Source organism: Megalopta genalis, unplaced genomic scaffold (genome assembly GCF_051020955.1).
Source record: "Megalopta genalis isolate 19385.01 unplaced genomic scaffold, iyMegGena1_principal scaffold0153, whole genome shotgun sequence".
Classification (NCBI taxonomy): domain Eukaryota; kingdom Metazoa; phylum Arthropoda; class Insecta; order Hymenoptera; family Halictidae; genus Megalopta; species Megalopta genalis.
Window position 1 is genome coordinate 315,328 of NW_027476222.1, and position 72,089 is coordinate 387,416.

General features: G+C 42.5%; 1 protein-coding gene, 1 long non-coding RNA gene and 1 pseudogene across 2 annotated transcripts; 2 read left to right on the forward strand and 1 right to left on the reverse strand.

Moving 5' to 3' along the window:
* Positions 1–23,879: 23,879 nt before the first annotated feature.
* On the reverse strand, positions 23,880–24,907 carry LOC143262582 (ras-related protein Rab-3-like; annotated as a pseudogene).
* A 5,082-nt stretch (positions 24,908–29,989) lies between these two features.
* On the forward strand, positions 29,990–39,536 carry LOC143262583 (uncharacterized). The gene is made up of 2 exons (XM_076528216.1): positions 29,990–30,165; positions 32,110–39,536. The coding sequence occupies exons 1-2, from the start codon at positions 29,990–29,992 to the stop codon at positions 35,357–35,359; spliced, it is 3,426 nt and encodes a 1,141-aa protein (XP_076384331.1). The 3' UTR covers positions 35,360–39,536.
* Positions 39,537–66,162: 26,626 nt separating this feature from the next.
* Positions 66,163–67,842, forward strand: LOC143262589 (uncharacterized). The gene is made up of 2 exons (XR_013036342.1): positions 66,163–66,554; positions 67,002–67,842. It is a non-coding gene; the product is annotated as an uncharacterized LOC143262589 (long non-coding RNA).
* Positions 67,843–72,089: the final 4,247 nt, after the last annotated feature.

Below are 72,089 nucleotides of genomic sequence, written 5' to 3' on the forward strand. Positions count from 1 at the left end.
TTCGAATGGCGGGGCCAAAGCTTGATAAGGGTGTTGGGAGGGCTGTTACGGGAGTCACAGTCTGAAAGCTGCAACCTCTACGAAATTCCCGCTCTGAGTACCCCCTTAACCTAGGGGGGGGGGGGTGGCTCTAAAAAAAATTAAGTCATTTAGTTCCGTTTTAAAATAGGTATTAGGTTTTAAAAGATGTACGAGGTAAGTGCACTATCCTCCTCTTGCGTCCTTTAAAGCAATTATTTATTATTGAAATAGCTTTGCGAATCGTTCGTTGAATTGTGTTCGGACACGGAAATATTTAAATTAAAATATCATTTACGTACTTTGTTAATATTCACTGTACATCTTGCTTAAAAATTTCATATGGTACACATGAGATGTCATGCTCACCAGAGAATTAAAATAAAATTCACGGTTAAATTACTTATTATTTCGGGTTCAAAAAATTAGTTAATATTCTTTAAACAATCTGAAATAAGAATGAATAGCATTTTTCTTAAAATTAGCACTGTTACGTAGTAAAAAGATTTCGGAAGTTCACACTCCTGTTCATTTATTCGAACGAAGCACGGAGCCCCCCTTCTTCTGTCACGTTCCACAGTTGAAGCACGTTGCACTCGATCAATCGACCATCTTATAATTCGCGCGCTCGCCTCGCGTTGATCAGTGTTTTTCGTGAATAACTCATTTAGTAACCACGGATTGCATTTTCGCAAAAGAGAAAGTTAGTTAGAATGACCTCAGCTACCCCCCATTTTCGGCTGTTAAAGTAATTGTAGAACACCCTGCATAATAGCTTCATTGCTTCAAAAGCAATACGCTGATGGTACTGTGAAAATTGCACACTTCGAGGAAATGTTACGCCGTTGGTCCTTTGATCAAAAATTCTTCGATCGGGAAAGCAAAGCCACGATGATCCTTCTAATTACGGACATATCGCAGATGCGCGCGCCGACTGGTTATGATAAGGTAGAATTGAAAGGCGCAAAGAACGCGTGGCGATTTTAAAGATTAAAACTTGCAACTAGATGCTATGGATTAAAGAGTACACTCAGCCGGTGTCACGTAAAAAACCGGCCACAGCCATATGACGGCTCGATTTTCTCGAATTTTCTCAAAAAATAAAATATGTTCATTTTTTCCAAGGCAATATTCGTGCTATCCGTACTTACATACATACAACGTCTAAAAGCAGCAGGAAAAGTTTTTACTCTTGCGTTCTCGTGCAAGCGCGGAACATAACGAGTATCCGCATTTACCATAATTCATTCTTTATAAAAACGAATATAACAGAACATACGTCAAATACAGGTAATACATAGAACAATCATCAAATATGTGCAAAACGATCGATCAGCTGATTATCAACTGATAATACGCTTCTACAGCAAATAGTGGTTAACACACACATACACACACACGCACACACGCAAACAAACATATAACAGCCATAAACAGTATCAAGTATGTGCAAAAAGATCTAACATTCAGATCACCGAAGCAATAGTACGCTTCACCAACGAGACACACGCATACAACACGTAGAAGAATCCATCTCACCGTGATTGATTTTATTATACCTAAGAATATTATTAACAATTAATGTACACAACTTACTCACACGCATTTCCCATTTATATGTACACATGGCAACAGAATCGTAGTAGGCAGTTCTTAATCGATGCTAATGAAAAACAGGAATAAACACTGCTAATGAACAGGAATAATCCATGGTCATCGAGAATAAATACATACATGAAATTTTGCGCAAGATATACAAAAAATCGGTTAATCGTCAGAAATGTTATACCACTACGCGACACTGCACACGTAGGCAACAAATCGAAGAATAGATCTCGTCGCTACCGAAAAGCAATACGCGAACAATATTTATTCGCTGTTTGCACACGCCCCTATTTACACACAGGCACGGAGACAGAAGAAACAGGTCTCGATCAAAAATACTGATACATTTGATGAAACTGTTGCCATCGCAACACTCAAAAGTCTTGGAAAATTTGTAAAAGATCGATTAAGCATAAAAATCAATACGCCGCAACGCATTCACAGCTCAATACACACAATACACGGAAGCCTTAGTAAACCTACACAATACATCGAAGAATTGATCACACCGCGATCACCAAAAGTATTTGCTATTTACTCACACAAACACGAAAACACAAGAAACTATCTTTGATCGATAGAACCAATACAGAGGATTACATGCATGCTCCGCTTCTCACCAAAACCGCACCTACAAATACGCAGTATGTGAAATGTCATACGCTCCAATTATCCTGCCTTTCTAAAACCACGTACGTTTTATTGTACCTAAGAATAGTATTAGCGATTAACGTACCCTCCTTACCCACATTCACTTGCAATTTATACATACATACGCAACAGAAACGCAAGAGACACAACTTGACCAAGAGTACTAATACACGGAAATATATCACGGTTTTCAAGAATACACAACATCCTACGCAAGATATATAAAAAGTCGACGAATCATCAGAAACATTGCACCGCTACGGGAACACTGCTTTAACGGTTGCAAGTTCTATTTTTGAATCTCTCTATTGCAATTTCCCTAACGTTCGGAACCTGACCAACACGTGGCGGCAGTTACTACCATCGAGATTAAACACACACGTGGAATGTAATAATTAAACGTAACTTTACTAAAAAAAAGGAAAACAATATCATATATATTAATATATAATATTGTTGCGAATTACTGCATTTCTCTCGCGTCGCGGCATTTTATTTGCAATAAAGTACATAAACTATAATACAACTCAATTCAATTATGTTAGAGATCTTTGAATTAGAAATGTTGATCGCTCGACGGTCCGATCTCGACTCCTCGATTGTCCGTTGATAACACACCTCCGTGGCAACCCCTATCTTCTATTATTTATTAAGGAGTTGTTCACAACAAGGTAGTTTCACATTACAGCGACTCGATTTGGACAAGTCGCCGTAACATTGCCCTCCCCGCCGAATGAGCGGCCGTCCCGGCCGCGGAAAATTTCCCTTCTGTTGACCAACGACAATCGAACCGTTAATCCTTCCAGATTCAGTCCTACAACCTCGAACTATCGTTCCATCGGACAACTGACAGGTAACCTCCACCGCAAGTACTTCTGTCTGCAAAGTAGGTAAACAAGGAAAGAATGTACTTAGTTACCCAGGTGACCTTTCCCAGACAGTTTACGTCCTGACATTTGTCCTCCGTCACAAGGGAAAACCACCAAAAAACCTTGAGCAGAACGTCAGTACTTCAACGACGCGTACAGCTCTAAACTCTGTCGCTCACCCTTCCTCTTAATTCTTCGTTTTGAGGCTTGAGCGTTTCTTTCTTGAAGAAGTTTTGAGAACTTCTCACTTGTAGACTTCTCGGGAGTTCCCTGCTCTGATCAATCACCAAAACTCTTTCCCGGATGCACCTCCAATCACCACAGGATACTACCTGCAGTAATATTGGATCCGGTGCATCTCTTTTTGTGGACCAGTCAGGAAAGGGTGTTCCCCCTCCTGAGAACACGTCCTCACCCCCCAATGAGAGGACGTAATCTTCCAGAGGATACAACTTCCTTCCCCCATCGAACCGTTTCTTCCACAAACGGAAAGAACTCAGCCTGTCAGTACACAGATCACTCACCCGTCTTCTGCGAAGAAACGTCTTCTTCTTGGGTGAGAGACAGTCAAAGGCTTCTGTGTACAGCGTCGTAGCGAACCAAGCGGCTAACGTGTACGATCTTTGGTTTCGACTTCGGAGAACGAGTTACACGATAAATAATGTCGTCCAGGCGGTCCTGTACCACATAAGGACCTTCCCACGCGGACTGCAACTTGGGGCATTTTCCTTTCGTCCTTCGTGGTTGGAACAGCCATACTTTCTCGCCTGTAGTAAACGTAATTGAATTCGCGTAAACATCATACCAAGATTTCATTTTGTCTCCGCTAATTCTCAGTCTCTGACGAATAAATTCATGAATTTTAGCCAGTCTGATACGCGTTTGCTGAATAATCTCGTCCTCCTCATATCTTGAATCAGGCGGGAGTCCTCTCTGAAGATCCATTGGAAGTCGAAGCTCTCTACCAGTGAGAATCATCGATGGAGTGTTCTTCATTGTCTCGTGTCTGCTTGAGCGATAGGGCAGTAAAAGTAACGGTATCCAATGGTCCCAATCCCGTTGATGAACCGCTACAAACATTGACAAATACTGCAGCAGAGTCCGAATCAACCTTTCCACGAGCCCATCAGATTGTGGATGCAAAAGAGTAGTGCGAGTCTTCTTAATACCAAGCAGCACCATAAACCGCTTGAAGACCGTCGACTCAAAATTTCTCCTCTGATCTGAATGAAGTTCCAACGGTACGCCATGACGACTTACAACTTCTGTAAGGAGGGCCTTCGGAACAGTCGTCGCGCGCTGGTCCGACAACGGAACTACCTCCGACCATTTCGTGAAATAATCCACAACGACCAGCGCATACTTGTTACCAGCCGCAGACTTCGGAAACGGTCCCACAATGTCGAGCGCTACCCTCTCAAACGGTGCCCCGACATTATAAATCTTGAGAGGTCCATGTCCCATCTCCCTCGGACCTTTCCTTGCGACACAAGTATTACATCGACGACGCCAGTCTTCCACATCCTTGCGATTATCAGGCCAGTAAAATTTTCGACGTACCCTATCCAGAGTTTTGTTCACTCCAAAATGGCCACCCGCCGGTGTATCATGACAATCTGTCATCACCGAGCTTACCATTTCTCTTGGAACCATCAGTAACCACTTGTTACTTTTTCCATCAGGGGATTCCCACTTATGAAACAGTAGATCCTCGTACACTTCCAAGGAATCCCAGATTGATACGAGATATTTAATTCTCGTATTCCTGTCCGAAATCTCCTGCCAATCGGGCCTCCTACCCCCTATTTTTCTTGACAGGATGAAACCAATTTCTTCATCCTCCTCCTGTTTTCTCCTCCACTCTTCAAAATGAAATGTTTCGCAGAGTGTCCGCAGAACTACGTCTCCATTTTCATCCGCCTTCTCCTCCAGGTGCTTGCATCGCGCACAATCCTGCGATTCGCAAGGCCTGCGAGAAAGACCGTCCGCGTTCTGATGGAGTCTTCCTTCCCGGTGTTTCACCTCAAAGTCATATCCCTGAATCCGCTCGATCCAACGCGCTACCTGTCCTTCCCGATTCTTGAAAGACAGCAACCAACGTAAAGCAGCGTGATCGGTCCTCAGAAAGAATCTACGCCCATAAAGATAATTATGAAAATGTTCAATAGATTTCACTATCGCTAATAGTTTCTTCCGAGTAACGCAATAATTCTTCTCAGCTTTTCGTAGCGTCTTGGAGAAGTAGGCGATTACTCTCTCCTGACCTTGATTGAGACATCCGTGTCCAAAATGAATTCTGTATTAACCGACGGATAAGAATGAATGGGAGACTCCATCAATTTCCTTTTTAATTCCTCGAGCGAATGTTCCGCTTCTTCCGTCCACACGAAGATTTTCTCGTTCTCGGTCAAACGATGTAAGGGCTTCGCAATATCGGCGAAATTCTTAAAAAATTTCCGATAATAAGTGCAAAGACCCAGGAAACTCTTCAGCTCGGTCTTACTTTTCGGCACCGGCCAATTCTTTACTGCATCCAATTTTACAAGATCAGTTTGTACACCCATCTCGGATACTACGTGTCCAAGATATTTCACTTCTTTGCAGAAGAAATTACACTTCTTCGGGCTTATCAGCAAGCAAGCTTTCCTTAGGCGAGCAAGTACCTTCCGCAGACGTTGTACTTCCTCTTCAAAACTTCTACCGAAAATTATGATGTCGTCGAGGTATACCAAACAAATTTTCCAGTTTAACTCTCTTAAAACGTTGTCCATTAGACGTACAAAGGTAGCTGGTGCTTTACAAAGACCAAATGGCATGACTTTGAGCTGCCATAATTCAGTACCCACACAAAAGGCAGTCTTTTCCTTATGTACAGGATCCATGCATATCTGCCAATATCCACTTTGTAAGTCGATCGTCGAAAACCAACAGGAGCCACCCAAAGCGTCCAGCGTATCTTCTATCCTTGGAAGGGGGTACGAATCTTTCTTGGTGACATTGTTCAGACGCCTGTAATCCACGCAAAATCTAGTGGACCCGTCCTTCTTCTTGACCAATACCACGGGTGAAGACCAGGGGCTTTGAGACTTTTCTATGACTCCTTGTCGTTCCATTTTCGACAATAATTCATCTACTTCTGAACGTCGATGAAGAGGTAATCGTCGGGGTGCCTGTTTTATTAAAAACATCTGCAAATTCCGTCAATAACTCGGCAAAAGTTTTCTTTTGCTCTGCGGACAGGTTTATAGAACATCTCTGATGAAGATCCTGAAGATGATCCGGTACTAATGTGTATTCCTGTTTTTCTTTATCTCCTTCGTAGCCGAATCTTCTCCATACTTCAGCAACGGCAATTGCATTCCTTTCAAATGAAGAACCTCGTTTGTAAAGTCCAGTTGACAGGCATGCTTTTTAAGAAATTCGATTCCCAAAATGCATTCTTCCATCATACTGACGAAGAAGAACTCTTCTTCGGTCTCGACTTCTTCAATGGAAACAGGAAGACGCTTTTTACCAAAAATTGGTAATCACTTACCGGAGACTGAAAAAATCTTCACTCCTGTCATGCTCGCCGAACCATTCTGCCTTGTAGCAAAAGTTTCCCGTAGAAGGTTAACCGATGAGACCGTATCGAAGATGATTTTCCTCTTCTTCGCTCCAACGATGCCTTCGACGAAGAAAATCCCTCGCTGAATAGGTTCCAAACGCAGCACGACAGGGGGAAAAACGGAAGATGAAGTCGGACTATCCTCCATTATTCCGACTTCTTGAAGTTTCCCTGCGAAGTCTCCTTCCTTGTTTTCTTTAAACAATCCCGTTGGAGGTAGCCCTTCTTTCCACAGCTCCAGCAATGCGGCAACTTCCGTTGATGACCAACCACTCGTTGAGAATGCCGTTCAGCCGCACGTTCCAGCATTCCCTCGGAAGTAAAGGGACGCTTTAAATTCCGTTCACACGTTTGTGTTTTTTTGAGAGCTTGTAAGAGATTCTCAACATTCTCCTCATCTCTTCATTGGCCAACGCCGTCACAAACTGAGAGGCGGCCAAACGATCCCGAACATCCATTGGACATTCTGAGAAAGCGCATTGCGCCAGCCTCTCAATCTCTGTGGCCAATGCAGAAATTGACTCCCCTTGCCGCTGTTTATAATTTTGAAATAGAACGTAATTTAGCTTCGAAAAGTTTTTTCGACCAAACCGAAACTCGATTGCCGAAACTATTTCTTGGAAGTCGAAATACTTATCGGCGGGAAGAGAAGTCAGTACTCCTCGAGCCGGACCATCCAACGAAGCAATTAAAGCCGCAGCTTTCTTTGCTTCGTCCCAGCAATCTCAAATTGAATTCGGTACTCATCCCATGACGTGGAACCGTCATAATGTTTCGGCTTCACGGAATATCCTAATCCAGTTACGAAGCGTGTAGATTCACGACACGCAGGCAACGATGGCACCGACTTCGAAGCAAATACAGGAACACTCGGAGCAATAGGCACACTCGCGTTATATACACTATTAGCATTATTTACAACAGTGTCCGAACTATTTACACGCGCCTCCGAGTGTTCCACCAACGAGAATGCCGCAGAATTTAAGACAGAATTTCGCAATGAATCCGATAGCACCTGGCATTGGTTCTCGATCCTTGCTATCCTCTCTTCCATGCGAGCCTCTCGTTCGGGCGCAGCAGCCTGTTCCCGTTCCTCGCGCTGAAGCCTGTCCGCTTCCAGTCGCGCCTCGAACTGCCTCTGCTGCTCCTGCAGTTGCTCGCATGATTCTTGTCGGAGGTTTGGAAACAGGATCTCCAGTGCCGGCGTGACATTTCCGATCGATTCTTCGATCCCGGACGAGCCCCCAATGTTTCGAATTACTGCATTTCTCTCGCGTCGCGGCATTTTATATACAATAAAGTACATAAACTATAATACAACTCAATTCAATTATGTTAGAGATCTTTGAATTAGAAATGTTGATCGCTCGACGGTCCGTTCTCGACTCCTCGATTGTCCGTTGATGACACACCTCCGTGGCAACCCCTCTCTTCTATTATTCTTTAAGGAGTTGCTCACAACAGGGCAGTTTCATATTACAGCGATTTGATTTAGACAAGTCGCCGTAATAATATAATAATATGTGTACAACGCTTTCTCGACAAGGAAAACTGAACTAGACTAACACTTGGCAAATAGTCAGATCTAACGCGCAAATACGATTCGCGATCAACTACACGTGTTCGCGCCACGGTGTCCGAACTTCGAGAGAGTCTCTGCCCTTCGAGAGCATTCTCTGCTCTTCTTCGTTTCGGGGGAAGAAAAACGGAAACAACCACTAACCATGCACTCGCGCAGAACGCTAACGTTACAAGTGGCCGCTTGTGGAACTACGTATCTGCCATAGACTACGTATCCGTCACACTGCACATGTAGATGTTGGTATCTGACGGTGTTAACGAATATTTTGGTCGATGTGATAATTTTTGAAACCGACAAAGGGGAACATAAGAGTAACCGGAACGATTAACAAAAACGAGCAGAATTATTTTGGTCATAGAAAAGAGCGGACCTTTCAAAAGTTAAAACTAAAGATTATTTTGTATTCAGTATAAATAATAAGTAACGTATTTATTATTCGAAATCAGAACTGGGATGCGCTGCAAGAATGTGTGTCCAAGGAGAATCGTTTCAAGAAAACAGTGATGTGTTTGATAGTGATAAATCAACAGATTCAAATTTTTTAGATTCAGAATTACTTGATTTATTCGAACGTAACGGAATACCTTCGACTTCCATTGTTGCGCCCATATTGTCAACAAAAACTAATTATTTTGTAAATCGTTTATATACCTTGCCAAAGCCAAAAATTCCTAAAGGGGACAAAAAAGATGGCAGCTAAGGCAGCTAAGTCAGTCAATCTCTGCAGTAAAATGAACGTTGTCTTCAAATCTGGTAAGATACTATTTGACACTGGTTCAGATTGTTCATTAATATGTTATCATTCTGCAAATGAACTTTTTGACTGTGATATTTATGAAAAGAATAGTGAAAAAGTAACGTTGATAGGTATTTCTAACCATGTTATATTTAGTAACTTAAAAATTAAAGGTAACGTGTTTGTTTTTGGCATTAAACTCGTATTGTGGATGCATATAGTTGATGATAATGCATTACCTGAAAGTATAGTGATTGGGAAAGATATATTTCAATATAATAGTAAAATATCTGTAATTATCAATGCAAAAATGGATTTGAATTTTTCCGATCAAAATCTGTTAATGTCCGTGAAGATACTGATAAGATGGATTTGAGTAAAATAACTATAGATTTAACGGATAATGATGACGTTAAAAAAAGCGATATTAAATAAATTTAAGCAGTCCTTTGAATTGAGTGTACCTACTAGTAGAGTTCGAGTAGGTACAATGAATATTAGGTTGATTGAATAAGTACGTTCAGAGAAAGCCACGTCACCTAGTTCCAAAAGAAAGAGAAAAGGTTCGAGAAAAAATACAAGGTCGTTTAAAGAATAACATTATTCGTGAAAGCAGTTCGCCTTTTGTTAGTCCCGTCATTTCAATAGATACGAAAGATGGTTCTAAACGATTATGTATAGATTATAGGGCATTAAACGCGAATACTGTACCGGATAAATATCCATTACTGTTAATAATTGATCTAGTAAATGACTTAAATGGTGCACGTTTTTTTACAATTTTAGACATAGCTGTAGGATTTCATCAAATCCCATTAACAGAAGACTCAATTGAGAAAATAGCTTTCGTTCCTTTAGTATCTAACGATGCGATTTGGTCTAAAAAATGTCCCATCTGTGAATCAGCTATTGTAAAAGCATTGGGAGATTACAAAAATAGTATCGTTCTTACATATACAGGGTGTTTTTAAAAAACCATTCGATATTCATATGGTATATAGCATACGTTGTACTGAGTAAAAAAGTTTTAGTAAACATAGGTCAAAAGGTCAACCGTTTCTGAGATATAAACATTTTTGTTTACTAGTATCATGATTGAATTACTTATGGAGATATTTAAAAAGCTTAGTATTCCCCGCGCCGATAAATGACTTACAAGAATTACGTAACCGAATCCAGCACGCTTGTCGAACAATTCAACAGAAATGTGGAATTTTTGAGAGAGTTCGCGACTCTGTAACAAGAAGATGCAAAGTGTGTGTAGAAGTGGAAATAATAATAAGACTCTTATGATAATAAGACTCTGATAATAAGACTCTTGATCTATATTGGTTTCCCAAAATGGACATAAGAACACGGTAATTCATCGATAGATGTGTGGTTTGAGCCACTGTTAAGACCAAAAATGGTCCCAATGAATTGTCGTTGAGTGCGATTACAAAAGTCGCGGTACCGTGGCGTATGATTCATATTGACGCGACTATTAAATTAACGGGTACAAGTGGTTTGAAAGAATATGCTTTTGTAACAGTTGATGCATTTATAAATTTACGTTGTTGTCTAGAGCTTCTAATCTCACAGCTGCAGCAGTTGTTAGTTTCCTTAAGACAACTATTTTTTTTTTTTTTGGTATGCCTAATCGTATTATTTCTGATCAGGGAACCTCTTTTTCGACCAGCGTATTCCGTGATCTTTGTGAGGGAAATCACATTGAATTACTCTTTATATCAGCGGGCAATAGTAGGGCGAATGGTCAAGTGGAAAGAACAATGGGCTTGTTAAAAAATTCATTAGTTGTAACGGTAGTTGGTTATAATGAATGTTGGCAGAATAGACTAGCTGATATACAATTAATAATAAACAGTACATATCATAAAACTACCCAGTATTCTCCAGCTGAATTATTATTCGATCATCAAATAAATTTGTCACCAATAAAAAAAACCGTAAATGATTTACAACGTTTAGATTTAGATATTGTTCGTGATAAAGCGGATTGCAATATTAAAAAGAAAGCTATATATGAAAAAAATATATTTGACAGAAAATGCATGGTTAAGATTGGTGACAAATACTCAACAAAGAAAGATAAAAAATATAAAGGTCCGTATAAAATAATAAACGATTTAGGAGGACACATGGTTCATATGAACTGCAGAGCTTGACAAATAGGCATAAATTACAACAAAAAAGGCCAAAGTTGGACGATATTGTTTTGTCAGATGTTTTGTCGTACGACATTGCATCGTGCATACGAATGGTGCATTTCGTGAAGAATGAAAGTGCAAATGTTGGAGACCGCCTCTATAAAATAAAATCTATTATTGATAAACTAAGAGAAAATTATGCAAAATATTATAATCCACCAGAAACGGTATGTATCGATGAATCCATAGTAAGATTTCGCGGCCGTGTCCTTTTTAGACAATATATGAAAAACAAACGGCACATATATGGTGTAGAGTTATTCAAATTATGCTTTTAACTAGGATACAAAGTAAAGAGCATAACTGAACTAACAACCACAAGTTTTGTATAAATCATTATTTATTGCTAGGAATGTACAAGAATAACGAAAAATAAACATTGTAGTTATTTTCATCACAGTTAGGAGTAACATAAGAAATTTTTGCAATAATTAACGTCTTGTTGTTTATTGACAACAACAATAAACTGGATCGGTTTTGCACCACGTCTAATATTTGACAATATTTAATATATTCTTTATTTTTAATATTTCGTCCACAACTCTTTCACTTGCACAACTGCACTAATTCGTTTTGGTATACTTTCTACCAATTTTCTGCGATAAACCGCAGATATTTGTTCCCACTGTTCTTGAATTCTATTATACAAATCTGTAATAGAAGTTGGTTGGGAGTCATATGAATCCCGAAGTTGTGTTTTTAGTAAACCCCATAGATTCTCTCACTGCGCAGTCCAATCCAGAACAGAAAATTTTTTAGTACTGAGCCAATTTTTTACTCTTTTAGCAGTGTGCTTAGGGTCTCGGTCATGCATGAAAATTACATTTTCTTCTTCAAAAGGCATATTTTCAACAGCCTCTATGAGACGATCTTGTAAAATATCCTTGTACATGTAGTGATTCATGATACCATTAATTCGGTACAATGATCCAACACCAAATGCTATTTAGGCACTTCCAAAACATTAGGGATCCGTCTCCATGCTTTACCGTTTGCTTTACATGTCGCGGTTTAAGCCTTTCATTTTTACGAATCCAGCACAAAGGCATGCCATGTGAATAAATTCTGTTAATTTTGGTCTCATCTGACCAAATAACCCGCTCCCATTCAATAGTTGTACTATTTTGGTATTTTTTAGCAAATTCCAAACGAAGTTTAATATTCTTCTTCGATAACATTGGCTTTTCTTTTTTTTAAGGCTTCTAAACTCAAATCCTTTGAGGGTTCGTCGTACTGTCCACTTGCTTAATTGTATATTTGTATCTCCTTTCAATAATTTTGCAGTCATAGTGGCACTTGAAGTTTCATCAGACGTGACAAACCGTATAATTCTTCGTTCATCCTGCAGTGATCATTTTTTTTATCTTCTTCCAACATTTAATAATATACTATTACAGTATTTTTTTCTTATTCTCTGTGCACCGTCGATTGACTCATACTATACTTTCTCGCCGTCTGGCGCATTCACACGCCGTTAGTCAAAAGAGAAATTACTTTTTTTAAACAATGTAGTGCAATTGACTTGACAGAAACTGAGTGCTACGATGTGTAATAACATTTTGTAAACATACAAAACTGCTACATATAAACCCACTACTAGGACATTTCACGTAAATATTCCTTTTATGAACCGGTGCAAAACCGTGTCAATCTATTTTTATTGTCATTGCCGAACGAGGAGATGTTTATTATTGAAAAAATTTCTTGTGTTACTTCTGGCTATTACAAGAATGACTATAATGATTAGTTTTTAAAACTCTCCTATCTTCTTAGCAATAAATAATAATTTATAAAAAAACTTGTAGTTATTAATTCAGTTATGCTCCTTACTGTACGTACAATTTTGAAATTTACTGCGGTTTATAATCTGGCAACGAGAAAACTACACCTAAACCGGTTGCTATGTCGCTTTGCCAAAATATTTTTGATAAAGGGCGTACTCTTTGTATTGATAACTGATATTCTAGCATAGATTTAACCGAAAAATTTATTGCGAGGAACACTCATGTAATAGGAACGATTAGTTCAAATCGTCGTAAAATTTCGAAAGAAGTGATGCAAAAAAATTACAGCGAGGAGAAGTATTTGCAAAAGAAAATGAAAATGGAATAACATTGATGAAATGGAACGATATACGAGATGTCCTACTATTGTCTACCAAACATTCTGTAGAGACGGCTATTGTTAGAAAAAAAAGGATATATCGAAACTTGTGATTGATTACAATGAAGCCAAGAGTTTCGTTAACGTTTCTGACCAAATGACAGCATACAAAACTCTCAAATGTTATAAAAAAGGTAGCATTTGAGCTTCTCGTAAACACATCAGTTGTAAATACTTGGATATTATACAACACTCAGCAATAAAGACCTATATCAATAGTAGAATGTAGAAAACGATTAGTTAACTATTTATGCTACTGTGAGGATGAAAACAACAACTCGTCTTCTGAAACTGCGATAAACTCTAGAAAACGACAAATTAAAAAGAAAGAGGGCAAAGCAGGGACAGCTAGACAACGTTGCATTTCTTGCTATAAACAAAATGTCAACAAATTCGGTGGTAAAGTAGCAAGAGAAAAAACTAAAAGAGTAACGACGTTCTACAGCAATTGACCGAAGAAGCCGTCTTTATGCCTCCCTTGCTTTAACAAAATCCACCATTAAATATAATTATTAATTATTGTATATACAACAACTAATAAACTTATGTGTTTTGTTCTATACTGCATTATGTATAATGCCTCATTTTTTTGGTAGAAATATATTTTACAGAATTACATTTGTCATAAAATATATGTTTTCAGCGCATTAAACAAATATGACTGCGTGTATCACCGATGGTACATATGGTCTGAAGATCAAGTTTGACGTGTACCACCGGTGGTACACGTGGCCTGAAGATCAAGTTTGACGTGTACCACCGGTGGTACACGTGGCCTGAAGATCAAGTTGACGTGTACCATCGGTGGTACACATGGCACGGAACGTGTTAACATATATAACACTGAATTTAACACTTACTACATAAATATTAATTTATTTACCTTATACCGCTCCCAGTTTCTAATGATTGTCACCAAAACCGCACCTAGAAATAAGCAGCATGTTAATTGTCATATGCTCTGATCATCCAATCATTGTTAAACTACATACATTGTTATTATACCTAAGAATGTTATTAACAATCAAGGTTCTCACATGACTCGCATTCACTTGAAATTTATACGTACACACTACTAATGCACAGGAATAATTCATGGCTTCGGGAACACCCAAGATCTCGCGCAAGATATATAAAAAATCGGTTAACCATCAGAAACCATTAGCTATACCGCTCCGCGAACATTGCACACGCAGGCAGCATATCATAGAATAGGTCTCGTCGTCACCGAAAAGCAATATGCGAACAATATTTACTCGCTGCTTACATACATACTCAGGCACACGGAGACGCAGGAGACAAGTCTCGATAAAAAGTACTCATACATTCGGAAAAACTCTTGCCATCGTCAACTCACAAAACTCCCACAAAATTTGTGGGATTTTATTCAACAAACCATAAAATTATTGGAATATTATATTTCATTTTCGCTATAAGATCAGTAACACTAGGTGCTTCATTAAGTATAAATATTCGTATGCAGGGTGTTCCACAATTATTTTAACAGCCGAAAATGAGGGGTAACCTGAGGTCATTTGAAGTAACCTTTTCCTTTGCGAAAATGTAATCCGCGGTAATAATCGTGTTAAAGAACATACAGGATATGTTTGTTTAAGAATTGTAAAGAATATCATTAATAGTAAACTCACCCATTTAGTGAGGATGCATTTGCCGTTCGAAATCGTGAGTCACGATGTCAGTGCACTGACCACGTACAATGCACAGCTGATCCCAGGTCGACGACCGTAGGGTTGAAAATAAGGACTTCGGAAGACTATCGGAGGAACGTCAGGTATGGCTAACGCAAAGTTCACTTTCACTGCACTGTCACTAAACACGGATCACTTAATCAGTCACTGATAATCCAAAATGGTAAAAGTATCCTGTGGATGGAGGGGAGAGTGACGAATTACTTGAATCTGTGTTAAAATAGGGTGACCCTGAAAAGGGAAGATAAAATCAAAAATGTTACGCTTTTAAGAACTGTTCAAAGTTACTGCCGTTCACGCGGATACACCAGTCGGCACGGATCGGAATTTCTTCTTGGACGCGCCGCAGCGTGTCCACTGAAATATTTTCAACGGCGCCATGGATTCTCGCCAACAATGTTTCCACGCTGTCCACCGGTTCGCGGTACATCTCATTCTGGAACAATGTTTATAAAACATATACATAATTTGAGTAAAAAAAAATCAGCGTTATTGATGAAAAATATCAGCATTATTATAATTACCTTCAAGTAGCCCAGAAATAAAAATCCACCGGGTTCATAGCCGGTGGCCGTGGGGACCAGGCAACAGATCCGAGACGGTCGATCCACCTGTCTCGGAAGGTTACACTCAAATTAGCGCGTACATTTGCGGTGTAGTGTGGCAGAGCACCAACCATTTGAAACCACATGTTCTGCCGAATCTCCAAAGGAACATCATCCAAAAGTTCCGGTAGAACATTTTGCAAAAAAGATGTAAATGCTATACCATTCAGCCTGTTGGGCAGGATGTATGGTCCAATGATAACTTTGCCACAAATGCCGTCCCATATGTTAACCGAGAATCGAACCTGCACCTGGCGTGGACGAAGCGCACGCGGGTTCTCATCGCACCACACGTGCAAATTGTGACTCATTTCTCCACAAAATATACTTACAGAACGACAGATTCCGCGCCACTTCTCTCAGCAGCTACCTTGAATATTGAACCCGTTTTTCCAGGTCCACTGGATACAACTCATGCACCCCCACGAACTTGAACGGGTGCATCAAATTTTCTTGTAGAATGCGGTGTACCGACGAACGACTAACGCTGGAAAAAGATATAAAAATGCATTTCTTTTGCATTTCTTACCCCGTGCGACGAATCACACTGTGCACTTTCGGTGCCGTCCTCTTCAAATGCGGCGCGGACGATACCTTCAGTGGCCATTGTTCTTCCAGATTGTAGCCTCCTCACCTCGCTGCCAACTCCACAAGACACCCCGATCGAGTAGAATCTTTTTACAATACCTTCTATAACGCGATGCCGTAAGAATGTGCGGATATTCCGCGCACAATCTTTCAATTGTTTGAATAATGTTCCACTCGCACTGGGTGTACACCCACATTATATGAAATTCGTTTTGAACGGTGTCAATGTTTCGTTCTCCTACGAGCGAGTTTCAACTATTTTCCATCGAACGCGAACATTGTCGGCCATTCTGCACTTCGTCCCGAGCATTAATAGGAAAAGGACATCGCGAGAGAATTTTCTTAATTATTCTTGTACGGTGCGATCAACTTGTTTACTCCAAGGATGCTGCAAAGGGTTCAGGAGAACATTACGAAATGTGTCAACGCGGTGCGTGTTGTTAACGGTGCGAACTTTGAACGTGTCGCATTAAAAAATCGGCTCTTTTCAGGGCCATACATATTAATCCAGGAAAGTTCGTCCGTAGATATTATTATTGAAGCAAGAAGTAAAAAAAAAAATTTCTTGAGTCTTGGAAAGCCTCCACATCCTAAAGTGCAGAGTTTCCATATACTTGAGGAGAGTACACATGTATAAAAACATGCGTTGTCGCCCAGGCCTCTCAGGTTCTTCAGTACTCTCATACTGTGCGCTTCTACACACAGTGTTTCCTTCACTTCTTTCTTAAATATAGTTATTTACGTGTGTCTCATTCTACACTCTTTTATTTCAAATAACCCCCTCAACAGGTTATGGCCCCAGGTTATTACAAAGTATCAGTATAAATAACTCGATTAAAAGGAAGTGAATTGTGCATAATTTAAAAAGAAATGGAGTCAATGAGTTTAAAAGTAGAAAAGCTTCGTGACAGTGATAATTGGTTGCAATGGCGCTTCGTTATCCGTACATTGCTCGAGGATGACGATGATACACTTGATGTGTGCGAAGGAAGGCTACAGCGTCCGATTGAGAATTCGCCGGATTATGAAGCAAAATTACAAAGGTTTTTAAAGGCTGATAAAGTAGCTCGTAAGTTGATAGTTACTTCAGCAGAGAAGAAACCTCTTAATTTACTCCTGAGTTCTACAACTGCTCAAGAAATGTGGAGGAAACTCAATACAGTTTATGATATATGAAGTCTGACGAAAATCTTTCTATAGTGCAAAAACAATTTTTCGATTTGAAATGGGACTCGGGTGAAAATGTAAATCACAATTTAGCTAAAATTGAACAGCTAACGACGAAGATGAAGAACCTCGGGGGTGCAGTTCCTGATTCCATGGTATTGACACGCATATTGTCAATATTACATATGAGATTTAATCACTTTCATAGTGCGTGGGACTCAGTGGAAGATAAAAAGAAAACCCTTGAAAACTTAACGGCGCGATTGATGACTGAGGAAGTCAGAATTCAAGAACAGGATAACGACGAGGATGTGGCTGTGGCATTAGTAACGAAACGAAAGTCGACAAATATATCAAATCAGAAAAATCGTTATCAACACAAATCGAATTATGACGAGCCTCAAAAGAATGATTTTTCTGGTTGTGTTAAATGACACGACCCTCAAAGATGTTGTTGAGCCTACCTGCCTAAGAGTCTCGTTTTAGATCCGGTGGAGAGTACATCGGAGCCGCTCACGTACCGAATTCTATCTTTTATACAGTGTCTATCGTTGTTTAGTAAGTAAGATATACTTGTTCGTCAATAAATTCAGTTTAGGTCATTTCAGTTATACACTTTATCATCCCAGTCATTATCCTAAAATAACAGGTTGCTATACGTGTGGTAGAATGGACCACATACGGAAAAATTGTGTTGGTTGCCACGTGTGTGGCTCTAAAGGACATTTAAGCACAAATTGTTTCAAGAGGAAGGGAAATTTCCGGCCACGCAACAACGGTGGAGTGCAGCAATCCTCAACTTCGACTTCGACTTCGACTTCGACTTCGACTTCGGGCCAGAAGCAGGCTTTTGTAGGAAGCAGCAGTGATTTTAGATGTGACGGAATCTGGGTGGTTGATTCGGGTGCAACCGATCACATGACGCACCGACGAGACTTTTTCCACGACTTTGAAGAGTTTGAAGAACCGGTGATCGTTCAACTAGTTAATGGAGATCCTACTCCAGCATACGGAAAGGGTAATATAGAAATTGAAACGTATGTAGACGGGAAATGGATAGCAGGTATTATGTACGATGTCTTATTTGTACCAAAATTAAAACAAAATCTTTTTTCAATAATTACCGCCATGAGAAAAGGAATCGATCACGCGATTACCGAATATGGCGAAAAATGTATATTTTCACGCGACGGAATAGTCATAGCGACTGGTTCGATTTGGGGCGATTTGTTTAAAGTGAATTTACGCGTTACAACAGCAAAAAGATGTAATTTAGTTGATAATGTTAGTAAAGAAAAGGTATGTGTTAAATCTTGCAGCGAAAGCTTACAGCTATGGCACGAAAGACTATGTCATCAAAACTTTAAACATGTAAAATATTTTTTGAAAACTAAGGGGATTCATGTAAAGGATGATAGTGTTTTTTGCGAAGGTTGTACGTATGGAAAACACCATAAGCTTAATTTTCATAATAGAAGCGATCGTGCTAAGAAATGTCGCGAAATTATACATGCCGACGTGTGTGGACCGATGGGACACGAATCAATAGGAAAAAAACGGTATTTTTTCATTCTTAAAGATGATTACTCTGGATTTAGGCAAATTTACTTTATGCGGCAAAAATCAGAAGTGTCCGATATGTTACAACTATTTTGTAATGAGGTTGAGAATCTGTTCGGGGAGAACATAAAAACACTTCACAGCGATGGCGGAAAAGAATTTAAAAATAGATACGTCGAACGCTATTTGAGCAATAAAGGTATAAAACATACCTGGAGTGTCCCGTATACACCTCAGCAGAATGGTGTCGCAGAACGGGTAAATCGAACTATAGTCGAGGCTGCAAGGTCAATGTTATATTCGAAATCGGAATTACCTTTGTTGTTATGGGCTGAAGCGATGAACACAGCTGCGTATGTCATAAACAGAACGGGACCTTCAAAACAGGTGGGCCAGAATCCCTACGATTTATGGTACGGCAAAGAGACAAGTATAGAAAATTTGAAAGTTTTTGGGACGGAATGCTTTGTACATGTACCGTTTCAAAAAAGGAGAAAGCTCGACAGGAAAGCAGTAAAAGGGTACCTAGTTGGGTATATTGAAAATTGCAAAGGATATCGGGTATTTGTGCCAAGTTTAGCAGACGTTGTTTTGAGTCGCGATGTACTATTTAAACCCGAGAGATTAACAGCAAACAAAATTGATATAGATACATTTAAAAAAGGTGTGAAGATTGCAGAAGATCCAGTTGTACATGACAATGAAGTTAGTTTTAGAAATACAGAACTCCAAGTCAATATTAATAATAGTACAGATGAAGCACAACAGCCTCTGCAATCTTCGATCGAAAATGATAATGTAATGCAACTTCGTGATAGGAAAACGATTAAACGGACAGAATTTTACGGTTCTCCGACCACTTTTCGTGCAGAGAAATTACCTGTCGATTATAATGAAGCAATTACTTGTAAGGAGACGGAATTTTGGATTAATGCTATGGAAGAAGAAATAAATGCCTTACGCGAAAATGAAACGTGGATTTTAGTCGAGAAGCCTGTAAATCGCAAAATATTTAATAACCGCTGGGTTTACACAAAAAAGACCTCTCCTGATAATATGGAACGATTTAAAGCGTGATTGGTAACAAAAGGATGCTCACAGATACAAGGGCTCGACTATAAAGAAACTTTCAGTCCGGTAGTCCGTTATGATACCGTGAGATTTTTATTAAGTATCGCTGCGCGTAACGGATGGAGCTTAGGTCAATTTGACATAAAGACTGCATTCTTGTATGGAAATTTAAACGAAGATATATACATGAAACAACCGGAAGGATTTCGTGACGGGACAACAAAAGTTTGTAAAATACTGAAAAGTTTGTATGGGCTGAAACAGGCTCCGAGATGTTGGACCGAACATTTTAGCAATTTTATTAAAGAATTCGGATTTATATATATACTGAAAGCTCAGCAAACACGTGTTTCTACATTTATGATAGGAATGAAGAAAAAATGTTTCTAGCGATTTATGTTGATGACGGGCTTGCAGCAGCGTCGCACGAGCATTTAGTAGATAAACTCTTTCTTGATCTAAGTAAGAATTTCAAAATAACAAGCACGAAAGATGTAAACATCACGGGAATAACGGACGGAGCCGTCACTACGTTGGGCACGACATCAATTTTAATCGCGGACGCCGAAGTCGAGTTCCATGTGGTGTCCGAGGCTTTCCCTATTTCCGCGGACGGTATTCTAGGATCTGCATTCTTATCACAGGGAGCGGAGATCTCGTATAAAAAAGAAAGCGTGTTGTGGCAAGGGAATGAGTTCCTCTTCACAACGCAATCTAAGGTCAGTATTGAACCACGAACCACAGCACCGATCAAAATAAAAGTAACCGGACCGGAATTCGGTTATCTCAGCCGTCGAGAGATTTCTAAAGGGATTTTCCTCCCTCATTGTTCCGTTAAGAACTCCGACCGACAGGCGGTTGTACGTTGCGTAAATACAAGCAGCGAACAGATAACTTTTACCACGCCGAAAATGGAGCTGGTAGAGGTGGAGGAGCTGTCGAACGTCGCCAACCCGCAAAAATTTTTTTCAAGTTCCAAAATCAAACCAATAATTTCTAATTCCACATCCATATTCAATCTCAACACGATAAATTCCCGCTACGAGGAGATCAAGGGCATGACAAGCACCGATCACCTCGGCGAGGAAAAAAATTACACGTGGAAAACTTATTGGAAGACAATCAAGACCTCTTCCACCTCTCCGAGGAGCGCCTCGGTAAAGCCAACGCGGTACAACATCGCATCATAACGACGGACCATTCACCAATACATGTTAAACAATACACATATCCACCTATCCACAAAGATGAGATTAATAAGCAGATGAAAGAGCTTTTGGAGCAAAACATTGTCGCTCCCTCGAAATCGCCGTATAATAGTCCACTCTGGATCGTCCCGAAAAAGGCCGATGCAGAGAGGAATAAAAAGTGGAGAATGGTCATCGATTTCCGCGCATTGAACGAGAAGTCGATGCCCGATGCGTATCCGTTGCCAAGCATTCTCGAGATTCTAGATCAGTTAGGCAGTGCTAAGTACTTCAGTGTCTTCGACCTCGCGAGCGGGTTTCATCAAATCGAGATGCACCCCGACGTCGCGGAAAAATCGGCTTTCTCAACTCCATACGGCCATTATGAATACAAAAGAATGCCCTTCGGCCTTAGAAACGCGCCCGCGACGTTCCAGACGTTCGACCCGGGCGCCGTCGATTTACTTAAAGCAGGGAAAGTCCCGAAATCATTAGATTTAACATTATGCCGAACTAAAGTAGTAAAAATTGGCAACAAAAAACTGCTCTTATTTCCAATAAAGACGTCACAACACCACACAGCGACGCACGAAGACTTACTCGAACTTTTCGCTTCAATACTCGATGTAACAACCGAGCTACAATTAGATTCCGTTAGCCTATCAAAAACAAACTTAGACAGAAAACGAGCGACTCCCCATTATAATGGAAAATCATCTCTCTCTGCCTTTGCCGGACATAAAGGCATACAGACGAATAAATACTATTGGAACACACTTAAGAAAGACGTAACAGAATTTGTGAATAATTGTGAAACCTGTCAGAGAAAAAAAAATTAGTAAGAATAAAAACACGACAACCGATGACAATTACAGACACACACGGTAAAGCTTTCGAGAAAATATCCATGGACATTGTAGGCCCCCTTCCAACCTCTTCAAAAAATTACACATACATTCTAATAATACAAGATCTTCTAACTAAATATTCCCTCGCCCTTCCACTACACAACGCGAACGCAATCGAGATCGCGGACGCCTTTATTAAGAACTTCATCTGCCGATTCGGGGCTCCCAAAGGAGTCTTGACAGACCAGGGGACGAACTTCCTAAGCTCGCTAATGAAAAACGTAGCAAAAAGATTCAAAATTACCCAGTTTAAAACAACGGCATTCCGACCCCAAAGCAACGGCTCTATAGAAAGATCTCGCCACGTATTAACAGAATACTTAAAACAATACATATCCAGAGGCGACTGGGACGAGTGGCTCCCATATGTGATGTTCTCTTATAACACAAGCGTTCATGAGGGCACCCTCATATGTGGTAGACAATTTGTTTTAATTTTTAGAACGTATTATAAAAAAACGGCTATATAGATTGCGAAAGTTATGAAATTACGGTCGTATATTACTGAAATAAAGGATTTTTAGGTAAAGTAACATATAAGTGTGTATCTTTTTTCTTGTTGTAAAATTCCAAGGTATATAATATTATAACGGCATTACTCCTTTTTCATTTATTTTAGTTTAAGTATAATGAAAAAGATATTTTTGAGTATGTACCAAAATGTGTTTGCACAGGATAGCGTCAAATTATAAGATCACTTTTGGAGTTTAAAAACTTAAAAACTTTTTAAAACAGAATTTGCTTTTATTTAGGCAGATAACAGTTTTTTGTATCTTTAAATTAAAAGCTTTCTTTGTTTAAAATTTTTATATTGAATTTTTTTGAATGAAATATTTAGGCTTCAAATATCAAATAATTATTTTAGAATTAAATTTAGCAATGAAATAAAGGTAAATATGATTTAATCGTATTAAATGACAATCTATTATAAATTTTCATCATTTTTACTTATTCATAATTCTCCACTATGGCAACTTTTTTATTACATATTCATTTTGTTGATAAAAAAATGAAGCTAATTTGCTTTAAATATTTCTACATTTATAATAAATAAGAAAAATATGTAAAATATTAATCATACTCTATTTGTCAATTATGGAATTAAAAGCAAATTATAAAGTGTCTCTCAAGTGGCTGTAAATGATATATTAAAAACATATTATAAATTTAACATATTGTATGAAAGTTAGATCTTGTAAAAAGTTTTATTATGGAATACATGTATTGACATTATTAAGTTGTGTAATAATACATAATTTATATCTTTGTTTGTAAAAAATATATTTGCATCTTCTAAAAAAATGTAAAAATTTTTTTATTATATTAAAGAAATAAAAATTACATTATAACACGCACGTTTATAGCGCAATTTGAATTGAATTGTGGCATTTTGCGTATTTATTTAATTGTTTAACAATTATTATATAACAACGTATTAAATATTAGATGTAATAAAAAGCTTGTTTACTAGAACAAAAATAAAAAACATTCAATTATGACAAATTATAACAAATTATATAATTTGACAATTATTATAAATAGATGCAGGGGTAACTCTTTTTTTTCACTTGTAAACAATCTGATCTAAATTTAAAAATATTTTATTTAACATGCAAGCAGTAAACCACTTCACAAATTGGATATTAAAATGCGATACAATTTTTTTATTTAATTTAAAAATTCATTGAAATAATAAAATTTATTAACAGCACCATTTTCTACGTGACTTAATCCTAACTCTACTAGAAACGTTTTCAACTGGCTCTTTACGAGTAGTCTTAGTTAACTTTACAGCCATATCCTCAAAAATAGCACTAACACCCACATTTTCTTTTGCACTAGTGGCATGAAATTCCGTTCCCATTTGATGTGTTTTTTCAACATATACATTTCGTATATCATCAATATTTGGTATTTGATCAGATTTGTTTCCCACAAGAAAGAGAGGTGTATTAGGAGATTCTTCTTGTAAGCTGTTGTACCATTTATCGATACAAGTAAATGTGCGCTCATCAGTAAGATAAAAAGCTAACAAAACACCGTCAATGTTACTATAATAATTTTTTGTTATAGATCTGAACCTTTCTTATCCAGCTGTATCCCACATATTTAGCATAATAACCTTAGAATCAATAACCAGCTTCTTGGACATAGTATTGTAGAAATTGTTCAATATTTAAACAATATAGAATATGTATTGATTAGGAAAGAACTAAACGTGATGAAAACAGGAAATATCGCGTACTGTATCTACAACTAGGATTACAACTATTTCACTTAATTCTACAACTCGCAACGCTCTTCACTCGACGACTCTCGAACACATTCTATCCACTCCCAACACACTCCTTTGACACACTGTCTGCCTTTTCCAAAAACGTGACAATCGCATCCGCCGGCTCTCCGTCGCCAAGGGTTTTTTTCATCTGACCCGGCTTTCACCAACGTTTCTCTTTCAATACAATGTCTGAAAACTACGGTCTCCTAAGCCTAACACTCCTCGTTCCAAACGCGTACCCACTAAATTACGTACTACAGTATCCACACCAATTGTATTCATTACATCTGTGTGAAACTCGTCTAGTTTATATCTGCGTAAAAGAGATGTTTTTCCTACGTTACTTTCTCCTATCACTATCAATTTGTATCTGTAGTCTATTTTTTGATTTGACATTTTTAGGGGATGGGTAGAAATGATGTTAAGAAAAGAAGGATTTATAATCGTCGCAGAGAATTGTTTATAAGAAATATATTACTTGATAGATGATTTGATCATGAATTTTGATGAAATAAGTAGAAAATAATGAATGTATTGATAGTTTTGAAATATTTTGATTGTTTTTGTTTATAAAATTTTATTACAAAATATTTGGCATAAATTTAAAAAAATTAAATATCAGAGAATGTGCTGTTTTATGAATATACTATATTAATTTATATAAAAGAAAAAAATTTGATTTATTTGTTACAAAGAATTTTAAGAGATTATTTTAGTAGTAAAAAGGGAGGAAAAATATCATCTTTTTGTCTCAATACTACCTTAACTCTTGTACTCAAGTGCAATTATAATCAATAATAATAAATAATTATTTATTATTAATGAAGTACTCTTTATTTAAATAAACCATGATTATATATGATTTATAAGCTTTAAAAACCACTGTATAATTAATTATACTGCGCTTTTAAAGACTTTTATTTACAATTTTAAACAAAATAGCATTTAATATTGTATGAATTATTTAAAACATAAAAAAATGAGTAGCATCTAACATGAATATGCTTTATATCGTTAAAATCAATATCCAACTCGTCATTTACATTCTCTTTTAATTAAAGGAAACAAAAGTTCATAGAAGTAATCTTAAAGCAAAAACAATCCAAGAAAAATAAATTAAGTGCTTCATTTTTTAATATTTATAGTGTGATATAATATAGAAGCAATTTTTTAAAAATTATTTGGATTAGAATTATATCTACAATTCGGAAAAAAAGCATCGTCTTACATGTATATTTTTTCATGTAAAAAAAATTTATTGTTAAAATTTTGAATACTTTAGTCGATATATTTCAAAACAGATTGTTTAACAGTTTAATGCCATGATAAAACATAAAAACAGACAAGTTAAGATACGTTTTTTTCAGTATAGATAAAAATGATTTACAAATTTAGTACTCTGATTAAAGGCTTAAAGATCTTTAAATAGATGCAGATTTATTATAATTGGCTTTTTCAACATTAACATCTTGTACAGGATCTTACTTTCAATTGTATGCGTCTTGTGACAGTTTATAATCTTTCTAATCAGAAACTTTATAAGAATTCTTTATTTTTTTGCTTTCCTCAATTTGGCCATCATTCAGAGCCTCAATTTTATACCGCTGTATTTTAAAATAAAATTGTTTTTATTTTCAAGTTAAATAACTCAATACAATATCATCTTCTTTTTTAAAAAATAAAAATTCCATTGAGATACTATGTTGATTTTATAAATAGAGACTGTGTAATTCGTGTGTAATTTATTTTATCAAGCAATTTTTAAAAAATCCAAAGAGGTATAGGAGCTTGTATATTGAGTATTATATGCAGAGTCCATCTTCGTAATAAAGACACGTTTAGTGCCATATTTTAATCAACATTCCTCCTTATAATACAATTTTTAATTGACCTATGAGTGTTTAATATTTTTTAAAAATGGAACATTTTTTTTGAGTAAAATTTTTAGAATTCGAAATGGATTACATAAACTATATTTATAGGGATAGTTATATAAATATTTTTTGGTTTTACAGTCTCAATACATCATATCGCATGGGTTAATTTATAGTATTATCTTATCAACCTTTTATGATATCGATTTAACTCATTAAACTTTAAACTCTATGTTGACGTATATTTTAGACTTAGATATAACAAACTATCTTAATTATAATTGTAGCGACCAGTCGGCGCACATAAAAAAGATTTATTTCTCGTGCAAACGACTAGCGTATTTTATAACTCTCCTTCGAAAAGGCTAGTTTTGAGTGAGCTGTTTTCTGTCCAGATGGCAATAAGTCAGTAGAGTTTTTTACCTAATTCTCGATAGTCAACGAGACCGTCATAAATAACCGGAAATTCCGAAGGGCACGCAAAACGGACCCGAACGCCGGACGTCCGAGCGCAACAGCCCTGAGGAAAACCCCGGCCGTTATATCACAAAAAACGCACCCACTCCGATCACCACGCGGTCCCAAAACAAGACGCGTTCAGGGCGTAAGGGACAAGGCGGTGAGAAGGAAATGGACAACGCTGATTGGGAAAACCCATTCGCGGGTCAACCAATCAGGAGGTGTCCAGAGCCCTTGCCTGGAGCAAACATACTAGTATAAAAAGAGCGGTAGTTAGACGCTCGCCCTGATATATCTCGGACGGAAAAAGACTTGTAAGCTTGTGGTACACGCAACGCCGTTACTCTTACTACGACGATACGCTGCCCGAAGTGACTCTGCACGATTTGTCTAATGAAGTTAGTAGTTACACCGCACGCAACAATTATTTATCCGAACACCCCCAATGACCAAACGTCGGACCATTTTGTCACGTCCCACGCGAGGAAGAGCACGATATGTCGACCCGCGATAAAAGGACTAGACTCTTTGTCAAATTTGATCCACGCGTTGCCTGCGTCCGCGTCTGATCGGGAACTCGCGTACAATTTGAATAGGCGTGCAATATATGAAAGGACACACCGTTCGGAGAGAATTGGCTTAGTTGGTACGAATGTTCGGTACAGTGGTTGCCGCTGCGACTACACGGCGTTGATTGGCAGGAACTGGGCTGCTCGATTCGGGTAGATTGGCAGGAACTGGCTGTTCTGCTGTTTGGGTCGTCAGGAACCGGCTGCTCGTTGCTTTATTCACTGACTTTAGGTTTAATAAAGATTTGACTCGAGAATACTGATAATTCAAATACGTATATATTCTTTAAACTTCCTAAGTACAATAACTAATTAAACTAACGCGGGTTTAATATTACTTATATAGATCTAGAATGTGACTCGCTTGACTTAATGGAATTGGAATTGAAACGGAACTCGGCGAAATAGTAACAATGAACTGGTAAGGAGAGAGACGAGCCGAGTTAGTAAAGTACGTCTGGTAAAGTCAAGTGCTGGAACGCGAGTGAAGAGTCGAGGAGCGCTCTGAGGCTCCTTCGGCGACTGTGGATGCTGCGAGGAGTGGGGGTACGCTGGAGTGGGGCGCAGTGTGCTCCGCAGCGCACGCGGTAGATCGGTGAACATGGTAATGGTGTGACATAGTGTGTCGGTAACGTTGCAGCTGTCAGAAATTGTGTGACTGTTGGTAATGATGCGACTGTCGGTAACATATCGGCGATAGTGCGGTTGTCGGTAACATATCGGCGATAGTGCGGCTGTCGGTAACATATCGTCGATAGTGCGGCTGTCGGTAACATATCGGCGATAGTGCGGCTGTCGGTAACATATCGGCGATAGTGCGGCTGTCGGTAACATGTATAGTGTAGTTGAGTTAAGCAAGTGTGTATGGATTTAAGTGTGCGAATGGGTTATAGATATAGTGTTTCCTTATTCTACGCGATTATAGTACTTAGCCTACGCAAAACGTCGGGAGTCGACCGACGTAACGATTTACTGTAATCTGTAGCGACCAGTCGTGCGCACAATAAGATCTTCAGTCTTCGTGCAAACGGCCAACGTAATTTATGACTCTCCTTCGAAGAAGCTATTTTTGAGAAGACAAGCTCACCACTTGATAGCACAGTAGAGTCTTTTACAGTAGATGTTTGCACAGTAGAGTCTTTCTAAGAAATTCCTCAATAGCTAAAGAGACCGTCATAGATTAGGAGAGTTTCCGAAGGGTACTCGAAGCGGGCCCAGCGACCCAAAGGCCATGTGGTCCGACGTGGGTGACCCGGAGGAAAGTTTCCACACGTGTCACGTATGACTCATCATCCCCTCCGATTACCGAGCCGTCCCGAAAATACACAAAGAGCGTAAGGGGCGGGCGGTAAGAAGGACAAAAAGAGCAACGCTGATTGGAAGGGCCCAACGCGTGGAGTTGACCAATCAGGGTTGTTCAAGAATTTTACCAGGGCAAACGGCGAAACGAAAGATAAAACTCGAGCACTGTATCGCGACTCGTCCGCAGACATAGTCCGCGAAATAAAAAGAACTTTCTACCACCGCACGCGAGAGTACTATTAATTACGAACAGATCCTATCCGAAAAATCGAATGCATGGGCGATAAGAACGTTAAAATAAGAACAAAGAAAGGCACAAAAATCGTACATACAGATAAGCTCAAACACGCTCCACGTCAAAGTGTAAACACAGTGACTCGTACACCCCCACCAACCCTTATCGCGAGAAATGACAAACAAACTCCCGTGTATAAAACCGCCGGAGAGCTTCGTAGCAACCACCAGTCGACGACCAACACAGCCACAATGAAGACCGCGACAGTATTCGCAATATTTTCTCTTTTCCAATCAACTAACGCGCTAATAGGGTACGATTGCAATAGCCCTACGTTAAACACGACCACAATTTCGACTATAGATACACCAAAATGTGAATACGCTCATTCAAAGCTGACTACTCCAACTAGTTGAATTCAAAGACGTCCCAGCATTCCAGTGTAAGATAGAAATCGATAGAACACGATTATTATTTATTAAATTAGCTTTGCGAATCATTCGTTGAACTGTGTTCGGACACGGAATTATTTAAATAAAATATCATTAACGAGGTGTCATTCACACTAGAAAATTAAAACGGCCGTCACGGTTAAACTACATATTATTTCGGGTCCGAAAAATTAGTAAATATTCTTCAGACGTTCTAAAGTAAAGGTGAACAGCGTTTTTCTTAAAAATATCACTGTTACGTAGTAAAAAAAAAATCCGGAAAGTTCTCGCTTCGTGATTTGTTCAATACTTCGAACGCGGCTCGAGTCCGTCCCGACCATCTGTCAAAGCCTCGTGCTGCGTACTCTCTCGCGGACTCTCACTCTCGCACCGTCACCTCTCATTGGCCACTGTTTTTCGTTAATAACTCGTAAACAAAGCCGCGGATTGAATTTTCGCAAAGGAAAAAGTTACTTGAAATGACCTCAGCTACCCCTCATTTTCGGCTGTTAAAGTAATTGTGGAACACCCTGTATATATTTTTCGGGAAACAGCGTCGCGGGACGTAACAATTTGGTGGCAGCGGTGGGATCGCTAAACCGCTCATGATGCCCGCGAATCCTCCGGCGGTTACTATGCGCTCGCAAACATTCGACCTCAAATCCAAACAATTAACACAAGACGAATTAATCTCGATCCAGAAGAGCCTTGCTAATAAGGAATCCCGCCTTCTAGAACAAGCCAATAGCTTAGAGAGGGAAAAGGAAAATATTTTCAGTCTCAGGTATCCCGGGCTCAATCGGAAATAGATTTAGACCGCGAAGCTATCCACAACGAGATTCGATGCTCGAATCAGAAAATTCCGGCTTAACCTTGAAAGCCGCGGCCGAATCCATACCCACGTTCGACGGATCTCAACCGCCGATCCTTCAATTCACTCGCACGTGCCTCCGGGCCCGAACCTTGATTCCTCCACACGCAGAAGGTACTCTCGCGAAGCTAATAGTCAGCAAATTACGCGGACGCGCATATATTGCAATAGAAGATTGGCCTATAGGAACAGTTTCGGGAGTTTGCGACAGATTAAAAAACATTTTCGGATCATGCCACACTGTCGACCACTATCGTGGAGAATTGTCGAATATCTTCATGCGTCCGAACGAACATATATTAGACTACATTAGCCGTGTCAAAGACTTGCGCGATGCAATAATCGATTGCAATAGAAGCCGCACCGATATACTCGAAATAGACGATTTCACAAAGGACTGCCTCATCCGAGGGTCCGTTCCCACAATCCGGTCGCAGCTCAGGCCCCTTAGAGATAAACCTCTTCACCGTGTGTATGACGAAGCGATAAGCGTCTTCAAAGAATTAGAGCTCGATAAAGTAAGATATGAGAAACATAACATCTGCGAGGTTCGGTTCTCCGATAACCGAGGCGAAACTCAACGCGACGCCAGACCAACATCCGCGCCGAGATAAGCAGATATCGTGCCAACTTCATTCTCCCGAAACCTTTCCGCGTAGCGTATGCGTACTTTACTTAAAGTTCGGCGCAAGGACTAATTATCAGAATATCACGATCGTGTACTCTTCAGTATAGTAATAAGCAGTCAGTGAAAGCTTAGAGTTCCGCGTTAGCTCATTTTTACGTGTCGCGTCCCGTGACATAATTTGGCGATCCTGCCTGTTTCACCAAATCGCCATGAACCCAGCCGATGCAGCAAAAACCGCGTTCTCGACGCCTTACGGACACTATCAGTTCAATCGAATGCCGTTTGGGCTCCGAAATGCACCGGCCACCTTCTAACGGTTAATGGACTCGATCCTCTCGGGTCTGCAGGGCTCCGAGCTCTTCGTTTATCTTGACGATATCGTAATATATTCTAGAAGCCTCTCTGAACACCGGGCGAAATTCCGGAAACTAGCGGAGCGATTACGGGCCGCGAATCTAAAATTACAACCCGCAAAATGCGGATTCCTACACAAAGAAGTGGCCTACCTTGGCCACGTAATAACCAAGGATGGTGTAAAACCATCTTCGGACAAAACCCGGGCGGTAGCGGATTTTCCACGTCCTAAAACCGCGAAGAACGCCCGCGAATTCCTCGGTCTCGCGGGCTATTACCGACGATTCATAGACAAGTTTTCAAAAATCTCCAAACCGCTAACCTCACTACTAAAAAGAGACTCTAGATTCGAATGGGGCGCGTCACAAGATCTCGCATTCACGACCCTAAAGGAGATTTTGACAACCGAACCCCTTCTACAATACCCGGATTTCGACCGGGAATTCAATGTCACAACGGACGCTTCCGGATTCGCGATTGGGGGCGTTTTGAGCCAGGGTGAGCCTGGTAAAGACAAATCGATCGCGTACGCGTCGCGTCTGCTTCAAGGAGCAGAGCTTAATTATTCAACAATTGAGAAAGAGTGTTTGGCTATCGTCTACTGTGTTCAGCATTTCCGTTCTTACATCTACGGCCGGCGTTTCAAACTAATTACAGACCACCGTCCTCTCGTCTGGGTCAATTCAGTAAAAGACCCTACCTCCAGACTCCTGCGGTGACGACTCAAGCTCGAATTCGAACGCAGACGCTCTTTCACGCAACCCCGTCCCGCTCCATCCCCTCTCTTCCGATTCCTCGGATTCCACTCTATTCGACGCCGTACGCCGAAAACCCCTGACTGACGGAACAGACACCAACCAAATCAAAAATCACAGTACGCAACCATCCACCTCCTCCCTCCCCCCTTCGATACCATCGCCACTTTCGCCCAACCAACACATATCCTTCTCCGACGAAGACGCACGGTTACCTTTGGAAACCACCCATCCTCCCGAAACTACCTCGTCCGACGAAGAGGAGATCGTCGAAAATCCGAACACACCCTTTTCATCGCGACGTCGGACACTTATACATACTCGAGATCGACTAACGAAGCGAAACGACAATTTAGTTGGTTTCGTTACGCTCGACGGACAGCCACTCGACATAGGAACCGCAGAATTAAAAGCGGCCGACAAACTACCGACAATAAACGACGGAACAATAGGACGCGGACGAATTTCATATCTGGGTCAGAAACGACTAATTCTACTCCCTCTCAAACCAACTCTTAACCACACGACAACCAGCGACGATCTAATAGAATGTCTACGTTCATTACTCGACATAACGACAGAACTCCAACTCGACACATTCAGCATTTCCAAGACAGATCTTGACCACGTTCAGTGGAGCGCGATACAAAGGACCATTCTAGAATTATTCAGTCAAACGCAAACTCAAATCTTCATTTGTTCAAACGAAATTATAACACCAGACAACGCTTCGCGACAGGACTTAATAATAGAAAATCACAGGTCGGCTTTTGCCGGACACAAAGGAGTCACCAAAACATATCGCCGAATTAGGGAAAAATATTTTTGGCCTACCTTGAAACGCGAAGTCGAAGAATACGTAAGGAATTGTCTGGAATGCCAAACTAAGAAACTGACACGCGTAAAAACTAGACAGCCAATGACGCTGACAGACACACCTGGACAGGCTTTCGATAAAGTGTCCCTCGACATCGTCGGTCCTCTTCCTACCACACCCTCCGGTCATACATATATCCTTACGGGACAGGACCTCTTAACAAAATATTCCATCGCCGTCCCACTAAAAAACGCCACAGCAATCGATACAGCCAATGCTCTTATAGAACATCTTATTTGCCGTTTCGGGGCCCCTAAGGCCATTCTCACCGACCAAGGCTCTAACTTCATGAGTAAGCTAATGAAAGCAATTGCCAAAAGATTTAAAATATCACAATTTCACACGACTGCGTTCCGACCGCAGAGTAACGGCTCCTTGGAGAGATCGCATCACGTGTTAACCGAATATCTAAAGCAATTCATCAGCAAAAATAATTGGGATGAGTGGCTCGCCTGCGCCATGCTCAGCTATAACACGAGCGTTCACGAGGGCACGTTATTTACACCCCACGAGCTGGTTTTCGGTAAATTAGCCAGGCTCCCCTCGGCCGATTCGCGTTTCACGACTTCCGACGAATCATATTCCAACTATCTGCAGGACCTCCAGGAAAAGTTATCGGGTACAATTAATCAGGCGCGCCAGAATCTCGACGGAGCGAAGGCGCGTTCTAAGAAGTATTACGACCGTAAGATAAACGCGCAGACATTCGCCACCGGGGATCGAGTATACATTCTCAAGGAGCCCCGGAAAGGGAAATTCGACTCCGAATACCACGGTCCATACGAGGTGGTCGGGGTGTTATCAGAAACCAACGTTCAACTTAAGATAAAGGGTAGGATAAAAACCGTCCATATCAACAAATTAAAACACGCACCACCGTCAGCTCATATCGCGCTCACATCCGCAATCCCCTCCAATCGACCCTCCCCGCCAAAGAGATTTATATCCGTAGCCGAGGCTAGAGATCAGTCAAGCTCAGACAACCCCAGAGAAATGTACGCTGCGCAAGCTTTCGCGTTAGTCGCGGTTATACGTGTTGCGTCCGCCATTATCGGCTACGATTGCGGGGGCAGCTCTGCCAATGTAACCACATTTTCCACCGTCGACCCACCAACCTGTGCTATGGAGAGCGTCAACCCGTCCAACGAGGAGGCACATATCCAGCTTCTGCAGCTAGCGGACTTTGACGCGGCGTCCGTCGTTCAGTGCCGGATCGAGATTGATCGAACAGTGTTTTACTGCGGTATGAGTTCACACGTATCAATAGTTCAGAACGGTCGCCAACAATATTTGCAATATATATCCCGCGATGCGTGCGAAGTTCTTCTCACCACCGGAATTATGTCAATTCCACCTACGATTCAAATTTCCGGCCTTCAACCAAATTCCACCTCAACCCGCAGCCTGACCCTCGCTGGCACCGTGGGGCCTGATGGTTCGTGCCAGGGTTCCATGTATAGCGACCCTTTCGGCGCCTGGTCTCAGGTGGTAGTGCAAGCAATAGCTAAGATCACACTGAAAACCTTTAGTGCACCTGTCAAAATTAACACTCAGGAAATCCTCCTTCCATCTGGCCAAAGGTGTCCTTTAAACAAAGAGTTTTGTTTAGATACAGAGGACGGCCACACGTACTGGCGAAGCCTTCCCTCGGATCAGTGCGGAGTAAATCAATACGATGTACTTTACGAAGGAAAAGCCACCCGAACCTTTAACCCAGGTTCCTCCCCCGTCATGTACACCGTTGCCACGCAAGACATAGCGTTTGCACTCACTAGCACGGCCAAAACAAATATTTGCGGGCACACACTTATCCGTACGGAACACCCGAAATTGTTCATTTTGGATACAAATAAGGAAGGAAAATTCAAATCAAAATCTCCCACTCCCACCAACAACTTAGACATTTTTACCTACGTTAACGCAAAGTTCGTGTACGTAGAGAAACACCTAAAGTCACAGATAGTATCACTCTATCGAAATATCGTTACACAACGCTGCAGGCTCGACCAACAGGTTCTTCGGAACGCACTAACGCTCGCGCGAGTTGCGCCAGCCGAGGTAGCTTACGCGATCACGCAAGAGGCCGGCTATATCGCCACCCAGGCCGGAGAAGCCATTCACATCGTGAAGTGCATCCCAGTTTCTGTCAGCCTCCGCAAGACGGAGGATTGCTTTAACGACCTCCCCGTAACATACAATAATCAATCTTACTTCTTATCTCCACGCACGCACGTCTTAATTAAAACCAGTACCCAAAGGGACTGTAGTGAACTCATCCCTGCACTCTTCAAGCTGCAAGGGTCATGGTACCAAATAAACCCACGACCCACAGAAGTCCGCAGCATTCCACCACTAAAAGCCATTACACAAGTCACATTGAAGTACGTGAGCCCTTCAAACCTCGCGAACGAGGGAATATATTCCCAGGAGGATTTAAATCAGCTAAAAGAACACATCATGTTCCCAATAGAAAGGTCCTCAATTATCGATTAGAGGGTTTACTAGAATTCACTACACCCCAGGAAGACTCAAGCATGTCGTATGCCGACCAGCCGACGACGGAAGACCACGAAGATTTCTCTTGGATACCGGAGCAGGAGTAAATCTTGTAAAGGAACGAGACGCTCCTAGCAAAATCAAACCTAGCGAAACGAAATTTATCACAAGCTAGGAAACGACCACACGCTATACAATTCATGACCTACATACCTTTCCTCAAAATTAAACACCTTTTCCTCATTGTTCCTAACGATTTTCCCTTAATCGAAAATGGAATATTTGGCCTACCATTCCTAGAAAAATACCAATACCAAATAACCAACGATCATTTGACACTCAATAACACCACGTTAACATCAAAATTATTGACGGTCAGCCTTATCGTGTTTTCTTCATCAACAATGGTAAGCAGACTTTGACTACAACCGACCAAATTTCATTCGAACAAGATAAACCAATTAATAGAGCTCTAGAGCTGATAAACAAATTACGCCTAAATCACATTGATCCTTTATACAGAGATACAATTGAAAAGATGGTTTCCAGTTATAACGATATTTTTACCCTGGAAACTGACCCTCTACCCTGTACACAACTTACCGATCACAAGATAACCCTTAAAGATCCCAAACCCATTAACATCAAATCCTACCGACCACCCGAATGCCACCGTAAAGAAATCGACCGACAAATCAAAGAAATGCTCGACAAAAAAATCATTGAACCGTCAGACTCCAGTTTCAATTCTCCGATATGGGTAGTACCCAAGAAAACCGACGCATCGGGGAAAAGAAAATGGCGAATCGTAATTGACTTCAGAAGACTTAACGAACAGACCGAACAAGACGCTTACCCCCTTCCCAACGCTGACGAGATCTTACAACACTTAGGCAACGCAAAATTCTTTACCGCACTTGACTTATCAGCCGGGTTCCATCAAATCCCCATGCATCCCGATAGTAAAAAATACACCGCGTTCTCGACCAACGAGGGACACTTTCATTATAATCGAATGCCTTTCGGACTGAAGAACGCACCCGCAACGTTCCAAAGAATGATGGATACTGCCCTTCGCGGATTAATTGACAAGCATTGTTCTGTGTATATGGATGACATAATTATATTCGGACAAACAATTGAAGAACACAACAAAAATCTTGCAATCATTTTCCATAGACTTAGAGACACCGGACTGAAATTACAAATGGACAAATGCGAATTCCTTAAGCCCGAATTAGAGTATCTTGGCCACGTAGTGACAGCTGAAGGAGTTAAACCTAACCCAAAAAAGATCCAAGCCATCAAAGATTTCCCCGTACCAAAGACCCCTACCCAGATAAAAGCCTTCCTAGGACTGAGCGGATACTATAGAAAATTTATATGTAATTTCGCAAAAATTTCAAAACCATTAACGTCATTGGCCAAGAAAAACGAACCGTACCGATGGACAAATGATCAACAAGTCGCCTTCCAAACCCTCAAAGACAGACTTTGCTCCGCCCCCATTCTCAAATACCCCGATTTTAACGAAACTTTCACGCTGACCATTGACGCGAGCAACGAAGGTATCGGTGCCGTACTATCCCAAGATGATCACCTCTGTAACTTCATTTCCAGAACTCTTAACCAAGCCGAACAAAACTATTCCACTACCGAGAAAGAACTCTTAGCAATAGTATGGGCCGTCAAACGACTCAGACAATATTTACTGGGCAGGAAATTTATAATACAAACCGATCACCAAGCACTTGTATGGCTTAAGAATGTTAAAGATCCCTCTTCAAGACTCATGAGATGGCGTCTGAGGCTTGAAGAGTACGATTTCGAAATAGAATATAAAAAAGGAAAAGAAAACGTTGTTGCTGATGCCCTCTCTCGATATCCTATCTATCCCCTCCGAATCCGAGAAGATAAACCGGTAAAACTCAACATTAGAGTTCAAACCCCTGATAAAACACCCTCGAGGCCATCGAAAACGCACTCCCTGACATTAAAGAAATTGAAGGCACCACTCCTAACCTCCTCTACGAACTCTACGAAAAATGGAAATCTGACCCTACTCCATCTCCTATAAAAAATCGACCAAACCGACCTACCTGGACGCAAATATCTCCTGGTACATTAGGACCGTATAACGAACAAACCTGATTAGACAAATTACATTCACTTTTCGTCTCGGAAGACAGAATTGAAGCAGGCGTAACAGGAGGCTTCACTAGTTACGAAATAGTCTCCATTCAGTTAATGATACGCGATTCCTCTCACAACATCTTGACAAAGAAGCAACCTTCGCACACACTCCCGTCAAAGAATATACAAAGGACGAAAAGCTTAAAATCATACAAGAAACCCATAACAACCTAAAACATCTAGGGGAAAACAAAACAATCGACACGATTAAACTCGACCACTTTTGGCCCAAACTAAACTCAGACGTACAAGAATACATAAAACACTGCGACACGTGCCAACGCAACAAACTAACACGTGTACGACCGAGAGAAGAAGCCGTACTCACCGACACCCCGCTCCATCCCAATGTGCATCCAAAGCATTATTCGGAACCCTCGATGAAGATGACCTAAAACTAGTAAATGAAAACCTTGATAAACTCTTTGACGAAAACACCAAAATCTCAAAAATTATGCAAAACCAAGCGATTATGTTTAGAACCCTACTTAACAGTAAAACATTACCCCAAGTCATGGAACAACACAAAATTTTCACGCAGAAGGTTAACGACAAATTCGCACACCTAGAAATGCTAATGCTAATCGAAATGATTACCAGCGATATTAGGGAAAACATCGATAGCCTGCAAAGAACCATTACCTTAGGGAAGAAAGGCATAATACGACTAGATATCATCGAATCTAACCAGTTTTTAAACGCCTATGAACACATTCTAAAGAAGCACTCGCTTATATCGCACATCGCACATCAAGCTAAAAATTTTCAAACACTGCTCGATATTAGCTTACTCAAATTAGTTTTAGTAAATAACAAACTTATCTACAGCATTAACATACCCATCTTAGAAAGCGACGAATGGACAGACATTAAACTGTATGCGATTCCCTATAAAAGAGGACCCACTTTCCTGGCGCCCATACTCAAGCACGACCATGTATTACAAACCAAGGGACATTCATACCCATCGACACATTATATCTAGACCACTTCTGCCGTAGCACAAGTCTATGCAAGATTTGTAAAAGAACACAACCCTCCCAACACCACAATTTTATGGAATGTAAAGAATCAGATTGTCTAATGTCCGCTTTCAAGATACAAGACCTAACCTTCATACCCATGTTTGCGCCCAACACCTACATTGTAATCCCAGAAAAACCGATAATCGTCAACACCCTTTGTAAAGAAGAATCCCAAGTACTTATAGACAAACCCGTTAAAATTAGCAGCAATTCCGATTGTACATTTCTATACAATAACAATGTAATGAAGCTTGGAGGTATCACTCACAAAGTCAATATAACAACTTACGCCTATTCTCTTCCGAATTCTACTCTCCATTTAGACCTAGAAAAACTCCGTGACAAACTATCAGTAGTACCGAAGATAACTCCAAACTTCAATCAATACGTTACCAGCCTATCCGACATGGAAGGATCTCTAATAGGATTAAAGCATCAACACAGAATTAAAATGACACGAGAAATTACTACGTCTATTATAACATACCTAGGGTACGCCGCATTAGTACTCGTCACATTGTATGGACTGCATAAAATAGGGCTTTCATCATGTATCTCCAGATGTATACCGAACGCACTATGCATTAAAATCTGTTGCCAAGAGAACACACAAACTGTAGCCCCACAGCAGTACGAGACCGTACGATACACTTCGCCACCAAGGGTACATGAACTCCAAGAGCTACCTGGAATACTGGAACCACCAAAGGCACCGCCCTCACAAGATGTCGCCATATCTTGGACAACAAGCCTACCTATGGATTCCCCATCCGCCAACAAAAGAAAATTTGTCAAGACCAACCGGTTTCCGGAGTAAACCGAATCTACAAAGAGGGGTGTAAAGCAAGACACTACCCTTAAACCTAAACATAAGATAAGAACTTCTAAACACTCACCCCCTAAAAACTCTATATATAAGCCAGCCGAACCCGAATAAACCAGTTATTCTGCCGGAACCTCTCTGCGTGCCAACTTCATTCTCCCGAAACTTTTTCGCGTAGCGTATGCGTACTTTACTTAAAGTTCGGCGCAAGGACTAATTATCAGAATATCACGATCGTGTACTCTTCAGTATAGTAATAAGCAGTCAGTGAAAGCTTAGAGTTCCGCGTTAGCTCATTTTTACGTGTCGCGTCCCGTGGCACCCGCACCGTTCCGCGAGGCGCGTTCCCACGAACCGCCGCGCTCGCCTTATCGCGATACGCGACCACAACCCGATCGTCGAGTTCCCACCAACGACTCTTACGAACAATCACGCAACAATTATCATGATTCGAGACGACAGGACTACGCCGCACCAAACCGCGACATATGCGTACCTCCGGCCAGACGCGAAGATAGCCCATCTTCATACCCGCGAAACCAACAAAAATTTTGCAATTACTGCAAAACGCCGGGACACGACATCCATGAATGCCGCAAGAGGGAGTACAATAACCGCATGTGCGAACAGCAGGGAAACGGGACACCCCTCCCGTCTCACTCAAACCCGCGACGGGAGGTAACCGAGAACTCGCGCCCACAATCAATCCGGACATTATCGAGCGAACACAGTGTACCAGAGGAAGAGTGTCGCGAGTCACATTAAACCCCGATACTAAAGTACCACATGTAATGGTTTCGTCCCCTGACTTTCCTTCCACCGCGAAATTTATGGTCGATACGGGAGCTGAACCGAACGTAATCAAAGCATCGCTCCTTAATCCAAACATAGTCGTGGACACCGCGAATAATATTAATATATCGGGGAACACCGACGAAAGCGTTGCAACCTTGGGTTCTACCACCGTCACTATAGCGAATGCAGTGGTGGAATTCCACGTAGTGCCCGATACGTTCCCAATTCCTACGGACGGAATTTTGGGAGCAGCATCCCTCTCGGGAGGAGCAGAGCTATCGTTCAAAACCAAAAGTCTGGTCTGGAACGGAAACAAATTCTCGTTTATATCGGCGGAAGGTTGTATTATCGGACCACGCGCGAGCGCGTGTATTGCGGTGAACGCCACCGGCCCGGAAATAGGCTATATTAAAAGATGCGAACTAGCACCGGGCGTGATGGTGCCGCATTGTTTCGTTAAAATCTCCAACGGAAGAACATTCGTTAATTGCGTAAATACCTCGGACAAGACTATCGACCTCCCCATGCCGACCATGGAGCTGGAGGAGGTGGAAGACATCGCGGACACCGTAGAGTCACGCAAAAATAATTCGATTCCAATCCATTCTGTCGCTCAAAATTTCGAAATCAGCTCTCCTGACTCGCGACGTAAACAGATCACCGACATAATAAGTCTGGATCACCTCGGCGAGGAAGAACAATTGCATGTCAGACAACTAATCCGAGAGCATCACCTCTTTCACTTTCCAGAGAAGCGCCTGGGGAAAACCAACGCGGTTCAACATAAAATCATTACGACTGACGACATTCCGGTGCACGTCAAGCAATACCGCTATCCTCCTATTCACCGCGCGATACAGGTTCGGAAATAAATTTAATAAAAGTATCGAGTCTTAAACCCGGTGTACTAGTAAACAGACAGGGCATCATCCTGATTCAGGGGATCACTAGCGGCAGCGTTGCTACCTTAGGGAGCACGAACATAGAGATCGTAGGAAAAAATGTCGAGTTCCAGGTTCTTCCTGCGGATTTCCCACTGAATGTGGACGGTATCCTGGGCTCCCCTTTCTTCGGTACCGGGGCCGAAATTTCTTACAAAAAGGGCTGCGTCGTATTCAACGACGTAAGCATTCCATTCGCGCGTAACACCGAAAAGGAAACGCACAAAATCGAGGCACGTACGAGCGCGTGCATCAAAGTCAGGGTCAGCGGACCTCCAGTCGGTTATATCCGACGTATGAGGGTAGAACCGAACGTATTCTTGGGTGACTGCGTGGTCACCAACACTAACGGAGAGGCATACCTGCGGTGCGTAAACGCATCGACCGACGTGGCGTCCTTCTGCCTGCCAACGCTGGAGGTGGAAGAGATCGAGGGAAACCTTTCATACAGCAAACCCAGTTCCGTTTTACCAATCTCAAATTCAGATCCTGCGGTTCGCATTAATGAGCTATGTGAATCGATTCGCATGGATCATCTTAATCAGGAGGAGATTAATCACGTAAAATCACTAATCCAAGAAAACCACGATCTCTTCCATCTCGCTGGCGATCGTCTGGGGAAAACAGACGCGGTCACGCACAAAATCCCCACCACGGATAACGTCCCAGTACATACGAAACAATATCGCTATCCGCCGATCCACAAAGAGGAAATCGATAAACAAATGCGCGAGCTTTTACAGAACGACATCGTCGTCCCTTCGAATTCTCCATACAATTCCCCTTTGTGGATCGTGCCTAAAAAGCCGGACGAAAACGGCAACAAGAAATGGCGCATGGTTATCGACTATCGCGCGCTTAATGAAAAATCGATATCAGACGCGTATCCGCTACCCAGCATAAATGAAATCCTTGACCAGCTTGGTAGTTCGAAGTACTTCAGTGTCTTCGATTTGGCAAGCGGGTTTCACCAAATTGGCATGGAGAAGGACGACGCGGCCAAAACCGCGTTCTCAACCCCGTTCGGTCACTACGAGTACAGTAGGATGCCGTTCGGGTTGAAAAACGCACCAGCTACATTTCAACGCCTAATGGACAATATCTTGAGTGGCCTGCAGGGAAATGAATTGTTCGTGTATTTAGACGACATTGTTATATATGCCAGGACAATAGAGGAACACGCTGCCAAGTTCCGGAAACTCGCGCTCAGATTGCGCAGCGCAAACTTGAAACTCCAACCGTCGAAATGCGGATTTTTGTTTCGAGAAGTGGCATACCTTGGCCATCTAATCAGCGAACACGGCGTTAGACCATGTCCAAATAAAATACGCGCAGTGCGTGATTATCCGCGGCCCAAGAACGCTAAAAATGTCAGAGAATTTCTGGGACTTGCGGGTTATTATCGTAGGTTCATAGATAAATTCGCGCAAATATCAAAACCCCTCACGAAGCTCTTAACGAAAGACGCAAAGTTTTTGTGGCAAGCTGAACAGGAGCAAGCCTTCGCCACCCTCCGTGAAAAATTGTGCCAGGAACCGGTCCTACAATATCCAGATTTCACGAAACCGTTCCACGTAACTTGTGATGCATCAGGGTACGCCATAGGGGCCGTGCTCAGCCAGGGCGAAATAGGCAAAGACAAACCCATCGCGTACGCCTCAAGAAATTTACACGGGCCGGAACTCAATTACGCGACCATAGAAAAGGAATGTCTGGCCATAATTTTTGGGGTACACTACTTTAGACCATACATTTACGGTCGGCAATTTGACCTCGTTACCGACCATAGACCGTTGGTTTGGATGAACTCCGTAAAGGATCCGACGTCGCGCCTCCTCCGTTGGCGATTGAAATTGGCCGAATTCGAATACAAGGTAATCTATAAACCGGGTAAGGCCAACGGAAACGCGGATGCTCTCTCTAGAAATCCAGTGGTGCTTCCATGTCTGGACTCCTCTAATGAGGAGATATTTGATGCCAACCGAAAAATTCCGCCGCCATCCGTAAACTTACCGGGCCCTTCTACCCCTAACAGTGAAAATCTAGATTCCTTCAATAAGGAAAACACAAGCCCGCCATCTCCACCCCAACTTTTCACGCCAGATTCCGGGTCATCTTCTATCCCCCACTCCCCTCTTCCCATGCGAGAAACATCACCACCAAGCACGCAAGAATCATCCAGTTCGGACGAAGCAATGATAGAAAACAATAACCCCCCGGCACGCCTCCATAATAAAACCATTATATACACCCGGGATAGATTAATTATGCGTAACGACAACCTCGTTTGTTTCGTTTCCCAAGATGGACAACCTGCAGAAACGGGTGCTCTGGATCTTTTCAGACAAGATAAATTAACAATAGATCGCCTGACCTTACATAGAGCCAAAGTTAGTAGTATCGGTCAACATAAATTAATACAGCTCCCAGTCAAGGAAACCGCTCTGCATCAAGCTACGATCGATGACATACGAGAATGCCTTAGATCCCTCTATAATGTCGTTACGGAACTTCAACTATCCTCGATTTCAATCTCAAGAACGTACATAGATCACGTCTCCTGGCACACAATTCGAGACGTATTAATCGAAATTTTTACTGACACTAATCTCCAAATATTCTACTGCACAAACGAAACCCAACTCCCGGCAGAAGACCGCAGAATGTCGATTGTATCAGAAAACCATGTATCGGCTTTCGCGGGACACAAGGGCATTTCCAAAACGTATAAGAGGATACGCGAAAAATACTATTGGCCCACCTTAAAGGCAGACGTTACTAAGTTTATAAACAGTTGTCCGGATTGTCAAATCAATAAATTAACAAGGGTAAAAACGCGACTGCCAATGACCCTAACAGACACACCAGGACGGGCGTTCGACAAGGTTTCAATGGACGTGGTCGGTCCCCTACCAACCACCCCTGAAGGATACGAGTACATTTTAACAATGCAGGACCTCTTAACGAAGTATTCGCTCGCTACACCCCTTCGAACCGTCGGTGCAATCGAAACAGCAGACGCGTTAGTAGAAAACCTTATTTGTAGGTTTGGCATACCAAAAGCGATGCTTACCGATCAAGGGTCTAACTTCACTAGCTCGCTCCTAAAGGCAGTTGCCAAACGTTTTAAAATTTCGCAAGTACAAACAACAGCTTTTCACCCTCAGAGCAATGGCTCCATTGAACGTTCCCACATGGTGCTCACAGAATATTTGAAACAATTCACGAAAAAGAACGACTGGCATAAATGGTTAAACCTTGCTATGTTCAGTTATAATACAAGTACCCATGAGGGAACAAATTTTACACCACACGAATTGGTATTCGGTAGTTTGGCCCGAGTTCCTTCATCTAACCAAGAGAATTTAGACATCGGAAACGAAACCTACGATAGCTACTACCGCGAGCTCCAAAGAAAAATCTCATTAACACAAGAAAGGGCTCGCGAAAACCTAATCATGGCTAAAGGTAGATCAAAACGATACTATGATAAGAAATTAAATCTAGCAAAATTCGCTTCAGGGGACAAGGTGTTCCTCCTCAAGGAACCCCGGAAGGGCAAATTTGACCAGCAGTACACCGGGCCATATGAAATCTTACAGACCATAGGGGAAACGAATGCAAAAATCAAAATAGGAAATCGAATTAAAATCGTTCATATGAATAAGTTAAAGCGAGCGAGAACAATACAGAAAATCCGAACGACAGTCGTAGCGCCCCCACGAGAAGAAACCACCCCCACGAACCCCTCCCCAGAACGAGAAGAAGACCAACCAACAACCACGAGCCCTCCCACTGCCCTTACCACGCCCCCCACCTCAACAGCCAACACCTATATAACAGTACAGGAGCTCCAAGATCATCAGTCACACCTCGACATCGACACCAACAGCAACATGAACTTCAAACCGTTCCTAGTACTTACACTCTTGCGTTCAACATCAGCTCTTATCGGATACGATTGTAACAGTCCAACGTTGAATGTTACTACTTTCTCAATAATGGACAAACCCGAATGCGAACACGGGATCAGCAAAACAATCTCGCAAACCTCAAACGTGCAACTTCTCCAATTAATAGACTTCGAAGAAACCACAGTCCGTCAGTGCAGAGTTGAAATCGATCGTACGATTTATTACTGTGGCATGCATTCGCATATATCTGTTGTAAATAATGGAAGACAACAGTACATCCTGAGTACGCCGCGAGATATTTGTAACACACTTCACGAATCCGGCTACCTGTTCTTACCACCGTCTGTGCAAATCACCGGTATATTGGGAAACAGTTCAACATCACGCAGCGTTACTTTAGCAGGACAAATACAACAGGATGGTGCTTGCAAGGGAACAACGTACAGCGACCCCTACGGAACATGGGACGGCGTCGTAGTACAAGCAGTAATCAAGATCACTTTGAAAAATTTCCATGCCCCAATTAAACTATCATCGAACGAAATCATTTTACCCTCGGGTCAGCGGTGTTCCCTGGATACGGATCATTGTATGGACTCCGAGGAGGGATTCTCGTACTGGACAAGCATTCCCATCGACCAGCATTGCCACTTTAATAAATATGAGGTGCTCTACGAAGGAAAAGCGATTAAAACCTCCACGACCAACAACAATTTAACAGCCCTCTTCACGGTGGCAAACGAAGAAACGGCTTTTGCCCTGACCACAACAGGAAGAACATCCGTATGTGGATACACACTGTTGAGAACGGAACATCCGAAATTACTCATATTGGAAATAACGCACGAGGGAAAATTCAAGAACGCCGGAGCCAGGAAAGTCGACAACCTGGACATATTCACTTACGTGAACGCCAAGTTCATATACATAGAAAAGCACATAAGTTCCCAAGTTATCGCCCTGTACAACGATATAATGCGCCAAAAATGCGACATCGAGCAGCAAGTCCAAAGAAACGCAGTCATGATGATACATTCCGCACCAGCAGAAGTGGCTACTGCAATTACAAAAGAACCAGGTCATATGGCATTGCAGTCAGGAGAAGTAATACACGTCGTCAAATGTGTACCAGTACTCTGCACAATCAGGAAGGTGCAAGAGTGCTACGATGAGCTGCCGGTGACCTATAAGAACGAGTCATTCTTCCTCACGCCGAGGACGTGTATTCTAGTTAAAACAGGGACCAGGAAGGAATGTAGCGAACTAATCCCCACCTGCTATAAGCTTCACGGAACCTGGTATCAAATGCTGCCGAAACCCATGGAAAGTGTACCACCTCCGCCACTCCAAAGTATTAGCAGATCCACCTGGAAGTACATGAACCCAGCCAATCTAGCGAACGGAGGAATATATTCCAAGGAGGACATCCGGAGATTAAGCGAGCACATCCTCTTCCCGATAGAAAAGATCTCCGTAATCAACTCACTGGCACAAGGAGCATCGGGCCGCCAATACGCAACAGATTCAGTGCAAATATCAAACCTGTTCGACGAACAATCACTCAAACGGATCGCCGAATCAACGGTAGAAAGACTGTGGTCCGGGTTCACAACGTTCGGTTCAGTGAGTGCGGGAATAATTGGACTCTATGTGTTAATAAAAGTGCTAAAAACTATAATAAACACAGTAATGAATGGCATAGCCCTCCATAGACTTTACGGATGGAGCATCCACATAATAGGAGCCATATGGAGTTCTTTAACTAGATTCTTTATATTCCTAAAACAAAACAATCTGAACAATGTGCGCGACAGGGAGAACCCTGGACCCGAAATATCCCAAGAAGACACAGACAACAACAGCCAGACCACAACCCGATCGTCGAGTTCCCACCAACGACTCTTACGAACAATCACGCAACAATTATCATGATTCGAGACGACAGGACTACGCCGCACCAAACCGCGACATATGCGTACCTCCGGCCAGACGCGAAGATAGCCCATCTTCATACCCGCGAAACCAACAAAAATTTTGCAATTACTGCAAAACGCCGGGACACGACATCCATGAATGCCGCAAGAGGGAGTACAATAACCGCATGTGCGAACAGCAGGGAAACGGGACACCCCTCCCGTCTCACTCAAACCCGCGACGGGAGGTAACCGAGAACTCGCGCCCACAATCAATCCGGACATTATCGAGCGAACACAGTGTACCAGAGGAAGAGTGTCGCGAGTCACATTAAACCCCGATACTAAAGTACCACATGTAATGGTTTCGTCCCCTGACTTTCCTTCCACCGCGAAATTTATGGTCGATACGGGAGCTGAACCGAACGTAATCAAAGCATCGCTCCTTAATCCAAACATAGTCGTGGACACCGCGAATAATATTAATATATCGGGGAACACCGACGAAAGCGTTGCAACCTTGGGTTCTACCACCGTCACTATAGCGAATGCAGTGGTGGAATTCCACGTAGTGCCCGATACGTTCCCAATTCCTACGGACGGAATTTTGGGAGCAGCATCCCTCTCGGGAGGAGCAGAGCTATCGTTCAAAACCAAAAGTCTGGTCTGGAACGGAAACAAATTCTCGTTTATATCGGCGGAAGGTTGTATTATCGGACCACGCGCGAGCGCGTGTATTGCGGTGAACGCCACCGGCCCGGAAATAGGCTATATTAAAAGATGCGAACTAGCACCGGGCGTGATGGTGCCGCATTGTTTCGTTAAAATCTCCAACGGAAGAACATTCGTTAATTGCGTAAATACCTCGGACAAGACTATCGACCTCCCCATGCCGACCATGGAGCTGGAGGAGGTGGAAGACATCGCGGACACCGTAGAGTCACGCAAAAATAATTCGATTCCAATCCATTCTGTCGCTCAAAATTTCGAAATCAGCTCTCCTGACTCGCGACGTAAACAGATCACCGACATAATAAGTCTGGATCACCTCGGCGAGGAAGAACAATTGCATGTCAGACAACTAATCCGAGAGCATCACCTCTTTCACTTTCCAGAGAAGCGCCTGGGGAAAACCAACGCGGTTCAACATAAAATCATTACGACTGACGACATTCCGGTGCACGTCAAGCAATACCGCTATCCTCCTATTCACCGCGCGGAAATCGATAGACAAATGAAAAAATTGCTCGAACAGGACATTGTCGCGCCGTCCAAATCCCCTTACAATAGTCCGTTATGGATCATCCCCAAAAAGGCGGACTCAGACGGAAACAAACGTTGGCGGATGGTCGTCGATTTCAGAGCGTTAAACGAGAAATCTGTCCCAGACGCGTACCCGCTGCCAAGTATCCTGGAGATCTTGGACCAGCTCGGGAGCGCGAAGTATTTCAGCGTCTTTGATCTTGCCAGCGGGTTCCATCAGATTGGAATGCATCCGGAGGGCGCAGAAAAAACTGTCTTCTCCACACCGTACGGCCATTATGAATTTAAGCGCATGCCTTTCGGCCTTCGCAACGCCCCCGCGACCTTCCAAAGACTCATGGACAACATTTTGTCGGGCCTCCAGGGAACTGAATTATTCGTGTACCTCAACGACATTGTCATTTACGCACGAAGCCTTTCAGAACATAAATCAAAATTTAACAAATTAGCTCGGAGGCTCCGCGAAACAAATCTAAAACTACAACCTTCAAAATGCTCTTTCCTACATCGGGAAGTTGCATACCTGAGTCATGTCATCGGCGAAGAAGGCGTCAAGCCTTGTCCCAAGAAAATCGCGGCAGTTAAAGAATTTCCAACCCCCAAGAATATAAAATCGCTCAGAGAATTCCTGGGACTCTCCGGATACTATCGCCGGTTCATTCCGAAATATTCTCAGATCGCGAAGCCGTTGACAACACTATTGAAAAAGGATACAAAATTTGTGTGGAAGTATGAGCAGGAACGGGCTTTTTCAACACTCCGTGAGATTCTGACCACGGGGCAACTACTACAGTACCCTGACTTCGACCGTGAATTTAATATTACCACAGACGTTTCAGGGTTTGCAATTGGCGGCATACTCAGTCAGGGCGAGCCAGGGCAAGATCGTCCCATTGCCTATGCTTCGAGGCTGTTACACGGTGCGGAGCTTAACTATTCGACTATCGAGAGAGAGTGTCTAGCAATCATTTATTGTACACAGTATTTTAGGCCCTACATATATGGACACCGTTTTAATTTGATTACTGACCACCAGCCTCTCGTATGGATGAATTCGGTCAAAGATCCCACATCCAGGCTACTCAGGTGGCGTCTCAAGTTAGCGGAATTTGATTATAAAATCACATACAAAACGGGCCAAACCAATCTCAACGCGGATGCGTTATCGCGAAACCCAATGTCCGCTCTCCCGCTCTCCACCGATTCCACAGCTCGTCCGGCATATTCGACGCCGTCAAGAAACCACCCGTCCCCGCCGCGCGACGGTCCTCCCCAATTATTGGCCGCCGTCGGCCATTACCAAGTTCTCCCTCCACCTCCCATTCCTCTCCGCCGCCATCACCACAGTCCCCTCCAATGACGCCGCAGCGACCGCCATTTTCTAATAGGCCACTCCTTCCGTCCACATCACGATCTCCGACTCCTGCACGCGATTCGTCCCCCTCACCAATCCCAGCGATTCAACAATCCTCCGAAGTCGCGAAAACATCAAGCCCCAACTCAGAATCCGAAACCGACGGAGACCTCTTCGAGCACTACGACGACCCCGCAACACCCACTAGGAGGACACTTACAAATACACGCGACCGTCTCATCATAAGGAACGACAACTTAATTGCATTTATTACGATGGACGGACAACCGATCGACGAAGGCGCCACAGACCTATACAATTCCGGGAAAATCCCCAAATTAAAAGACCTCACTTTAGCACGTGCAAGAGTCCTAAACATCGGCAATAAAAAGCTAATCCTACTCCCAATAAAACTGACGCAACACCACACGGCATCGCACAACGACATTATAGACTCTCTCAGATCTATCTTAGACGTGACTACGGAACTCCAATTAGACTCTTTCAGTATATCGAAAACGACAGTCGACGACACAATCTGGACGACAATTTACAAATCCCTAATCGAACTTTTCTCCAACACCAATGTCCAAATTTTCGCCTGCGAACACAAAGTTACCATACCTCCTTCGAACGAACGCCCGGACATCATATATGAAAACCATTGCTCCGCTTACGCCGGTCATAAAGGCATTACAAAAACCTACAGACGAATCCGGGAGAAACATTACTGGCCAACCTTAAAGAAGGAAGTGCAGGACTTCGTTAACTCATGTACCACGTGCCAACGAAAGAAATTAATTAGAATAAAAACTCGGCAGCCGGTGATCATTACCGATACGACGGGTGCCGCGTTCGAAAATATTTCTATGGACATCGTCGATCCACTACCTGTGTCCCCAAAAGGGTTCTCTTACATCCTTACAATACAAGACCTTTTGACTAAATATTCCCTGGCCATCCCACTACGTAATGCAAACGCGATTGAGATTGCGGACGCTTTCATAAAAGAGTTTATATGTAGATTCGGCGCACCCAAAGGCATTCTGACCGATCAAGGTACAAATTTCTTAAGTTCATTAATAAAAAACATAGCTAAACGTTTCAAAATCTCGCAGTTCCGCACCACCGCGTTTAGGCCTCAGAGCAACGGGTCGATCGAGCGATCGCACCACGTCCTGGCAGAATATTTAAAACAATATATTTCAAAGGGTAACTGGGACGAGTGGCTCCCGTACGCTATGTTTTCCTATAACACAAGTGTCCACGAAGGCACCTCATTTACGCCACACGAATTAGTATTCAGCGTAATAGCAAGAACCCCCTCGGCAAATACAGCTGTATATGATACATCCGACGAGTCATATACCAAATACCTTGAGAACCTACAAACTAAGATATCGCAAACAATAACAAAGACTAAGGAAAACCTAACCACCGCAAAGCAAAGATCAAAGGCGTATTATGATAGGAAGGTTAACGCGCAGAAGTTTTCCGTCGGAGATTACGTGTTCCTCCTCAAGGAACCCAAAAGGGGAAAGTTCGACGACGAGTATTCGGGCCCTTATTGTATTGTAGAGCGCATGAATGAATGTAACGTACGATTAAGAACTAAGAACGGCTCGCGAGTGGTGCACACAAACAAACTTAAACACGCCTCTAAACCAGTAACTCGAATGCAGTGCGCGGTAGTGACATGTACCCCCACCTCGCCCACGAACAATGACAGTGCAAACTCTAGACGATACATAACCGCGAGCGAGCTCCGGGAGGTCCATCATTCAGCATCCAGCTCCGCCAAGATGTACACATCAGCACCATTCTTCGTGTTCGCCATCCTGCGATCAGCCACAGCCCTGATAGGCTACAATTGTGGGGGCTCAACGTTGAACACAACCACCTTCACCACCGTAGACCGATCCCTCTGCGTACTCTCCGACAATAAGCCAACGGTCCAGAACACAAGCGTGCAGCTCCTCCAATTGGTCGACTTCGAGGAAACCACAGCATTCCAGTGTAAAGTCGAGATAGATCGAACGATCTATTACTGCGGGATGCACTCATACATGTCCGTGGTGTATAACGGCCGCCAGCAATACCTCCTCAACACCCCGCGGGACATCTGTAAAACAATACACAGTTCAGGAATATATCGTACGTTATCGAATATATCCCGCCGGACAATTGGTTGGACTAATGAGCACCCTGGCCGGATCCATCCTGCAGAACGGAACGTGCGGCGGCACGACCTATAGCGATCCTTTTGGCACCTGGAACAAAGTCGTAGTCCAGGCAATAGTAAGAATAACTCTTAATAATTTCAACACTCTAATCAAGATCTCCTCTAATCAAGTACACTTACCCACTGGACATCGTTGCTCTCTCGACAAAGAATATTGTATGGATCCAGAGGATGGTTTCACGTTCTGGAACAGCCTGCCCTTGGACCAGTGCCACTTCAATAAATACGAGGTCCTCTTCGAAGGCAGGGCGACAAAGGTATTCTCGGCAGAACACCGTGTAACTCCAATATACACGGTGACCTCAGGCTACACAGCGGATACACGCTCATTAAATCTGCGGATACACGCTCATTAAAACAGAACACCCAAAAATCCTTCTACTAGAAAGCGAGAAGGAAGGGAAATTCAAATCCATCTCTAGAATCAAAGTCAACAACTTGGATATTTTCACATACGTAAATACAAAATTCGTATACATTGAGAAACATCTCAAATCCCAGATAATTGCACTCTACAAGGACATCATGAAACAGAAGTGCATACTGGAGCAACAAGTCCTCAGGAACGCGATCTCATTAATTCACACTTCTCCAGCCGCAGTAGCCATCACGATTACCAAGGAACCCGGATACATGACTATACCAGCCGGCAAAGTAATACACGTGATCAAATGCACCCCAGTTCAGTATACACTGAGGAAAACAGACGAGTGTTTCGACAAGCTCCCCGTCACATACAGAAACAACTCATTCTTCTTAACTCCAAGAACACATATTTTAACAAGAACTGGAACCAAAAAGATATGCAACGAACTAATTCCGTCAACATACACAATCCACGGAACTTGGTACAGAATGATGCCACGCCCCGTGGAAAGTATTCCACCTCCACCACTCCAACCACTGACGGCATCTGCATGGAGATATACGAACCCGGCAAACCTAGCTACCGGCGGAGTGTATACGCAAGAAGATGTTTAGAAACTCAGCGATCATATCGTTTCCCATAGAAAAGATAGCTGTAGTGAACGCCTTGGCCCAAGGAACATCAGGAAGATCCTATGCAGACGGTTCTGTAAAGATGTTCAACTTGATGGATGAGGAAACGTTGGAGAAAATCGCGGAGTCATCCGGGAAAAGGATATGGAATGGGTTCGTCGAGTTCGGCTCAGTGATGGCAGGACTCATGGGCATATACCTCGTCTTCCGCATAATCAAATTATGCATCAACACTATCCTCAACGGAATCGCCTTACACGCAGCCTACGGATGCAGTCTCCAGCTCCTCGCGGCATCGTGGAGCGCGCTGACACACTTCTGCCTATACCTGAAAAACAAACAAAGTGCTAGTAAAGTGACTCCTCAGTGCACCACCGCAGAGTGTATTCCCGTAGACAGTGTTTTAGTCAATAAGCCAGAGCCAATGGACTCAAAAACTAAAGACTCTATCAAGCGTACAGATAAGTTCGTATCATGTAAGAAAGCGTCTCTTTTCACCGACACAGACGACGAAGAAAAATAACCTTCGTCATTTTTCTTTTTCCAAGGGGGGAGGTGTTACGTCCCCCAACGTATTGATTTAGCTACATAAGAATATACATGTTCCGTCTTGCAACGGAATTTTATTTTTCTTTGGCAAACGGTTTTCCATTAGTACGTTGTTAGATACCAACCCGCCTATCTCTAACTCCAACACTCATCCTGATTAGTCACAACAAATTACTCATCAAACCAGACTGGCCCTTAAACGTTCCAGCCCTTGTCGTGTCACTTTTCCGTCATCCACCCCCCCCCCCCCCCCCCCAGTCACAGCCAAAAGTCCCACTGTATATACACCCACATCTCAAGAATCCTCAGACCTTTTTCTTACTCCAACACTAGACGATCCCGAGTACGAGACGCATTTGTACCGTCGATAGAAAAATAGATTTCGAAGATTTTGCATAAAACGCGTTGAATTGGTTCCACCGACCCGGAATCCAACAACGTTCAGGGGACAGCGAGACCCCATCAATAAACTAAATTAAGGTGCGTAGTCACAATCACACCAAGTCCGCTGTTGAAGCAATCATAAACGGAAATTTGGAAACACCGTCAGGCACACCATCTGCATCCGTCTTTATTTTGATGATAGGGTCACCCCATTGTGCCGCGTCGTCCACGTCCTCGGGTTTTTCCCGCCATCTGCGTTGTTGTGCGATATGGACTTCTAAGTTCCCTTTCCACATCGCTACTGACCAATGGTCTTCAAGTTTGCTCTCGGCTAGAAGTATATAAGAACAAGAAACTCTTGACCAGCTCACTACGTTTTATTCTGGCTTAACCTCGTTGTCCATATCGTTCAACGTCGCGGTCGCTCGTCACTCTGATTTACGTTTCGTTCAGTCTCGTGGTCCATGTTCTCAAGTCGCGGTTACTAGTCACTCCGGTCTATCGTTCGCACATAGTCTTGATACGATTGTCTCTGTTAAGTCAGCCTTATCAATCTCCACAATTCGATCGATCACAACATCTTCGCTAATCGATCATCCTTGTACGATAACTAACCGTACGAAATACTAATAACGTCGTGAACGAAACGCCCGTTCGACATCTCGTAGATAGAATGATTCCCAATTTCGATATCGACTCGCGAGAAGCAAGCATCACCATGCACACCGCGTGCAACAACGTACCAAATTTCAACGGAGTAAATTTACCCGTGTGGGAGTTCACGCGAGTGTGAAACGAGGACTTCAACATCCAATCTCCGAACGGCTACATCATATCCCTCTGACTCATCCGATAACTTGTGAACAACAACATCGTATAACCTGACTCACCTATGACTCCAAACTTCAGACGACCACATCTCATCCCCTTGACTCAGCTTCCGACCTTTGCACCCAAACCCCTGTATAAAAGCCCTAGGAAACTAAATAAAGATACTCATTTTCACCCAGAAGCTCGTTGCGTTAACTTCGCTCGTCGAACTTATTAACGTACGCGTACCATATAAGTATCGTTTTTTAGTGTTGTGTTAATTTGTGTTGTGTCCCATGACAAAAATTGGCGATCCTGCCAGGATCCAGCTGTAGCGGCACACGGTCGGCGACCGTAATAACCATAAAACTGTCCGCTTGCAGATGTCAAGGGTTCGACGGAGAGAAAACGTCCTTGACGTTTGCAAGAACCGGAAATTCCTTTGTCTCTTTATTTTTTATCACTGCCAGATGTACTGCATGCCTGGTCGCGCGGAGAAAGCCGCCGGCCGCGTACCGCTACCTGGCCGAACGGCCAGCGCGCCCCTACAGCGAGGGTTCATCGATGGCTGTCTCCCCCGCCAAAACTAAACGGGAGTAAAAGAAGACAGCGAGTCCCCCAAAACAGGCGTGGCCTTTTTGGGGGACGTAATATAAATAAGAGACCCGAGTCAGTCAAGAGGACAGTCGATATTTTTCAGTTTAGTTTTTCTGAGCCCTCAACTGGTGACCCCGACGTGATCGCGCGAATAACGGTGTACAAGTGTACTTTGATAAACAGATACAGTAAAGTTAGTAATGGCTACCCCTAACGAGGGTGCGTCGTACCCGCGAGGCGCGTCCGCGGAAGCATCTGTGTCGCGAGTGGCCGTTCGGATGCCCGAATTCTGTGCGTCGGACCCAGAAATGTGGTTTGGAATGGTCGAACGCAGTTTCGAGGCATCGGGTATTACGACCGAAGCCACAAAATTCGGGTATGTGTTAGGAGCATTGAATCCTGTGTACGCCGCGGAAGTCCGCTACATTATAATGAACCCGCCAAATACTGGACAGTACCAGAGATTAAAAACGGAACTCATTCGAAGGCTCAGTTCGTCGCAAGAGCAAAAAACGCGACGTTTGCTGGAATCAGAGGAAATTGGAGACAGGAAGCCGTCTCAATTTCTGCGACACTTGCGCGGACTGGCTGGCAACAACGTGTCAGATAGTGTTTTGCGTACGCTGTGGATGGGTAGGTTGCCTAGTAGTATGCAGGTAATCTTAGCGACCCAGAAGGACGCGGAGATGGATAAGGTGGCTGACCTGGCAGATGCGATAGCCGAGACGATGGGCCCCCGAACTCAGGTAGCGGAGGCGTCGGCATTTACTGCAGCAGCCGCGGCACCGAGCAACGCGCCTCAAGACCTTGAGGCACTCATAAATTTAAAAATGGCGCAAATCAGCCTGTCGTTCCAACAGGAGATTGCGGCGATCCGACACGAGTTGATTGGGAATGAACGTTCTTCGCGTTTCGATCGCCGGTATCGCCCCCGATCGCCTGCCCGTCGGGAGCCCCGTCAACGCTCCGTGTCGCAAAGACGCACGGAACAGAGGCAGGGTAAATGTTTTTACCATTGGCGTTGGGGAGCGAGTGCGAATCGGTGTATTCCACCGTGCAAATGGAACTCGATGCAGGGAAACGAACCGGGCAGTCGTTGATGGCGGCAGATGACTTGAGCCCGATGCCGCGCCGTCTATTTGTGACCGACAAGACGACTAGAACGCAATTCCTGGTCGATACAGGAGCCGACCTTTGCGTGTACCCACGATCCATGATTCGTGGCCCCGGGAAGAAATCGGATTATGTGTTGTTCGCGGCAAATGGGTCCGAAATTACAACGTTTGGTACAACCACGTTGACGTTGGACTTTGGTTTACGTCGCGAGTTTACGTGGAGATTTGTGGTAGCCAGTGTATCTAAGCCAATTATCGGCGTAGACTTTTTGTACCATTATGGTTTACTGGTAGACATTCGGAATCGCCGGTTGATAGACAATATAACTTCATTGTCAGTGCCCGGGCAACCGGCAGGTAGAAGTGCTAGCGACATTCCCAGCGTGAAAACGGTTTCGGGGGATTCCATATACTTGGAGCTGTTGCAGAAATTTCCCGAAATCACGAGACCAGAGGGAATCCCGACTGTTAGAAAAAAGCATACAACGGTACATTATATCCGGACATCGCCAGGTCAATCGGTTAATTGCAGACCAAGGAGGTTGGCACCGGATCGACTCAGGGCAGCGAAGAAGGAGTTCGACGAAATGGTGAAGCTGGGGATTGCGAGGCTGTCCGAAATCAGCTGGTCATCTCCTTTACATGTGGTGCCAAAGAAGGAATCAGGAGAGTGGAGACCGTGCGGAGATTACCGGGCACTCAATGACCGCACAGTACCGGATAGGTACCCGGTAAAGCATATTGAAGACTTTGCGCAAAACTTATTCGGAAAAAAGGTGTTTTCAACAATAGACTTAGTGCGTGCGTACAATCAGATTCCGGTTGCACCCGAAGATGTGTATAAGACGGCGGTTACGACGCCATTCGGGCTGTTCGAATTTCCGGGGATGCCATTCGGGTTACGCAACGCGGCACAGACTTTTCAAAGATTTATCGATGAGGTGCTTCGAGGACTAGATTTCGTGTACGCGTATATAGACGATATCATCGTAGCGTCGGAATCCGAAGCGCAACACCTCGAACATTTGAACATTTTATTTAATAGGCTTTAGTCGTACGGTATAGTAATTAACTCGGGCAAGTGCACGTTCGGAAAACCCGAGGTAGAATTTTTAGGTTATTAAGTATCACATAAGGGCACAAAACCTCTAGAATGTAAGGTGCGCGCGATCGTAGAATATCCCCAACCGGTTACAGCCAAACAGCTGAGGCAGTTTTTAGGTATGATGAACTTTTACAGACGATTCATACCTAGGGCTGCACAGGTGCAGGCAGCGATGAATAATTTGCTGTCAGGTAACGCGAAGGGTCGCACACCGATTCTTTGGAATGCAGAGGCGGTAGTAGCGTTTGAGGAGTCGAAAAGAGCCTTGGCACAGGCCACCTTGCTGGCGCACCCGCAGATTGGCGCCCCCCTTGCGCTTACCTGCGATGCCTGAGACTTCGCGGTTGGCGCGGTTTTACAGCAGGACACCGGGAACGGTTGGGAACCGATAGGTTTTTTTCAAAAAAACTCAGCGCGGCGGAGACGAATTACGGGGCCTACGATCGCGAGCTATTAGCTATATATTTAGCAATTAAGCAATTCCGATATATGGTGGAAGGACGTGCGTTTGTTATATTCACCGATCACAAACCGATAACGTTTGCGTTTCGCCAAAAACCGGAAAAGTGCTCGCCGAGGCAATTCCGGTACCTAGATTTTATAGGTCAATTTTCTACCGACATCCGTCACGTTGCCGAAAAAGACAATATTATTGCCGACGCGTTATCCAGGATCGAGGAAGTGGAAGAACTTCTCGATTACGAAGAATTGGCGAAGGCACAAGACACCGATAGCGAACTCTCGGCCTATGTGCGAGGCGAGTGTGCGAGTGCTCTAGTGCTAAGAAAAATGCGAATTCCTGGGTCAAACAGTTTTGTATGGTGTGATGTGTCGACGAGCATTGCGAGGCCATTTGTGACGGGAACATTCCGCCGCGCGGCGTTCGATACGGTGCACAGACTTGCACGTCCCGGAATTAAGGCGACGGCGAAATTAATGACGGAACGATATGTATGGCCGTCAATAAAAACGGACAGTAAGCGTTGGGCGCGAGCGTGCGTCTCTTGCCAGCGTTCAAAAGTGTCCAGGCATGTACATTCGCCGCTCGGAAAGTTTGCGCCGTCGGAAAGGTTCGAACATGTGCATATTGACATTGTAGTGTTGCCGATGTCGGAAGGTCATAGGTATTGTTTGACCTGCGTGGACCGGTATACCCGGTGGCCGGAGGCGTTCCCGATGATAAATCAGGAAGCACAAACGGTGGCACGAGCGTTCTACGAGGGATGGATTGCTCGATTTGGGACCCCTCTTAGAGTAACAACCGACCAAGGAAGACAATTTGAATCGTCCTTGTTCAAGCATTTGAACGAGTTAACAGGGACAACACATTTAAGGACAACAGCATACCACCCAGCGGCGAACGGCATGGTGGAGCGTTTCCATCGACAGTTGAAGGCTGCCATTCGTTGCCACCAAGACGTTCAATGGACGAGGGTCCTTCCTACCATATTGCTGGGTTTACGCGCAGCCTGGAAGGAGGATACCAAATCAACGGCAGCAGAACTTGTGTATGGGGAGACGTTGCGTCTACCTGGTGAGTTCCTAGCACCGCGTCAAATAGAAGGCGAGTATGACGTTTCCAATTTTGCCGAGGAACTACGTCAGCATTTCCGGGGGATCACCCCAGCCTCAGGTAGTCATCACAATACGCAGCGGATTTTTGTATATAAAGACTTAACAGTGTGTGAAAAAGTGTTTATCCGGAATGATAAAGTACGAACTTTATTGGAGCCACCGTACGATGGACCATTCGAGGTCATATCCCGGGGCCCAAAAAACTTTATGATAAATATTAAGGGTAAACCTGTTAATGTTAGTATTGATAGATTAAAGCCGGCGTACGTTGTTAATGATGCCGTTGATAATGAAGCGACTCAAACAATGCAGGTACCGCGGTCAGAACCGACAGTGTCTGCTCCGGAACAAGAGGTGCGAACTACACGGTCGGGAAGACGAGTGAGGTTTCCGGATAGATTGCAGATTGCAAAAATAAGATACTATTATGAATGAGTGAGAGAGTGGGATGTAGCGAGTATCGCATATACCGTCGTATGGCATGTCGCAGGGCAAGTTTTTGTTTTTGTTTTTGTTGTAGAAATAAGAATTGTATCGCGATTGGTCAATCACTGGCAAGGGGGTGATGTAGCGGCACACGGTCGGCGACCGTAATAACCATAAAACTGTCCGCTTGCAGATGTCAAGGGGTCGACGGAGAGAAAACGTCCTTGACGTTTGCAAGAACCGGAAATTCCTTTGTCTCTTTATTTTTTATCACTGCCAGGTGTACTGCATGCCTGGTCGCGGAGAAAGCCGCCGGCCGCGTACCGCTACCTGGCCGAACGGCCAGCGCGCCCCTACAGCGAGGGTTCATCGATGGCTGTCTCCCCCGCCAAAACTAAACGGGAGTAAAAGAAGACAGCGAGTCCCCCAAAACAGGCGTGGCCTTTTTGGGGGACGTAATATAAATAAGAGACCCGAGTCAGTCAAGAGGACAGTCGATATTTTTCAGTTTAGTTTTTCTGAGCCCTCAAGCTATTGTATTACAAAGGCTTAGAGAATTTGGACTTAAAATCCAACCTGACAAATGCGAGTTCCTGAAGCCAGAACTCGAGTACTTAGGACACGTAGTAACGTCAGATGGCGTAAAACCAAATCCTAAGAAAATAGAGGCAGTAAAAAATTTTAGAATTCCTAAGAACACTACCGACGTCAAATCATTCCTAGGACTATCAGGCTACTACAGAAAATTTATAAGAAACTTTTCCAAAATCGCAAAACCCCTTACGGAATTAACAAAAAAAAGACGTAAATTTCCACTGGACAGATAAACAGCAAACTAGCTTTGATACCTTAAAAGATAAACTATGCGAATCACCGATTTTGAAATATCCAGACTTCAATAAACGATTCACATTAACGACTGACGCTAGCAATGAAGGCTTAGGAGCCATTCTATCGCAAGACGGACATCCATGTTGCTATATCTCTAGAACTTTAAACCCCCCTGAGAAAAATTACTCAACAACAGAAAAAGAATTATTAGCAATAGTATGGGCAGTTAAAAGATTACGACAATATTTACTAGGAAGAAAATTCCTCATTAGGACTGATCATCAAGCTCTTAAATGGTTAAATAATTGTAAAGACCCCTCATCTCGATTAATTAGATGGAGACTCAGACTGGAGGAATATGAGTATGAAATCGAATATACTAGAGGAAAAGACAATACAGCAGCTGACGCACTATCACGGGTACACGCAATTATTAAGACGGAAGACTTCAAAGGCACAGTACACATTAGCCATGAACTTAAATTCAACGAATGGGAAAAAAGTGACGAACTACCAAAAAGATTAACAATCAAACCTAACCATAGTTCATTCTTTCAACTCACAAAAGAATATTTAGGGCCTTACGACAAAACTCAATGGTTGATAAAATTGCTTAAAGTAATCCAAGATCATAATAAGATAGGACTTGTAGCATAACAATTCAAACCTATGGAAAAGAACACAATTAGACGTATGTTAATGTACTATAATGACCAAGTCAAAGAAATCACTTTTGCAGACGAATCAATTCGAGAATTTACAGAAGAAGACATAGAAAAAATTTTAAACGAAAATCATGATTTAATAGGACATCCGGGAATTCAAAAAACTTACGAAAGGATCAAAATAAAATACAAAATTCCTAAACTACTAGAGAGAATAGAGAATAGAATACGCGAATGTAGAATCTGTCAAACCGAAAAATTAACACGAATTAGAAGCAAGGAGGAACCCGTTATCACAGATACACCTGAAAAACCTAACGACAAAATTTCTATGGATTTATTAGGACCACTTCCTAAGACGAAGAAAGGAAACCAATATATTTTATCAATTCACGATGAATTAACCAAATATCTTATCCTTATTCCCTTAAAAACCCAACAAACCGAAGTCATATGGAATGCCCTCCTAAACCACTACATTTACATCTTCTCCGCACCTAAGAAAATCCTTACTGACCAAGGACAGAATTTCATAAGCAAATTGATGCAACAATGTGAGGACGCGTTCAAAATAAAGCATATTAGGACCACTAGTTTTCATCCCCAAAGCAATGGGTCGCGTGAAAGAACACACGCGGTAATCAAAGATATGCTACGTACTACACAAAAGGAAAAGAGAGAAGAATGGGATGAAATCCTTAACTTCTGTTGTTTAGCTTACTGTTCCGCGCAGAAACACATAAATCAGGCAATCGGTCCTATCTGTCCTTGGGCCCAGGCGAAAAACCACCCGTAGCAGGCAGTTTCCCGAAAAGCCGTTCCTTACTCAAATTTCATCCCTTGTTTCGTTATGTCCGACAGTTGCGCACCAGATGTTAGACAATCACCGCATCCTCAGATTGTTCCTCTGCATACACCATTCAAGTCGAAGCACTTCCGGGGTTTATTGCCTGCTACGGTCAACGTCTAAAATGCGCGAAACCCCCATGTGCGCCGCTCCTAGGTACGGTCCGTGCCTGCATGTGGCCATTATTCGGAGCGGTCACTTTCCCTTCCGTCCTCCTCCTTCTAACTCTCGATCTTGTCCATTATTTTTTAAACCAATCAGACAGGACAACCGTTCCCACTCTCGACTCAAAAGGAAGGAAGCACGAAGGGTCGACTGGGACACCGAGTTGACTTCGGGAAAAGGATCCCGAGCCCAGGCAGTCTTTCAACCACTTTCAAACCAAACACACTCTACGATTATCTAGCAATCAGTACCGCTTAGTATTAAGTGTTAGAAATAAAGATTTTATAGTGATTACCATACAAGACAATTCATTATATCATCCTTATCATCGTAAAGGGTAATAGGGAACCGCGTCACATTGAGAAATTCATCTGTACGCGGAAACACTTACAATACCATGATACATGAATCCACGGGATTTACACCTTTTGAACTGACATTTGGACATATTGCAAACCTCCCCTTCATCCCTATCACTAGACTCGCAACGTACTTACGTAGACGAAGTACAATTCAGAAAACGCGAATGGGATTCGGCATTATGTAAAGCGCGCGAAACTCTACAAAAAAGCAAGCAGCGTTATAAAAAAGACCAGGAACGACGGATAGTTCGAAGCCAAACCATATTCAGAATAGGAGACAATGTTCTAATACATAATGACCATAAGCAAAACAAGCTAGATACGGAATGGCTAGGACCCTATACAATCAAGAAAATTAACACACCCCATTATGAACTATTAGTTGACGGAATAACTAAAAAGATCCATGGCAATAGATTAAAACTTTACTTTCCAGGACGATCACCCTCATCATCATTACCCGGCAACTCACACACGGCATAGAATTTATACCTTTAAAGGAAAACTCCATATTTTACGAGAAAATAGAAAAAGCATATTTGTACTCCACTGATGTGGACGTATATATAGGATTAAACGTAGAGGAAATATTTACTAAAGTAAGCGATTTAACTAAATTTATACGTATCATTCACGAACACTGTAAGGATCTATGTAACTTCCAAGACGAATTAGATGTTATAGACGAAAGACACAAGAAATTAGAAAACCTAAGCCTACACTTGAAGATCATGACTCATAGTCGATACCGACGTGGATTGTTAAACGCAATAGGGTCCATTTCTAAGTCACTTTTTGGAACATTAGACGAAAACGATTTAGCAATAGTGAACACTAATTTAGATAAATTGTTTGACGACAACAATAAGCTAAAGACAATAATCAATAATCAAACCGCTTTAATTAAGAAAATTATAGACTCAAATAGTTTAAGACAGTTAAACCAATTAAATATAGAAGCACAAAGCATTGATCAACGTGTCAGTAAAGACGAATTAATAACCAAACTTGTCATCAAAACAGAAGGAGCAATATACGACCTACACTTTTCATTAGATGAACTCTTGAACACGATCAGCCTAGCGAAACAAGGCATTATCAGTACTCAGATCATAGACCAAGATACGTTTATAAAAGCATATGGAAACGCCATTAAAAACGAAATCCTAAATACCGCAATTGCACCACGTAAAGAAAATTTTCAGTTTATTCTAGATATTGCCAATCTCAAAGTATTTGCAGTTCACAATAAAATATTTTTCAAAATCTCAATATCAATAATCCCAGATTTGGAATGGGATATCAACCGCCTATATCCAATTCCAAGCAAGAAAAACAGAGTATTTATGATTCCGTTGATAGAACATCAAACGTATTTTCTCTCCGGATTAAAATACATGAATGTCGATGATGAATATGTAAACCAATATTGTAAAAGGAGATCAGGCATCACTATGTGTAGGCAAACACAACCAATTCATGGTAGACACACCAGAAAAGACTGTATTTCGGAACTGATAAATTTTGATAAAGAAATTAAAGTATGCCAAGTAGTAGTCCTAAAAATAGAAGAAATAACATTTATTCCATTAAAAAGCTCGAACCAATTCATAGCTATACCTGAGAACCCTATAAGAATAGATACAATCTGCGCCACCAAGCATGAAGCCATAACACTTAGCGTACCTACATTGCTTAAATCAAATATTAGCTGCGACATAATTTATAATAACAATTACATGCGAATAGGAGAAACACAATTTAACGTATCTTATGAAGTTCATTTTAAAGAAATTAGCACACCTAATGATACGAATTACGGTATCTTACTCACACAATTAAAAGAAACACCCAAAATTATGAACAAAATCGATGGTTATAAAAATACAATAGATCAACTTACGGATCAAACTAATTCTTTGCAATTTTCTCACAGAATCTCTACTGTAAAATCATTGGGATTAACCACTCTACAAATATTAGGATATATGGCATTGATTACAGTAACGGTATGGATTATGGACAAACTAGGACTAACCGGTTGCGTTAAAAATTGCCTACCGTCAAAATTGTGTTTCCACCTACTATGCTGTAAAATTAAGAATAACACAAGAGACAATAGGATTAACAACAACCCACCACCCACTGCCCCGGCGACAATCAATATTTGTGCAGAACCACCACTCTTGACTATCAATGACGACGAAGAAGAAACCATCATCTTCGAGCCAAGACACGTCAAATTCCACAAATCAATCCTCAAACGGAAATAACCAAATTTGGAGGACCAAATTTATTCTAAGAAGAGGGGAGTGTAACGGGCCCAATTCCCATAACACGATCCAGTAGTTCTCATTTCATTCATAAACTATAACATCCGCTATGATAAGATAAATACGTGTATATAAGCCGCTGTACTTCGCCCAAAGGACAGTCTTGATTTTAACTACCGAACCCGCCGGATACTTTACCAAGTGCCATTGTAATCTGTGTGTAATAATTTGAAATAAAAGCAAGTAGTAAGTTGGGCTACGGCTCAACTACCTTTTTTTTTATATTCTTGCTCACGGTTTTACGTGACACTGTCGCAACTTTAGGTACGACATCGATCTCGATCGCGACATCGCAAATCGAATTTCACGGAGTCGCAGATACGTTCCCTATTATCGCGGACGAAATACTCGGTTTCGCATTTCTGACTCACGGAGCAGAAATCTCTTATAAAAAGCAATCTGTAACCTGGCGAGGGAATGAATTTCCCTTCACATCGCGAAACGAATGTAAAATCGAGCCACGAGCAGCCGCTTGCATAGCCGTTAATGTAACAGGCCCGAAAATGGGTTATCTCAGCTGTCGAGAGCTAACGCCCGGTGTATTAATCCCGAATTACGTTGTAGCGAATTCCGACGGACGCGCGATTGCCCGGTGTGTAAACACCATCGATAAGCAAATCAACCTCCCCATACCGACCATGGAGCTGGAGGAGGTGGAAGAGTTATCGATCACCGGAAATCAGAAAAATATTTTTTCAAGTCCAATCAATTCAAAATCGCGAAAATCAATTCTAAATCTCAATTCCAAATCTATCGCCTCCCGATGCAAGGAGATTGTGACAGCCTACACGCCCCGTTACACCATCATATGTCACGTCCCGCGACTAATAAACACCCGAATTCGGTAGACACACGCCTTGCCGGGTCGAGCGCCGGGCGCTCGAAAAATTTTGAGAAATGGTGTCAAATTACATCGCAATTTGACACCATTTGAGCGCTCGGCCCTTCAATTTAAAATTCCGAAAATGTACACTAAAACTAAAAGAATTTAAACTAAAAGTGTCAAAAACGTGACATTTCCCGAATATACCATATCACTTTAAAAAATAGAACTGTAGACTCACCACGAACGAGAATCACAGCTCGCCGAATAGAAGCTCAATTGAAAAAACACTCGTAGACACGGAAAATCAAATACTAATACTAAAAAAGTAATGAACGAACTGTGATTGCACTCGCGACTGGTCTTAGTCAATACTATTGTACCGCACTGTCTAGAACCTAAGACTCAACTGACGCGATGGCCCAGCGAACGTAGCCATCCCCGCCAGCGAGTGTCCCCACTCAGTCGTTGTGGCGATGTCAATACTCTGATGGGAAACGCGAAGCAGAAGTTGGCACACGGACCGTACGTGACTGCGATAAGGACCAGCGCGCCAGCGGATGCAGATAGGAAAGGTATGCGTCGAGACAGGCCGCGAAGACTCGGTCCCATGCAAAGTACGTAACTGCGATAAGGGCCGGCGCGCCAGCGGATGCAGATAGGAAAGGTATGCGTCGAGACAGGCCGCGAAGACTCGGTCCCATGCAAAGTACGTGACTGCGATAAGGGCCGGCGCGCCAGCGGATGCAGATAGGAAAGGTATGCGGCGAGACAGGCCGCGAAGACTCGGTCCCATGCAGAGTACGTGACTGCGATAAGGACCGGCTCGCCAGCGGGTGCAGATAGGAAAGGCACGCAGCGAGAAGAGGCACGTAGACTCGGTCTCGCCGAGGCGTACGTGACTGCGATAACAGTCGGCACACCTGCAAAATGCAGATGGGAATGGAATGCAGCGGGACAGCCCGCGAAGACACACTCACACGGGAACCCCCACCTGTCCGACCACTGGCTGCGCCCTATAAAAACACAGGCGAGGTCCACAGAAGCCAGTCTACAAAACACAGTGGCCGAAGAGTATCAAACGTAATAATTCGAATAGTAATACGACTAACTACGACAACGTAATTCAAATATTTCGCTAAGGTACTTATATAAATATTGTAAAACTCAGTGCATGGTTTATTGTTCTAACGACGAGTTTGTATTATTATTATTATTATTTTTAAATTAGTTCACTAGTCAAAATTTGTTAAAGCTGTATTCGAACTTTCAATTTTACTACTTTGCTAAATATCAATCAAGCGTGATTCTTATCATTATTTACCTCTCTGGGCTGGCATTTACTCAGCGTCTAACAGACGCTTATGCGAGGCACTTATTCTGCGTCCAAACGACGCTTATACTTTCCGACCTCTCTGCGTCCAAGTGACGCTTACACGTGCCGACCTAGCTGCGTCCAAGTGACGCTTACACGCGCCGACCTAGCTGCGTCCAAGTGACGCTTAAGCTTAATAATACTGAGAGGATAATAATAATAGGAATCCAAAAATACATATATATATTTAATGAATCTAAAAAATTAATCTTTAGATGAATGGTTCGAAGAAGCGATCAAATAATAAACGTCGAGGGGGGGCGCAAAACGAGAGCAATCCGAAAAATCCGCGCACTCCAACGGGAGTTTACCGTGAAATTTGAACAGAGGCTCCGAGATATAGGGAGGGAGTTGGCCGAGGAAGCATTGAAGCCAGATCCGTTCCCTGATTCTCCTCCGTCCGTGGAGGTCTATGACCCGGTAACAGAGAAAGACCGGGGTATCACGACGACGATTTAGAGCGCCTCTTCCAAGAGGAAGATTTTCGCGACCCCGATTGGGACCCGCAATATTTCAACATAAACATGTTAAACATTTAATTTTAATAAACCATACACTAGTATCTTGAATGAGTGGTAAAACCATTTCATTTATTTCCCTTCAATTTCCCGAACTGCAACCGGTGTATGCAGGCAGGTTCGAAACTGCGAACAATCCATTTAATCTCTCATTTAATACCAACGATCGTAACAATAACAACATCCGGTTAGCAACAGCCATATTGAAAAAGAACCGCCGCTGAATTTGGAGGACCAACTTCAATCTAAGACGGGGGGAGTGTGACAGCCTACACGCCCCGTTACACCATCATAACAACATCCGGTTAGCAACAGCCAGGGTACAAGGTCCAGCCGACTACGATCCACGTGGAGCGAGATAAGAGCCTGTATAAAATCACCGCACATCGAAGACAGACCATTGAGTTGGAATCAGGGTTTTGACCCATACACATCAAATTGCTGTCCGTCGTTACTATTAAAATTTGTACTGTGTTCATTTATTGTATTGTACATTCAGGCGTAACCCGCTTGAATGAAATAAAGTTTTTTTTATATATCTAAGTGTGAAAATTTACATCACAAGATCATCGGCATGATCAGCACGGATCACCTCGGGGAACTAGAGCGAAAACATGTAGAAAATCTAATTCACGATCACAATGATCTCTTCCATCTCCCCGACGAGCGCCTCGGGAAAACAAACGCCGTTCAGCACCGCATTTCGACCACTGACGACGTCCCGGTACATGTGAAGCAGTACAATTACCCCCCGATCCATCGCGACGAAATAAACAGACAGATGAAAGAACTGTTAGAACAAGATATCGTCGCACCTTCGAAATAACCGTACAATAGTCCGCTGTGGATCGTTCCGAAAAAGGCCGACGCCGAAGGGAAGAAACGGTGGCGAATGGTCATCGACTTCCGCGCGTTAAACAAAAAATCAGTACCCGATGCGTACCCGCTTCCGAGTATTCTGGAAATCTTAGACCAATTAGGAAGCGCGAAATATTTCAGCGTGTTCGACCTCGCGAGTGGTTTTCACCAAATAGGCATGCATCCCGACGATGCACCGAAAATCGCATTCTCAACTCCGTACGGTCATTACGAGTTTCGTCGAATGCCCTTTGGCCTCAGAAACGCCTCAGCGGCATTCCAACGCTTGATGGACAGCGTCCTGTCCGGCCTCCAAGGCACGGAATTATTCGTTTATTTGGATGACATCGTTATCTACACGCGAAGCCTCTCAGAACACAATCATAAATTTAACAAGTTAGCCGATCGTTTGAGGGAAGCAAATTTAAAACTCCAACCCTCGAAATGCTCGTTTTTAAATAGAGAAGTCGCGTATCTCGGACACGTCATCGGAGAAGATGGCGTGAGACCGTGTCCCGATAAAATTCGAGGCGTTAAAGAATTTCCTCTTCAGAAGAACGTTAAAACGCTCCACGAATTCCTGGGATTGTCCGGATACTATTGCCGTTTCATCCCAAAGTTCTCACAAATTTCTCGAAGCCACTAACCATACTACTAAAAAAAGATTGCCAATTCGCGTGAAAACAAGAACAAGAGAATGCTTTCTGCACGCTCCGCAACATCCTAACTACGGAACCCTTGTTACAATGTCCTGATTTCACGAAAGATTTTAACCCGAGAAAGATAACCTACGTCGCAGAGGCGCCTGCGAAATAAACAACTGACTGCACCGTGGATGACGCAAAGACTGGAAGCACCCACTTTGCCAAGGCATGTGCGAAGCAACATTGAAAATATTCTTCCAAAATCTGCTGTACAGGCTTCCACAGATGATGAAGAAGAACCCTCAGCCAAAAAAAGGCGTTATTGCAGTCTTTGCACGTCTAAAAAGAAAAGAATGTCAAAGATGACCTGTGCCAAATGCAAAAAGACAGTTTGTGGTGAACGCAAGAAAGACGTTTGTCATGACTGTCTCTAAAGAAATTTTTTATAATATTATAGTTTTTTTTACACTGATTATATTATAGTCTACTAGTTTGTAAGGATAAAACACTATTTTTTGTGATATTTTACGGGATTTGTTCCCATAAACCGAAGACTGTTGATTTTTGTTAATTTTTCATAGAGGTCTAGTGATTTAAGTTTAAAATTACTTAAAATATAAAAAAATATAATATAAATGCATTTTATTTTTACAATAATGCCAAACCTTTAAAATGACTAGATTAACTTAAATAAATATCCATTGTTAGTATAAAATTGACGCCTTAGAAAAGCATGCGCCTCTGAAGCGTATGGTTATCTTTTACGTACGTTGTCATATGGTTATCTTTCTAGGGTTAAGCGACAATGAGGAAATAGCAGTCAATACGGGAGATAGTAATACCTAGCAAGTAGTGAAATCAGCGAAAAGGAAAAGAACGCAAGCCGACACAATACGTGAGGCTCAAAGCATAAAAATCAACAATAGATTTGACCCGCTAACACAAATAGAGAATAAAGAACCAAATACAAGCCCAAATCAAACAATAATCCCAAAACCTCCTCCCATATACATATATGGGGTAGTCAATTTTGAACAAATGATTGCCAGTCTATGCGAAGCAGTGGAGAAAGAGAAATTCCTCACCAAAAGCCTAGCAAATAATAACATCAAAATCAACTGCGTTGATGCTGACACATACAGAAATCTAGTTAAGTACTTGAAGGAAAAGCAAATAGTTTTCCAGACTTACCAACTAAAAAACGAAAGATCATACAGAATTGTGATCAAATATCTTCACCACTCCATGAAAACAAGCGATATCGCGGAGGAGCTTTTAACCTTGGGTCATAAAGTTAGAAACATCATTAACGCTAGACACAAGCAAACAAAAGAACCTTTAAACCTATTCTTTGTCGATCTGGATCCCGCCAGCAACAACCTAGAGGTATTTAAAATACAGAAGCTACAAAACTGCATTATTGCCATAGAAACACCTATAAAAGCAAAAAACATAGTTCAATGCACCCGATGCCAAATGTACGGTCATACAAAAACATACTGCAATAGACCTTTCACTTGTGTCAAATGTGGAGGATCCCACACTTCCGCAGCCTGCAAAAAAAGCACTAATACGCCTGCACTTTGTGCTCTGTGTGGAGGCCCCCATCCGGCCAACTACAAAGGTTGCGAACATTATCATCGACTCTACAAAATCGACCGAAACAATCACAGCAACAACACATACAGCAACACTATGACACAACCTAATCCTACGGTAAACCCTACCCCTACCCCTCAAGAGACGCCAAAAAGACATCATGGTCAAAAACACAGCTACGCAGATATAACAAGGGGCCCCAACCATTCCTCCACTAACACTCAAACACCCATACACCACAAGAGCGAAGAGAACCTCAGCAACACCCTAAACAAGTTCCTGGAGGACTTCAAAGCAATGTTCTCTCAACTAATCCAACAAAACAGCATGGTTCTAAACATGCTTACAATACTTATGGGCAAACTCAATGGCTAATTTTCTTCGTATCGGACTCTGGAACGCAAACGGCTTAGCCCAACATAAAGAAGAACTAAAAATTTTTCTCAGCACATATCTAATAGACATTTTACTAGTCAGCGAAACACATTTTACCGATAAAACATTCTTTAAAATACCCCACTTCAGTACTTATCATTCCAATCACCCAGACAATACAGCCCATGCTGGATCAGCTATTTTAATCAAGAATTCAATCGACCATTTTCAGCTATCAAACTACTCCAAAGACCACCTTCAAGCTACTAACATAACGGTAGTAACCAAACGAGGTAATATAACTGTGTCAGCTGTTTACTGTCCACCAAAGCACAATCTAAAAAAAGAAGACTTCAGGAAATTCTTCGATACCCTTGGCTCCAGATTCATAGCGGGCGGAGACTTTAATAGCAAGAATACCCTTTGGGGCTCTCGACTATCCACTACCAAAGGAAAAGAACTAGCCAAGCTAATACAGGACAATAACTATTCCTTCCTCTCTACCAGATCCTCAACATACTGGCCAACAGACCCCATGAAGACTCCTGACCTACTCGATTTCTTTATCACCAATGGTATTGCCCAACACTACATGGACATAGAAGCTAGCAATGAATTGTCTTCTGACCATTCTCCTGTAATAGCAACACTATACAACCACAAAACCGACTGGGACACATTTAGGAACTTCATCGCCACAAACACCAACCTGAAGATAAGGCTAAAGAACCCAGATGATCTTGAAGAAGCGACTAGTGGGTTCATCGCCTTGATTCATCAAGCAGCAAAAATCGCCACCCCGCAGATTGATCAGATAAATGCTCCCCAATACATTCCACTAGAAATAAAGAAACTAATAGTCGCCAAAAGAAGAACCAAGGCGAAATGGCAGAGATACCGCTATCCTTCTCACAAAACAACCTACAACCAGCTCACCAACAAACTTAAAAAAAACTGAAGGAATTACGCGACAGCTCGTTTCAGAACTATATTCTTAACCTCAACCGACGTGATAATTCAATATGGCGCGCAGTCAAAACAGCATTAAAACCGGTCCAATCTAATCCTCCTATCCGAAAAAAATCAACTCCCCCTGGCCCGTGGGCTAAGAGCAGTAAAGAAAAGGCGAACCTCTTCGCAGAACATCTCAAGGCAGTATTCACACCCAACAATTCTGACCCTGATCAAGACGTCGAAGACTACTTGGCTGCCGAATCTACGAACTCTGTGTCACATGAAATCATTGAGCTCACATCTCCCAATGAAATCAGAAGTGAAATACAAAAACTACACAACAAGAAATCACCTG

Excerpts from the sequence above, each read along its gene's own strand:
- LOC143262583 (XM_076528216.1), top strand. The coding sequence starts at position 29,990 with ATGCCCGCGAATCCTCCGGCGGTTACTATGCGCTCGCAAACATTCGAC. Across the intron at positions 30,166-32,109 it reads GAAAATATTTTCAGTCTCAG|TACGCAACCATCCACCTCCT; the intron begins GTATCCCGGGCT and ends CAAAAATCACAG.